This window comes from Pogona vitticeps, chromosome 5, assembly GCF_051106095.1.
Source record: "Pogona vitticeps strain Pit_001003342236 chromosome 5, PviZW2.1, whole genome shotgun sequence".
Lineage (NCBI taxonomy): Eukaryota > Metazoa > Chordata > Lepidosauria > Squamata > Agamidae > Pogona > Pogona vitticeps.
In genome coordinates, this window is record NC_135787.1 from 62,340,620 (window position 1) to 62,412,708 (window position 72,089).

The following is a 72,089-nucleotide window of genomic DNA, read 5'->3' on the forward strand; positions in this document are numbered from 1 at the left end:
GGGGGAGGACTGTGGCAATCACCCTGCTTTGGCTCATGTAGGAGATTATTTGCATGGACCAATGGGAGCTGTTGGGAGGCAGAGCCAGAGAAACCAGAAGGGAGGGGTGAGGCAGAGAATATGAGTTTTGGGAGGGAGTTAGGGATTTAGAGTCAGAGATGAGAGTCCAAAATAAAACTTAATCTGTGGGAATTAGAGAGTGTGGTATAGTGAGGTGTTAATGTAGCAGTTAAGAGTGTGGAACTTATAGAGAGCTAAGAGAGTTAAGTGTGGAGCAAGTTATTACTAATCTAATGAATACTTTAAAGGCAGTGAAGAACCTGCTTAAGTAAATTGTAACCAATAAACCTGTTTTGTTCAACTTTATACTCAGCATAGACCTCAGTCTTTCTAATTAAAGAGTGTTGACAGAGGTCAACTAGTGGCAGCATAAAGGAGAGAACATGTCGTGGACCTCAGGCTAGTGAAATAATTTGGGGACACACCTGTTTCCCCGAAAATAAAAACAAGCCTTAGTGTGATTTTTCAGGATGCTCATAATACAAGCCCTACCCCCAAAATAAGCCCCTGTTAAGTGAAGCCCTGCCCTCCACCATTGTGCAGCAACCAGAAGAAGATGACATGACTGTACATGAATAAATGTAGGTTGCTGTACATTAAAAAAAATAAAACATCCCCTGAAAATAAGCCCTAATGCATTTTGGAGCAAAAATTAATATAAGACCCTGTCTTATTTTTGGGGAAACATTATTGGGTAGCATTATTGTCTTTTTTCAGCCAGTCTCATCTTCTGAAGATGCGTCCAAAGTATAGCAGTCTCAATTTTTGCCATGTTTGCTTTTAAAGATTAGATCTAGGATGAATTTGTTTTTCTTTCTGTGGTTCCATGTTATCCACCACACTCTCCTGCAGTGCCACATCTTGAATAAACTAATAATTTTTCTGTTGCCTTTCTTTACTGTCCAGCCTTCCCATTTGCACGTAGCAAATGGGAGCACAGTAGTGTGTGGATTATCTTGGCTTTGGTGCCCAATGACAAATTATTACAATTCCTTATTTTTTCTAATTTCTTCAAGGCTACTCTTCTGGATTTTATGGGACAAATATCTTGTTTTCCTCTTCTTTCTTCCTCCTTCTTGGGCCTGTGTAGTTGGAACATAGGCTTGAATGATGGTTATGTTGATAGGCTTTCCAAGAAGTCTGGCTCATACTATCAGAATTTGCTTTATAGCCATCAAGTGCTTGTGCTGCATCTTGCCTCAAGGCAAGCTACACTTTTGAGCTTGTCTTTTCTAGTGTAAAAACAATGGGGAAAATCCTGTTTGTACAGACATAGTATCATGTTGCACCCATAAATGTACTGGGCATTATGCCCAGGAACAGGGAATCATACAATTCAATTGAGTAATTGGCTACCTGAATTCCATTGCAATTCCAGTGGAAGCACACAGTCTTCTCCCTGGATAGCATTTTGAATTGGAGCATTCGTAGCCACCACTGGCACAACACTGTTGCTTAAGCAAGGGAATGTTGTTCAGTGTGGAACCGTGTCACTGAAAATGTCTCTTTAGAGTACGTACAATATATGTCACCATCGCAGAGAAGGTTGTCATGAGGCAATATGCATGGCTGGTAACCGGGCATGCACAGCTTCACGACTCCCTAGTCCTCCTTCGTAATCTTCCTTTCCACTTACAAGGGATTGGGAGTCGGCGATCACATCACACACAGCACACTCCAACCGCTGTAAAAATGAAGACGACGAAGAAGAAAAAGGCTGCGTCCCTCCCTCCCTGCTGGGGTTTTGCACGAGGGGGGTGTGTGCCTCTGAGAGGGAGGGAGAGGCGGCTCGGGCTTGCCTCGCTTCCTCCCCCTCGGCTCAAGCGGCTTTTTTGGCCAAGCCAATGATTGCTCAGGCCTCCGCTCTCTTCCTCTTTCGGCCGTCGTCGGCGTCTGCCCTCCCTCCGCCCGGCCCCCCGCGACTCCGCCCGTTTCCTAGACAAAACAATACGCTTCCCGGGAGCAACGGGCAGGTCGCTGGCCTCTCGGCGCCGTCGCCGCCTCCCGCTGCTGCTGCTGCTGCTGCTGCAGGAGAGATGCAGCTGGAGCCGATGGGGTTCCTGCAGGCGGCCCTCGAGGGCGGCCGGCTCTTCTCCTGGGGCTCTGTCGCCGCAGTGTTGCTCGTCAGCCTGTTGGCCACCTTCACCTCCCGGTTGCTGCTCGACAGCTTTCGGAAGTGGAAGGAGCTAAAGCTCGTCCCCGGGATCAGCCCCTGCTACCCCCTCGTGGGAAACACTTTGCTTTTTGAACGCGATGGGGAAGGTAAAGGCAACCGCGCGCCTCTTTTTCCCCCCCTACAAAAAGGACGGGCGATTCGCCTGCCTCTTCTCCTTCGCGGCAGGCGCGCCCTGAACTTGGGGTGTTCCCGCCCCCCGGGAGGGCTCCGTTATTCCTCAGAAGGGCGGGAGGAAGGAGCTTTCCGAAGTATGGAAGGAGGCAGGAAAGGAAAAGCCAAATACACTCGGGACCCCCATATTTCAGGGCTGGAGGACGGGTCCTTGCGCGTCGTGTACATTTCCTCAGGAAGCCTTGCTTAGCCTCATGGAGGGAGAGGGCTGTAAACGGCCTCGCTTAAGAGAGTAGAAACAGAAAGAAAACAGGCCGGCGCTTCTCTTTGCTGTCCTGTTCCTCAGTTTCAGCACTCGCTGCTTCCTGAAAAATAAGAGGCTCTCGTGACTCGTTGAAGTTAGAACTTTTTATTTGTCTTTTGAACGGCAGCCCGGTTTGACACGTGTGCTCGACCTGTCTGTGCAAACTTGTGCCAAATAATTTTTGGAGAAGGTTTTTGGTTTCTCCCCCGGAGGCTGGCAGAGCAACCCCCACCCCCGTCCTGTTTGACCATCTGAACTTTTCTTAATCGTTGCATGTTTACTACAGTCTGCTTTAATGAGGCCTCTGAAGAAGCCGGTAGTGATCCACAAAAGCCCTCAGTAAAACGAACATCTGAAAGATGTTGCAATGCTTTTGTTTTCTGTTTTTGTTAAAGTTGTTCCTGAAACAGACTGGCCTGGCTGTCTCTGGGAAAAAACTTTAATTAGCACTGTGTATTCCAAACTGGAGTGCTTTCCTATGGTGCTGGGGCACTCAAATGATTTGGGATAATCTCTCCCCCCCTTTTTTTAATCAAAAAGAGCAACTAGTTTCTATTTTAACATTTTAAATCATGCTGTTGTATATGCCTCAATGAGCCAATGAAAGGGTGTTTCTTTTACAAGTTTACTTTTTGGAGCGGTATGCTGATCTAAAGTAGTTGCTGGGATGGAATTGTATTTTACTGTATTAATATTTTTAATTTAAATATTTATAACCCACCCTATATCACAGAATCTCAAGATAGGTTACAAAGTTGTTTAAAACAAACTTAAAACATAAGCTATTTAAAACAATTTTAAATAAAAAATAATTTAAAATCAAAATATTCAGATATTAAAAATATTAAAGCCATTGCCACTGAGCCTTGTGGTACCCCAGTTGTTACTCCTCCCAGTTTGAGAAGGAGCCTTTGGTAAGCATTCTCTGAATACAATTGTGCAACTAACTGTATATCTACCTGCGGATTGTTCTATCCATTAATCAGCTTGGTAATCATGGGACACTTTGTCAAAAGCTTTGCTGAAGCCAAGATATATTACATCTACAGCATTCCCACCATCTACCAGAGAGGTTACCCAATCAGGAAAAAAACCCACAGATTAGTCTGGCATAATTTGCTCTTGACAAATCTGTGTTTGCTTCTGGTTATTACTGCATTTTCGCCCAAGGGACTGCTGTATAATCTTCTGCAGAATTTTCCCCGGGATTGATGTCAAGCTGAGTAGTGTCTAGTTCTCAGATTCCTCCCATTTGCTCTTTTTGAAGATAGGGACAATGTTAATCCTCTTCTAATCACCCAGCACTTCATCTTTTCTCTCTGATTTCAAGAAGATAATAGATAGTGGTCCCGAAAGTTCTTCTTTCAGTGCTTTTAATAAACGTGGATGTAGTTCATCTGGCCCTGGAGAGTAGAGCTCATTCAGAGTAATAATGTTTTCCTCTACTACTTCTTTATCAATCTCAAACTGCAACCCTGTGATTTCCATTCACATCTGTCTGGAGGGTCATAGACTGTTTTGTGAGGAGAGACTGAGCTATAGGAATTGAGCATGTCTGCCTTTTCTTTGTCACTTGTTATAATTTTTTCCCACCCGATTGAGTCACTATTTCTTGTCTCTGTCTTTTGCTAGGCAGGTGCCTGAAGAATGCTTTATTGTTGCTTTCAACATCACTTGCTAACCTCAGCTCATTCTCGGCTTTTGTGTTCCTAATGGTGCCCCTGCAATTCTTTGCTGCTTGTTTGTACTACTTATTCTTTTGTGGCCTGGCCTGCCTTCCACTTCCTATGTGTGTCCTTTTTTATTTTCAGGTCCTCTCTGAGCGTTTTGTGAAACTGTATTGGTCTCTTTTGCTGCCTTCCACCTTTTTTTCTTGTTGGAATTTTTTTCCAGCTGTGCCTTTAGGATTGCCATTTTAAGAAACTCCCACCCATATTGAACTTGTTTTCACATGGTGATCAAACTCTCTGGAAATGTGTGTGTGTCTGTGTGTGTATTGTATATATATTTCCTTATTAGTTTAGATGGAATTTGGGCGCAGGAGTAGCTGCAACCAGCAGTGAGCTGTTGCAATTCAACTGGCCTAGCTTTAAAAAGGTCTTCACTCCTGACTTGAGGTTATTTGTGTAGCATGTTTTTGGCAAAACATTCATAACCATAAATTAGCAAGCCATATTCTGTCCGGTGCTTTACTATCTGTAGCATAATAAGTCTGTATTGCATTTATCAACTCTGGTAATACCGGAGGCAATTATGCTTCATTTCCAAAAGATGACAGAAGCAGTCTGTCTCCAGATATTTTGGATGACAGCTTTGATAATAGTTGACCACTGGCTATGGCATTTAATGGTAGTTTTATTCACTAGCTCTTTCCTCAGAAATGCAGGATTCTGACATTTGTTTAAGGTTTGCTACAAATGTCAGCAAAATCCTCTCAAAAGGTTGCTCTTTCTCAGTTGCCATTTTGTGTAGCTCTGTGTTTTATCTGTGTACTTGTAACAGAAACATTTGCTCAGTTATACTTGGATAGTTATTATCAGGAAGTATCAAAATGAAAGATATAACTTCTGGTGTTATGATTCCAATTCAAATTGTGGTCTTTGACCCTATTCAACTAAGTTCAACTGGTGGGAAATTAAATTTTGATCATTCATCTACCCTTCAATATATGAGTGGTATATGAGACAGACAGACAGACAGACAGACAGACAGACAGACAGACAGACAGACGGATAGATATTTAGCTCATATACTACCCCATTTACTGAGATCACTACACAGGGGAGGGAATGTTCCCTCTAAGGTGTGTCCATGTGTCAAACTCCATTGGTGCTGCACAGTGGCAACAGGTGTCAATGCCAGTTTATCTCTGGGTTTGGGATGAAAATTGCAGGGATGAAGTTGGAGGGAACATGGCCGTGCGTGTTACGTAACATCAACCAACATGATATAAACCCATCTCACTAGATAAATCAAAGAAACACTAACTGAAAAAGGAAACACCTGGTGACACCTGCAATGAAAATAAACTGTAACAAAATTACAATAAACCACATAAACTGAATAAACACAAGGTAGCAAAATATAACAATTTAACAGAATATGGAGCACAGGTCTTAACCAGTCTTCTAAAAGTTTGTTGGATGGAGACTTCCAAAGGAAGTCTATTCCATAAAGAAGGTGCCACTACTGAAACACTTGATTCCTGGTGGAACTTTGCTTCTCTTGGGGTAGGCATCTTCAATAGTAAGGACTGGGAGGATTGGGTTAACTGGGTAGATACTCTTGCGGAGAGATGCTCCAGCAGATAACAAGGTCTCAGACCATCAAGGGCTTTATAAGTTATGATTAATACCTTGAATCTGGCACGAAAGCTAAGAGGAAGCCAATGCAGGCGAGCCAGAATCAGGGAAATGTGATAGAACTTACGAGCCCCTGGCTGCCAGATTCTGGATCTGCTGGCAACCATTTGCAGTGCAGTGGGCTATTATTATAAGGGCATCATACATTGATAGGGTAGAACTATAATGTTGGCATTGGCTCCTTCTGCAAACTCCATGTGTTGAGTGAAGCCCTGATGTTTTCTGGGACTATACACTATTTCTGCCATAGCCATTTACAGTCTGATGAAGATATGGGATCATTTAATTCATCATTTTGAAACAGGATGCTTGTCTTCCAGCTTTCTTTAGGCAGTTGCTTGACCATTTAAAAGAAGTACAGAATCTTAAGCTGGTCAAACTTTGGATAGGACCTCTGCCCTTCTTGGTCCTGTTGCACCCAGAGACTGTAGAGGTGAGTTTTGCTATCTGAATCTTTTATGGGCATACATTATAATTGTGAGTCTGTTTATTCAGAATATAAGTAAACTCCATTACAGTGGGTGGCATATCTGTGGCTTAAATCACTGTATGGAGAGAGAAAGAGAGAAGGTGAAGAAAGTATATTTAGACTTATGTCCTGATAACTTCCATAGGGACTGATGACCTTTGCAGTGACTGATACGGTGGTAGGCAGAAGAGTAGCTAGATCCTCCTTATGGATTTTGCCCCAGTTAGAAAGGAAGGAAGGAAGGAAGGAAGGAAGGAAGGAAGGAAGGAAGAACAGTTTTTTGGGTGGGTGGGTGGGGGGCCTGCTTTTAATAGAGCATATTCCCCTGTATGATGGTACAGTGTTTCCTCGAAAATAATACAGGGTCTTATATAAATTTTTGCTCCAAAAGATGCTTTAGGGCTTATTTTTCAGGAGATGTTTTATTGTTTTAATGTACAACAATCTACATTTATTCATACTGCCATGCCATCTTCTTCTGGTTAAAGCACAATGGTGGAGGGTGGGGTTTCACTTAACTGGGGCTTATTTTTGGGGTAGGGCTTATATTACAAGCATCCTGAAAAATCATACTAGGGCTTATCTTCAGGTTAGGTCTTATTTTCGGGGAAAGAGGGTATCACCACAAGGATAGCAAAGAAAGGTTAAATTTCTATATGCATTTGCCTGGGTATAAGTTTTGTTAAAGTGATTGGGAGTTTAACTGTTACTGGATGAGATTAAATATATGTGTGTTATTGAGGAATTAGAGAGAAAAATGTTTATCCAACTCTTGAACTGTAGAAAACCTTGAACTTTGTGTCATTCAGTACAGATATACTTCTTGCTTAATGCAAATATGGTGTTAATTATCAACTAATTTGAAAATTTCTGCTGAGTGCTGTGTTTGTGCATACATTTTATTTAATTTAGCAAATGCTATTAAAATTAGATGTACGTATGTGGATGAACTACATACATGGGTTCTCTCCTTGTGGCCTTTATTGTATATGACATCTAGGGGAAAAACAAGCTTCAAAATGTACAGAGGGAGTTCATCTACAAAGACTTCCATTGAGAGTTCTGTCTCAGTGTATGGAGAACATAAAACTAAACCAGTAGGTGTTTTCTGATTTGATATGTTGATTTTGCAAGAGCAGTCCTGCGATCAGGGAATTTTTGGACACATTTTCTCATGGGACATAGCTGGCCAGAAGAAAACCAGAAAGCAAGCCAGCCAGCCAGCCAGCCAGCCAGCTAGCTAGCTAGCTAGCCATTTTAGGAAAATGCTAAGGTGGAATAATGAGTGAGGAAGGAGGGGAGCTGGGCTTCCATGACTGAAAGTTCAGCACTTCCATTTGTGAAAAAGGATCTCATCAGCATTCTCTAACCTTTGTGCTTGGGGATAAAGTCAGAGTGTGAGGTCATTATAATTTGTAAGCAACATTTCTCTCCATTTCAGGGCTCATCCAGGTGAAATACTTTCTTCTTCTATGTACCTTGTTGTGCACTAATTGAGAGGAGTGTTTTCCCCACTATCCAGATGACATGAGTCTTAAATCAGTGCCAGCAGTTACAAAGAATGACAAAAATCCAGAGTTTCTGTTTTTTTTAAAAAAACACGTTTGTTGATAGTTTTTTATTGTACAGGTTGAAGTTTAGGTAGTGACATGCTTCCTAGGTTGGAATCTTTTATGTTAGCATGAATCCACTAGCAAACAAGTAAAAACAAAAATACAGCACAGAAGGTAGTTCTTCAAAGTGTTTGAAGAATCTCTTCACTGTTTTTGAAAGAGTTGTTATGAAATACGTACATCATATTTCTATAGTAGATTAGCAGTGGAGTGAGCCTCTACTGGAAAGATGTCAGATCAGAAGCTTTCAGTGACGGTACTGATTTTTTTTAATCCAATGCAGAAGATCAGTTCCAAGCATTTCTTTAAATTCTGTAAAATATTTTTAACCATTTCTTTAAATATGGTAAGATTTTAGAAATAACTGAGGACAGATGCCCCTATTACTTAAGACTTTGAGAGAGGCAATTGGCTTCAAGATAGCTGACCCTAGACCTTTGATCTAGTTGGGCGGGATAGAAATCCAATAAATAAATAAATAAATAAATAAATAAATAAATAAATAAATAAATAAATAAATAAATAAATAAATAAATAAATAAATAAATAAATAAATAAATAAATAAATGGGTGATGTTCTAACAGCACTAACACAGCGCCTGTCCAAGTTACTGGAGTACTACTCCCTGACCGTCTGCTCACAGCCAGATCTATCCAGGTGTGATCTGCATTGCCAAGTAAAGTCTGTCATGCCCACCCACCAGTGGCCTGACAAGGGGATATTCTTTGTGGTGGATGATGTATTGACACCCACCTTCCTGCTTTGATTTGGGTTATATATTAGTATAACCAACCTTCCTTCCTTCCATCCATTTATATACTGCCCATCTGGCTCCTCATAGGCATCCTTCAGTCTCGAGAGACTATGGTAATGTGCTCTGTATGGAGGACTTGGAATAGCGTCTAGTGTTTTGACGCTGTACGCAAAGCTGGAGTGTCCTTTCCAGGGCACAAAGCCTGGGTAAAATAATATGGAGGATAAGCTGTTGCCCAAGCAGAAAATCCCCCCTCTCCGGAGTAAAAAGCACATGGCAACTGCCAACCAGTAAGATAACAGGAAAGGTATCAGAATAGATCCCTCTTTTCTATTTCTATTATAATTCAGCTACAAATTCTCTATAAAGAGAACACTGCCCTTTAATAGCACGAACCAAAGAAATTAGTGACAAGTCCTACTATGCCTTGTGGAAGAGTTAGGCTATTTTGCCTTAGGCAAGCTACTTGAAAAGGTTTGTTCCCCAGTTTCTCATTAAAGCTGCAGCCTTATTGCCTCCCACGAGTGGGACTGATGTTTGTGCAGGTACTCTGCAACACCCATATGGCTTAGCAACCTTGGGAATGGCACCCCTACACCAGGTAACAATACCTTGACCACACTTTGTGATGTCACTTTTTGTCAACTTTATAAAGCCTCCAGCAGAGACTTTAGGTAGTGTCATCATGTCCACAACAGAGGAAAGCAGCTTGGCAACAAGTCCTGAAAACCAAAAAGTGGAAAAGACAGAAGACCTTTCCTCCAACAAAACAACTGGGGTGAGGAAGTCAAATCTATTTCACGGGACTGAGCAGGATGCTTCCAACATAGAGGTGGTTGAGGAAAGTTTTCTTCCAGGTACTCCTTTTAAAAATCTGCTTGTAGATTTCCTGAAACATCCTATTGGGCATCCTAAAATATACCTTTGTTTTTTGGATCCTAAAGGGCTGCTTTAACAGCCTGATTTCATTGCAGAAGCACCAAAAACTTCTGCAGTGAAGTGGTAACTTCTGAAAACCAAAAAGTGCAAAAAGCAGAAGAGCTTTCCTCCAACAAAACATCAGGTGAAGTATTCTAACAGTTTGGAGACTGAAATGGGTGGTGGGGAAGGATCACCAGTGGCCACAAGTTACAACGACTCTGAAGAAGATATGAAATTGGAGGCACGACACCATAATCAGAAATGGAAGATGAAAGGCAGCTTCATCCAGCACTTTGTCAGCGGCTTGTCCTTAGGAAAGGAAAACTCCGACTTCAAACCCTCACTGAGGCGCCGCCATCAGCCTCCATGCCAAGAGCGAGCAGGCTGGGTAGGTGGGACTCGTTCAGCCCTGGAAGGCAGCCCATCTAGGAGAAGGAAAACTCTGACTTCAAACCTCCACTGCCTTGTGGCTATATCCACCGATGGAAAAGGCTTCAGAAGTAAATCTCGAGGCAAAATCCGGAGCCGGAGTCCAGGAGGCAGTTCATGTCATTCTGTCAACTCTTGCGACGTTGCTGAATCCAGTTGTATTGGCTCTTGCCATCTGGCTATTAAGGCTCATAACTCATAACTTTTGATATCCTGGCCGGCCAGGATATCAAAAGTTATGAGTGAGAAGGTTGCACCCTGTTCTCTGATGGTGTTCCTGCCATTCCTTTACTTCATTTGTTTGGGAGATGCCTTCCATGCCAGTGTTACTCTTGGGCAAAGGTGATCTTGGGTTGGGGTCTATCTATCCGTCCAGTCGGTCAGTCAATCTATTTAATATAAAAAGGAAGCTGCTTGCCTATCCATTTTTTTTTTAATTTTTTAATTAACATATCCATACATAACCATTTCTCTTATCTTTACATAGTCATCATTTTCCTATTTATTTCTACCCCCTTATCCCACCCTCCCAAAAAAAAAAGACCATTTAATTTTAAATCTGCAACCATGAGCACACCTTTTGGAGTTTAACCAATATAACATTATTGGCCCCCCCTTCTCTTACCCATCTTACATATCCCGACCATTTCTTTCTTATCTCTAATGTTTTTTCTTCCCATACCTTATCCTGTGTCAAAATCGACAGTATGTCTGATTGAATCCATTCATATAAATACCAATTCCATCTTTCCAAAGTCCATTTTGATGCATCCTTCCACCCATAAGCTATTACTGCATGTGCTGTTATAATCATAGCTTTAAATAAATTCTGTTTAGGTTTTTTTACTTTATTATTCCCCAGAACTCCCATAAACAAGATTTTCCCAGTCAGCTGCAATTTAATATTACACACGGCGTTCACCTTTTCTAAAATCAGCTGCCAAAATACAATAACCTTAGGGCATTCGCACCAAAGATGTGCATAATATCCCTTACTCCTCTTACAATGCCAGCAACTTGAATTCAAACCTTTTATCATATAAGACAACTGAGGGGGTGTCCTATACCATTTCAATATTAATTTCATCTCCAATTCTCTAAATTTATCCATTTTGATTTCCAATATGCCTTCCATTAACCCATCTATTTCGTATGCTGACAATGTCATTTCTCTTTCCCACTTCGTTTGTATTGTCCCAATCATATAATCTTTATCTGTATTTATCAAGTTGTACAACTTCCTTGCAATACCCTTCTTATTATCCTCTTTATTATTATATAGTTTTTCTAGCGGGGTATCCTCTTTATTTAGTATTCCAGAATACCTTCTCTGTTTCAAAATATTATATAAAGCCATAATCTGTAACCAGTATTGTCTTCCAACTTGTCCTACTACATTTTGTGCCGGAATCTGTGTCCCCTGAGGGTTATATAAATCCTTCACTCTATAAAAGCCAGTTTCTTTTAGTTTCTTCCAAAAAGTTTTCTCAATTTTCAAATCCTCACCTAGAGATTCTAGTGGGGTCCATTTGGAAAGACTTGGCATCCAATTAAGTTGCCTTTCCCCCCATATTGTTAGTGCTGTCTGTCTTGGGCCTATTGTATTTTTAATGTCGTTTTTAACCTTCTGTGTAAATATTCCAAATTTACCTACTCCTTTATTTATTATATCCTCCCATCTTACCCATTTCTCCACACTTTTCCCATCTAATTCCAATAGCATTTTTATTTGAAAAGCTTCGTAATAGCTTTCCAAATGTGGGAGACCCCACCCTAAATCTTCCTGTGGTGAATATATTACCCTCTTTACTATTCTAGCTTTCTTCTTCCCAAAAACCCAATTTTTTAATTCTTGATCCCATACAGCTAATTGTTTTTTTGGGATGTACTCCGGGAGTACCTGAAATAGATATAACATCTTTGGTATTATAAACATTTTTATTGCCCTTATTTTCCCTAAAATACTTATATATCTATTATCCCATTCGTTTAGTTTTTCCTGTATCCTTCTCCAAGTTATTTTATAATTAGTTCCCATCAAATTTTTAATACTTTTTGTTATTGTTATACCTAAATACTTTAATCTCCTAATTCCTAATTTCATACCTGTCAGCTTTGCTATTTCTTTTTGTTCCTTTAAATCTATCCTTTTAAACATTATTTCTGATTTCGAAATATTTACTCCTAAACCTGAATATTCTTTAAACTCTTCTAAAATTATCAGTAGTTCTCTTATTGCATCAAGAGGATTTTGTAACACCAATATTATATCATCCGCATACAGATTTAATTTAATTACCTCTTTCCCTACTGTATATCCTCTTATTTTACTACTACTTCTAATTTTTTCGGCTAAGGGTTCCATAGATAACACAAACAGCATTGGGGATAAGGGACATCCCTGCTTCACTCCTCTCTGGAGCAAAATTTCTTTTGTATAATTATCATTAACTTTAATCATTGCCTTCCCTTCTCTATAAATTTCTTTTAATGCTATCAAAAAGGGACCGTCAAATCCAAATTTACTTAGTACTTGAAATAAATACCCATGACTTAGAGTGTCAAATGCCTTATATACATCTAATTTTAAAAGGGCAAATCTTCCTTCACTGTTTCCGTGATATAGAGTATTAATCACATTCCTTATAGGGTGTCCAATATATCTCCCTTTAACAAAACCATATTGATCCTCTCCTATTAATCTTGGGAGTGTTTTCTCTAATCTATTTGCTAAAATTTTTGCAAAAATTTTATAATCCTGGTTTGTTAAACTAATAGGCCTATAAGAGTTGGGGTCCGTCGGGTCTCTCGATTGTTTCAAGATTATCATAATTTCTGTTTTCCTCCATGATTCAGGGGCTCTCCCTCCCTTCATTATCTTGTTAAACAAACTCTGCATTTCTGGAACTATTAAAGGCCCCACCATTTTATAAAATTCTGATGTAAAACCATCTAAGCCTGGTGATTTCCTACTTTTTAAATTTTTAATAACTGTCAAGATTTCTTGTTGTGTGATTTCTTCATTTAAAATTGCTAAATCTTGTTTCTTAATTTTGTTCACAATAGCTTCTTCAAATTGTTTCTCTTCATTTACTTTAAATAACTTACTATAAAAATCTTCAAAGATCTCCCTTATTTGTTTGTCTTTAAACACCTTACTTCCCGTTTCATTTTTCATGCACCCTATCTTTTGTTTTTCCTTTCTTTTCTTCAAATAGTTTGCCAATCTTTTCATCGAGTTTATATTTATTCTCTGATACTCATTCCTCACCAATAAATCTTTTTTCCACAAAAACAAATTATCTAACTCTTGCAGCTCCTCTTTCACCCTATTCAACTGTTCCTGTATTTGTCTTTCAAACTTCACCTGTAATCTTCTTTGTAATTCAACTATCTCCTTTAATTTTTGTTCCCTTTTAAAATTCACCTTTCTTCTAAAATGAATTTCTTTAGAAATACATATTCCCCTGATTACTGCCTTTGCAGCATCCCAAATTATATCTTCCTCCGCAGATCCTTTATTTTCTTTAAAATATTTTTGTATCCCTCTTATTAAATCCTCTCTATCCTTTTGTTGCAAAAATATCCTAGAGTTAAACCTCCACCTTCTAACTTTCTGTTCCTCCTCCAAACCAATCTCAACAAGTAATGGTGCGTGATCTGAAATCCATATAGCTCCTGTTTCCACACTATTAACTTCCATATCGTTAGTTTCTTTCACTAAGATATGATCAATACAGGAAAACTTTTTATACCTTTTTGAGTAAAAGGTAGGATGCTTTTCATCCTGCAAGAGACTAAATACCTCTTTAAGTTTCCATTTTTTTAAGTTTAATTTCTTATTTTCCCTAATATCATTATTCAAATCCCCTGCAATTAACAAGTCTCCTTCATAAAATGACTGCAATCTTTGAAAGGTTCGGTTCAAAAATAGGGTTTGTCCTTTGTTAGGTGCATAAATACATGCCAAAGTATACTTCTTTCCATTCATCCTGAATTTCACAAAAATAAATCTTCCATCTCTATCTTTACATTGTTCCAAAACATCTATATTCATTCTAGAGTGCAAGAGAATAGCCACACCCCTTGCTTTGTTTGTTCCCCTTGACTCTATCTGCAAACTCCAGTCATTAGACTTCATCAAAGGTCTTACGTCTCTCTTACTCTTATGCGTTTCCTGCAAACACAGAATATCAACCCCTTGATCCTTTATCATCTTATTTAGTCTATAACGTTTCAGATCTGAGGCCAAACCATTCACATTTAAGGAGAGTACTTTAATTATCCTCCCCATTTTTTGTCTATCTCAACTCCCCCTGGTGTGCCCCTATTATTTACTATTTTTTGATGGTCTTTCCCTCCCCCATAGCCCAAAAATAACCCCTTCCCAAGGAGTTGGGTAAGGATACTATATCCCCCCATTTTCGTCTCTATACGTGGAGATCTGTCTACCCACATACTCCCCCCCAAAAAAAAATTTCATTCTTTTCAACCAACACTAACCAAAAACAAAAAAAACTATTTTCACGTGGTATAAATTTTACATTCCTGAAGGAAGCTTATTCATATTTACAGTCACATATAAATTCCCTCAATCTTCTTCTTCTTCTTCTTCTCCTCCCTCCTTCTCTTCTTCGGCCTCCTGAGTAGTACGTTGTATATTAAGTCTGTATAGTAACTTCTCCGCCTCTGCTGGGTTGCTAGCTTTCAAGAGTTTTCCATCTTTAAAAATTAAAATATTGGCTGGATACCCCCAGGAAAATAAAACACCATTCTCATGCAACTTCTGTGCAAAGGGTTTCATAAGTCTTCTTTCATTCATGGTTTCTGGTGATAAGTCAGGGCGAGGAAATATCTTCTGTCCCTGAAGTTGTAAGTCTTTAATTTTCCTGAGTTTGTTCCAAACATAGTTCTGCGTTTTCTCTCTTGAAAAAGCTATTATAATGTCTCTAGGCCTGGCTCCAGGCTTTGGTTTCGGTTTCAGAGATCGGTGAATGCGTTCAATGTCCTCATCTGTTATATTTATGCCATGTTCCTGAAAAAAAGCAATTACAGTCTTCCCAAGGTCTCCTGCAGCAATGTCTTCTGTTACTCCTGAAAGTCTTAAATTCCTTCGCCTTTGGCGGTCTGATAATATGGCCAGCCTTTTTTTTAATTGCTGTATTTCTTTCTCGTTGTTTTCACTTTTTTTCACAGCACTATCTGCAGCTGACCTTGCTGTTTTAACCTCTTCCACTAATTGCCCAAACTTAGATTGAAGCGTTTTTAGGTCTTGTCTAATATTTTTCTCCATATTAGTTATCAACTCCGACAGTTCTTTAACTTCACGTTTTGTCGCCATTATGCTTGTTATGTTGTTTTGTTGTTTTCGCGGTGAGTATTATTGCTTGTAATTAGCAAGGAAAAAACTCACCAAGTCAAGGGAAAGTTTGTAGCTGAGTTTCCGGAACCTCCTCAAAAGTTCCTTCAGGCTTATCTTTCAATTGTTTGGTTGTATTATAGTTTTATCTGTAAGTTTCCTGGAGGGCGATGTAAAGGCGTCTAGCTTCGTCGACGCATGCGCAGATCTCTCGCTGCTTGCCTATCCATTTCACCATCAAGCACTACTTCTGTTGCTTACCATCCCAATTCAAAAGTCTTTTAATTGAATTTAATTTTAATTTACTTTATTGTCATTGTACTTCCGTACAACGAAATTAAGTGCCATCTCCAGTACACATAATAATAAAACACAGACCATAGCATTCATAACATGAAAACATAGCACATTACACATAAAACACATCCCTCTTATTCACATCCACATCTTTCACCACATTCAATTTAATGAAAGATAATATACTAGACAAAAAAATTTCAAGTTAAATAAATATGGGAGAAAAAAACAAAGAAAAAGATGTAGTCACGGGAATAGAAATTTTGCACAAAAATATATGGAGTTTACTGGCACATCCTACCAATAGTGGGAAAGTTGTGATCAGTTCACTTGAAAATTAGTCATCCAGGACACTGGTTCTTAACCTTGGGTTGCTCAGGAGTTTTGGACTGCAACTCCCAGAAGCCTTCACCACCAACAGTGCTGGCTGGGGTTTCTGGGAGTTGCAGTTCAAAAACATCCGAGTAACAAAGGTTAAGAACCACTGATCCAGGATAACAAAGCCCATGGAGAACAAAGAATATCAGTGGGAGGGGGCTGTTGCTTCATTTTCAAAACACAAGCAAATTATTGTCATGGCAGTGAAGACTAAGAAGACTAATAAAAAGTGTGGGACGTGGTATACAGTATTAGTATATTTGTACATATCTCTGCTGCCTTCAGTTGTTTCCATGAGCTGTTGCATGAAGAGACTATTCACTGATTTTTGGACTTTAGGACAGCTAAAGCTTTCCACCTACCTCAACTCCGCATTGGTAGTCAGTAACAATATGTTCCCTCCTTCTGCAAAGCCTCCCAGCCAAAGAATGGCACTGGCTGAAATGGACAGGTGATAGCACCATCTTAAAAACCAATGAAACAAACAAAAGCTTTGAAGAGTAGCAAGAGTTAGAGGTAGCTGGCACAAAACCTTCAAATTCTGCTTCTGTGGAATGTTCAGTTTTCAAGATTTGATCTGAGACACTGAATTGGCTTCCAGATTGAGTGGGTGATTCATGCATGGGCCAATATAGTATCTTTCTTTCAGGAATCTAAAAAAGAACATATAAGAACTGCTAATTAGATTGTACACCATTTAATGGTATTGATTGTCAAGCTGCCTAACAGCTAGCAATCAGCTTGAATGCAAACATAATTTCTATAGCTAATTGGCCTTCCAAGGCACAATTGAGTGATTAATTGAAAGACAGGTTTCTTGTTGTTCTTTCCTGGCAGGTTGTTTTGGGCAGCTCAAAGCATATTGAGAAATCGTATCCCTACAAGTTTCTTCATCCTTGGCTGGGCACAGGACTTTTAACCAGGTAAAGCAAAACATAAACAGAATGTGGGTGGGCAGTACACCTTTTGCATGTGTGCCCTGGAATACAATCTTAACTGGGCTTTTTAGAGCTGATTAAACTATTCACTCCATTCACAAGTTTTTTTGAGTGCTGCACCAGATGTGTAAATGATGAAAGTGGGGCTGGGGTTGTAGGCTGTAAATCTGACATCAGTGTCCCTCTGAATTTGTGAAGATGCCACCCCATCCCCAGTGTGCATATATTTTATGCCTATAGAAGCCCCTTTCAGATCTTGTGAATGAGATTTGGGAATGAGGCAAATGGTCACAGTCCTTCTCCCACTTCCATTTTTTCAGCATTGCCTGTATCAAAGGTCGCAAAAATGTGTTGTTTTCTGGATTGCAACTTCCTAAGCAGCAAGTTCACTGGCCCTCCTAGCTAGGGAATTCTGAGATTTCTAGTTCAGAAAAGTAGCTTTTGCAAGGAGAAGTTGAAGTACAAACTAGCTTATATTAGTTTATAGCATCAGCAATCTTATTAAAAGGGTAGATAATCTGAGGTCATTATATGAAGTTCCTGAGATATGGGTAGTTTTGATACTGGAGGCTTTTCTTGAAAGATTGTGCTTCTTGAAAGATATATGTGATGGGTTTGTCAAGCAGGCAATTTGTAGGGAATAGAAACAGCTACATTCTACAAATACTGTACCTGGCTTACATGCTATGGCAATATTCAGGTTACAAAATAAAACTCAAAACAAAAAATTAACAAAAAAATCAACCCCTATCCCCCACAAGAAACCTATTCTGGGGTTTATATAAGAATATAGATCCAGTGCAAAAGCAGGAATATTCAGCCAGTTTACTGCAGGTTCTGTAGGAGCATCTGAAGCTGGAAAATGGTAGAGGGGAAGATTCAGGAAGATATACCTGATTGCTACCTAGCAGTGACATAAGGCAGTATTTAGAATTCACATTAAAACATAGTTTAGGTTCAAGAATAAGAGTCAGTGGCTGAAATATTTTTTCAGAAAGCATAACTTTTGGAGTTGAATAGATATAAGAAATCTCTGTAGAAGTTATCTGTTGCACATCAAGTTGTATGACATGGTTCTAAAGGAGTTTGAAGTTGATAAGTTTCCAACCAACCATCATGAACATTAGATACAGTTTGTCAACTTTGGACAACATGGCAATTTGCAATTAATCTAAAAGGTAACTGAAACCTTCCAAATTCCTTCTTGTGTTCATGGCAGAGGGGAGAGGGAAGGGTGAGGATGGAGGAATAGTCTGGCCTGAGGCCATAGTTTCAAGAACTGTTTTATTGTAATTGACATGGTTGTAATTAATTTTGTGTATTTAATTGTATATTTAATTACACTTTTTGTTTTGCAGCACTGGAGACAAATGGCGGTCCAGAAGGAAGATGTTAACACCAACCTTCCATTTCACCATCTTAACAGATTTCCTCGAGGTGATGAATGAACAAGCCAATGTCCTTGTCCAGAAACTTGAAAAGCATGTGGACAAAGAGCCATTTGATTGCTTTGTATATATCACGCGATGTGCCCTTGATGTAATCTGTGGTACGTTCAGATGTTCAGTCTAGTGCTTGTTATAAAAAACATTATTATAATTGAAGTCTGCAAATTTCAAATATTATGTTGGGTGAGTGACATACTGTATATTGTGTTACATGACCAAAATAATTCCTTCGCTTATAACAATGTATAGTATATCACAGAAGTGAGTACCCCCCTCACATTTTATAAATATTTTGATATAGCTTTTTATGGGACAACACTGAAGAAATGACACTTGGCTACAATGTAAAGCAGGGAGCATACAGCTTGTATAACAGTGTAACTGTGCTGTCTCCTCAAAATAACGCAACACACAGCCATTAATGTTTAAACCGCTGGCAATGAAAGTGAGTACACCCCTAAGTGACAATGTCCAAATTGGGCACAAAGTGTCTATTTTGTGTGGCCACCATTATTTTCCAGCACTGCCTTAACCCTTTTGGGCTTAGAGTTCACCAGAGTTGCCACTGGAGTCCTCTTCCATTCCTCCATGACAACATCACAGAGCTGGTGGATGTTAGAGACCTTGTGCACCTCCACCTTCCGTTTCAGGATGCCCCACAGATGCTCAATAGGGTTTAGGTCTGGAGACATGTTTGGTCAGTCCATCACCTTTACCCTCAGCATCTTTAGCAAGGCAGTGGTCATTTTGGAGGTTTGTTTGAGGTCATTATGTTGGAATACTGCCCTGCGGCCAGTCTCCGAAGGGAAGGGATTATGCTCTGCTTCAGTATGTCACAGTGCATGTTGGCATTCCTGGTTCCCTCAATGAACTGTAGCTCCCCAGTGCCGGCAGCACTCATGCAGCTCCAGACCATGACACTCCCATCACCATGCTCGACTCTAGGCACAACACACTTGTCTTTTTACTCCTCACCTGGTTGCCACCACACACACTTGACACCATCTGAACCAAATAGGATTATTTTGGTCTCACAGGACCACAGGACATGGTTCCAGAAATCCATGTCCTTAGTCTGCTTATCTGCAGCAAACCGTATACGGGCTTTCTTGTGTATCATAGGAGAGGCTTCCTTCTGGGACAACAGCCCTGGAGACCAGTTTGATGCGGTGTGGTCTGAGCAGTGACAGGGTGACCCCCCCACCCCTTCAACCTCTGCAGCAATGCTGGCAGCACTCATATGTCTATTTTCCAAAGCCAACCTCTGGATATGATGCTGAGCATGGGCACTCAGCTTCTTCGGTCAACCATGGCGAGGCCTGTTCTGAGTGGAACCAGTCCTGTTAAACCGCTGTTTTGGCCACCGTGCTGCAGCTCAGTTTCAGGGTTTTGGCAAACTTCTTATAGCCTAGGCCATCTTTATGTGGAGCAACAATTCATTTTTTCAGATCCTCAGATAGTTCATTACCATGAGGTGCCATGTGGATCTTCCAGTGACTAGTCTGGGAGAGTGAGAGCGATAACACCTGCTCCTCCTTCACACCAGAGACTTGTGACACTAACGGGTCTCATGACACCAGGGAGGGAAAATGGCTACTTGAGCCCAATTTGGACATTGTCACTTAGGGGTGTACTCACTTTTGTTGCCAGTGGTTTAGACATTAATGGCTGTGTGTTGCGTTATCTTGAGGGCACATTTGCACTGTTCTACAAGCTGTATACTCACTGCTTTACATTGTAGCCAAGTGTCATTTTTTCATTGTTGTCACATGAAAAGATATACTAAAATATTTATGAAATGTGAGGGGGTGTACTCACTTCTGTGATATACTGTAGCTACATGATGACATCCACATTGAGCACATTCTGTTTTGACACTATTTTTATTCCTGGCTCTTTGCGTAAATGCTGGTGGATTTTGACATTGTATAGAACAAGAATTTAAAATCTAAAGCAATAGTGTGGGAAAGAATTAGATGTATTCAGGTGGTACCTAAATGCATGTGCTGGGAAAAGGGAAGAGGGAATATTGGGAGAATAGCTCTTCTCAGACATTTTGAAATTCTATGCATGGAGAACCACTCCTTCCACCACAGCTTTTCTGCGCTGAGCAGCAAGTGTGAAGGAGGATTGTGAGCACAGCCACCTGAAAGTGGTTACAGTCCCACCCCCCCTGCACAAGATCAGTCTTCCTGAACAGGGATAATAGCTGTAATGATTGTACAAAAGCATTTGAATACAAATTGGTGGTGTATAGTACCTTATTGGAAGAATGTGTAGCAGGTGTCCAGGTTCATTTCCACAGCGTCTCCAGTTTGGGCAGGGAAAGACCACTGCCTGAAGTCCTGGACAATCAATGTCAGCCTGTGATGAAAGACTGGCCAGCAGTCTGACTTTGTTATAAGACAGCTCGCTGTGTTCTTCTTATTGCCCATTGTCAGTTTGTTCCTGAATCTTCTTTACCAATTTATCTCTTTTCTACATCTAGAAACGGCGATGGGTAGGAATGTAGGTGCACAGCACAATAAAGATTCTGAGTATGTCCAAGCTGTCTATAGGTAAGTGTAGACGTCATTACTGAGTTTGCATGATTTCAATCCCTGTCACCATTTTTTGCATGAACAGAGCTTCGTATGAAGAGTTAGTTATCTGTGAAGCTATAAAAGGGCTCTTCCTACTTATCTGTCACATTCTTCCAGTACTGCTCTAGCTGTAGGGCTATGGCATACATTTAATATTGAGCTAGTGACTGATTGCTAGCGTATTGACACTTAATTCTGCAGCTGAGAAATGTGAAGGGTTTCCTAGTCTAGATCAAGTTATGAGGATACAAAGAAGTCTGCAGGGGGAAGAAAAAATAACTGTCATCTCAGTTCCAGTAGTAAAAGCAGTCGTGCCAGCAGGACAATCCCATTGGATCTTTTCTGTCTGTTTCAGGTGTAAACTATTTTATAACCTTTGTTACATAATACCCCATATTGTTCAGTTCAGTTGCAACACATTAAGGCTAGCTGTTGTACTTTATAACACATCTGAAGAAGAATAAACATCCTTGTTGCTTGTCCTAGGATGAGTGATATAATTCATTTCAGACAGAGGTCTCCATGGATTTGGCCTGACCTTTTCTACAGTATGTGCCAAGAAGGAAGAGACCATTCCAAGTATCTGAATATACTTCATACCTTTACAGATAAAGTAAGCTGCAGCATTTTCCTTTTACACAACACTGCACAGATGAAAATTCCAAATATTTCAACTAAAATTGGCAATCACGTTTCTTATAGATTCAGAGACAGGAATTTATGTGACTCTCTTCATTAATCTATCACATTGTTAGTCCATTATGTAGTGAAGGTGACATATTTGGGCTTTATTCTTGTATGTTCAACAGGGTACGGTATACTGAGAAATAATTGCTGAACCCTTAGGCTGCTTAGTGAGTCTGGATTTGAACATGTTAGCCCAAAACCATATCTCACTGGATCTAGTTTTTTACTGCCATCATCAGAAATATCTCTTTACAAGTGGCCATACTGGAAACTTAGTATTAGAGGTGTGCCATCTAGGAATTCCCCAAACAAATACATGCAGACATCTTCATTTAATTTATTTTGACATGAACGAGGACTCTTTCCAGGTCTTCTTTAACACCTTCTTTTTATACTGTAGTGCTTCCTCAGAGAAACCTGCTGTAATGCTTTGGGGGGGCATTCTTTGGGAGGTACCCCCTCCATAATGGCAATGAGACTAGTGCCCTCAGGAAGCATTGTGGCTGCTTCCTCCCAGAAAGCCTTGCAGCACACAATAAAGGATTAGAAAGGGGACACGGAGGAGGCTTTGGCCTTCTCCAGGCCAGTGAAATGATTGTATGTGCCGGTGTATGTTTGTTGGGTGGAAGTCCCAGAATTCTACCCGGCAAATTCTTGGAAAATTCTGGAAAAAAACCAAACACAAAAATGGCATACTCCTGCTTGGTGTTCATTCAAGGTATACTACAGTTAGGAAATGATCTTTGCTATTCTTCCCTTTTATGGTCAAACATTTTACGGCACAGGAATGCAATATTTAACCCTCTGAATGGCGTCTCCCATCAGCCGTCAACCATAGTGAGGGTTGATGGGAATTGTCATTCAGCAACAGTTGGAGGGCTGCAAGTTACTTCTCCTAGTTTTAAAGCAAAGAGGAGGAATAACTTGAGAGGAGCACTAGTTTTCTGTTTGTTTGTTTGTTTGTTTGTTTGTTTGTTTGTTTGTTTGTTTGTTTGTTTTTGTAGTACTGATCCCAGGCACTGTCTTTCTCTGAATCAATGCTAGAAACGAGATCTCAGCTAGTTTAGAGTAACTATTTCCATGAGGACTTGTCATTTTAAATTCTTTGGAGGAGAAAGTAAAGGGTCCTTGATACATTTATCCCATGGCATAGCCTGACTCACATGATGTGTTTGCATTTTAGGAGGTTTTACAGAGATAGTAAATTATCTACAACAATGGTTCCCAATCTTGGGTAATCCAGGTGTTCTTGGACTGCACCTCCCAGATACCTTGACCACTAACTGTGCTGGCTGAGATTTCTGGGAGCTGCAGCACAAGGACACTCGGGTTACCCAAGGCTCTGAATTAAGTGTGGTCCTTACTCTGTATGTTTTTATGTAGAAGTCAAGTGCCTCTTTCAGTCTGCAGAGTTATTTTAAAAGTAGTGCTGGTAATTTTATCACTTTTCTGTTTATCAGTACAATGCTCAGTTCTAAGTCTAGGCTACAGAAGATATAACTAATCTCTTTATATGGCTCTGTACAGGGCATACTTTGGATTATGCAGCCTCAGATATGAAGGGTGCTTTTGTTTTGTTTTGCATACTGAAGGTTATTGCAGAAAAATCTTGGGAACTGAAAAAACGGGAGCAACAGAAAGGTGATGCTGTCAACCTCGGTGTGCAAAGCCAGGGCAAAGTGAGAAAAGCTTTCCTTGACATGCTTCTCAATGCCACTGATGAAGATGGAAAGAAATTAAGCTACCTAGACATTCGAGAGGAAGTTGATACGTTCATGTTTGAGGTACAGAATGTGCCATACAGAAAACAAGCATTAAAAATGGCTAAGAGACTTTGCTCAGGCTCTTGGGCCCAGTGAGACTACCATTGCTGTACTGGTTTGGGAATTCTGGAAGTTGTGTCCCAAAAATAGGTACCCAGAGTGGTGTAGTAGATAGAGTGATGGACTAGGACTCAGAAAACTCGGGTTTGAATCCCTGGGCAGCCATGGTAATTCACTGGGGGAGAGTGGTAAAACCATGCCTTAAATGTATGTCTTATCTTTATGGTTGCTATAAGTTGAGACTCAGTAGTTAATAACCCACAGCCCAGGTTTTTCTGGCCTTTTAGGTGGTGGTGCCACTTCAGTGTACTTTTGGGGAGTTATAGTCAAAAAAGTAACTTTCTCTAGAGGCCTGGAAAAGAACCCTCTTGTAGCCCCTACTGTATCTCAGATGATGTTGAAACCCAGAGAAAGATTTCTGTTGAGGACACCAAAGTATGAGCAGGCAAAGTTCATCCATGTCATTTATTTATTGTTTTTTTTAAACTCAGCTTGCCTGTAAAAGGCCCAGAGTGACTTAGAGTTATCTCTTTTTTGTCCTTGTGGCAGCTCTGTGACATGGGTTATCGTAATAACCTTACTCTGTTCAAATATTAGTGTGAGACCAAGATGAGCATGGAAAAGTTGTTATACCTCACTCCTGTTTTCATTGGCCTACCAGAATGCTGTTTTTCCTTCTAGCCCAAGACTTACGCTCATAGCATAAACATGAATGCTATGACATTAGTCTCAGGGGAGCACTGAAAAAAACAACATGGTTTGCTCATATTGCAAGAAATGGCTGCAAATGGGTGCTTCACTCGCAGTGGCCTCAGCCCTTGAGGGGAACTGAAAGCCCCACTTGTGCATTTGTCCTGGATTACATGGTTGTGCAAGTACTGCTCAAGCAGTTGCCTAATGGCTTAGACAACTGCTTCTGTGAATTGTTTTCAGATGCCACCCTTGTGCTAAGTCTGAAAAGTGGGTCATAGGCCAGTGAATCCTGTTTGTCCAGTGGGAGAAAGGTGGGTACAAATTAAATTACAGTAGTAAAGAGACTGTAAGGCCAGGAGGTTCCTTCTACTGCTTTAGATGGTGCTCTTGCACCTCCAGTACCTGACCGGTCTAACACTTCAGTCTTCTTCAGAAGCACCAGTGCAGGCAAGGCAAGCACATTCTCATTTGCCCATCTTTTAACTTTTTCCCACTAAATGTGGATTTGAAACAGACCAGTGTCCAGTGTTTGTAGTGGTTGCAATCGTAGTAGTTAGAGATGGAGGTATTCGTATATGAATATGATTAGTCCCACACAGCTGGACTTAATGAGGGGCAAGACTGTCCACTCACATGTCTGGTGATGGCAGCAGCCTCGGCCAGCTTTCCAATCGCTTCCGGAGCACTGCTCTCTTTCCATTCATCTAGCCACTCAGCAGCCATGCAGGGAGATTCGTCCTCCCTCCCCCTGATTGGAGTTGGCTAGATGAGCGGAAAGAGAGCAAGGGCTCCGGAATCAATTGGAACGCTGACCAAGGCTGCTGCCACCACCAGACATGTGAGTGGACAGTCCTGCTCCAGGGGCCGAACCCTCATTAAGTCCAGCTGTGCAGGGGTATTCATATTCGTATACAAATACCCCCATCTCTAGTAGTAGTAGTAGTAGTAGTAGTAGTAGTAGTAGTAGTAGTAGTAGTAGTAGTAGTAGTTCTTGTTTGAAAACATCAATACACAAATGCATTCCAGACACTTTCTTGTGTATGCAATTCCAGTGAGGTTACCTTTTCAAAGGATAATTGAGCTGGAGTGTCAGACACACTTGTCTGGAAGTAAGTTCCTTGAATTTTAATGTGTCTCATTTTTGACACAAACATGTGTAAGATTGCTTTGTAAAAGAATTGCAACAGTTTGTTCCTTTTGCCCTCTGCTGATTATTGGAGGTACTGAGATATTTGAGGAGAACAAAAGGCCCTGGCTTACTGTTTTGTCCCTCTTATGAATTAATGACTTCCAAAAGTCCCTGTCATTAACAGCTGTCCTCAAGTCTTGCAGAGGACAAGTTTTCTTTATTGGTTTCCTTTATTGAATCAATGCATCTTTTCCTCTTTACCTACTGCCTTAAATTTTTCCTGGTATTCTTGCCTTTTCAAATACATCTTGTCTTTTCATAATATGTCCAAAGTATTATTGCCTCTGTTTAGCTTTTTCAGCTTCTAAGAAGAGTTCAGGTTTGATTTGATCAAGCACCCACTTGTTTTCCTTGGTCAGCTATGGTATTTATAAAGTTCTAGTTCTAGTCACATTTCAAATGAATATATTACCCCCCCCCCACAAATTTACCTCATTGTCCAGCTTATATATATATATTTCACTTTCTGGCTGACGGGTATACATAAATATTCCACCATGTTTGTAGAAAGATGGCAAAATTCTCCAACAAATCTTCAGAAGTGATTCTCACCATGTTACCAATGGGAACAAGTTTTGACAGTCTGACCACTATTTGTCAGGGAAAGGCAGGCACCGAAAGAATAGTAGATAAATGTTGGATATAATTTTGTAAAGTGGCATTCTATTTCTAGGGGAATAGCTGAAATAAAAATCTCAAATGTCTGCAAAGGAAATTTTAAATGTGCACTTGTTATTCTTGTTCAGCACCATCTCTGGACCTTCCAGTTGTTACCTGGGCATCTTGTCTCCTCTGCAGATACTTACAGTGCATGTTGTTCCATAAAGGTTCTGTAGCAGGCTTGAGAGAGGGCAGATTAAGGTTCACTTCCGGGGGCGGGGGGAGAAGTGAAGCTAGTGGGTAGAGCAAGCTGCACAGAGTGTCCTTAGAAGAGGATGGTAAACCACTTCTGAATACTTATCTGGAAAATCCTGTGAAGAGTTGCCATAATGCAGAGTTGATTTGACACCACATTATCATTATTGGTGCTGGGTTTGTTTTACCACTTACTGTATCATCTAGTTTTGCAAACATTTGTGTTCCTTAGTGAATGAGGCTTCCATTTTTCTGTTTCACTGGGCACCAAAGTTTAGCCGTTCCTTTTGTGATATTTTGACCTTATTGTAACATTGCAAAGGGGAAAAAGCATGTTGACTTAGGCTTTTTTGGCCCTCCCCTGGCTTTTACATTATGTGAGGGTTTTTTTTAAAATTTTGTTTATATTGTCTGTTGTATTACAGTTTCCTCCCAGATACTTGTTTTCTCCCATTTAACTCCCACTTCCCATGTCACTCTTGAAAACACTTTTAGAACCACTTCCAGAAGAAAATATTGATCATGGTCCCATCAAAGTTAAACACTTTGAAAGCCCACTGATTTCAATGGGATGAGTAATCTCTTCTTTTTCCATTGATCTTGACTGGCACTGTGGGATGTTTGAACAGTGGCAGTCTGTAGCAGCAGAGGATAATTGTGGTCTACTAGAGTTTGTTTTTGTTTTGTCTATAAATCCTATCGATCTCAGCCATTGTAGCCAGTGGTGAGAGTTTATGGCAGATGCAATCCAAAAAGATTTAGAGAGACACAATTGACAAGCCTTGTTCCAGATCCAAAGTTGCAGTTAGTGTAGTGCAGAGCTAGGTAGATGTCTTCTCTATTTTGTCATGGTATGCATGCCATTGGTATTCCTTGGACTGCCAGAAAGATGAACAAGTAGGACTTAGATCAAATCAAGCCTGAATGATCTCTGTAAGCCAAAATGTTGAAGCTGAGGCTGTCTTACTTTGGGCACATCATGAGAAGGCAGGATTCTATGGAAAAAGACAATAATGGTGGGGAAGGTGGAAGAACAGGAAAAGAAGAAGAAGAAGCATGAGATGGACCGACTCTCTGAAAGAGGCCACAAGCCTCTTGTAGGAGCTGAGCAGGGCTGTTGAAGCAGGACATTTTGGATATCACTCATTCATAAAGTTGACATATGTTCATGGTGATGTGACAGTACATAACAATAACAACACATGAGTGACCTAGCAGCATTGTTTTCCCTTTAGGCCAGAGGTCCCCACCCCCTGGTCTGCGGCCCAGTGCTGCTCTGTGGCCTGAGCCAGACTGGGCCGCAGAGACAGACCTCCCCCACCTAACCCCGCACGCACTCTGCCCACACAGCCCCTTTGCACCTGTGTGTGCGTACCTGCACCTGCATGAGTAGTCACCCACCCCTTTGCACATGTGCATGAGCAAGCACGCACCCGCACAAGCACTGTGCCACCCTTTGCACATGCACACGAGTGCACGAGTGCCTGCATGTGTACCCTCCTGCTATTCTGCACCTGCGCACATAGTGGTCCGGCTGGTCTGTGGGGTTAAAAAGGTTGCCACTGCTTTATGCGACCAGGAATGGAAAATTTTGGCCAGAATTCTATTCAATTACATGGTCATTTAAGGTCAAATATATATCAGCTTCCCCTGGTAGCCAGTTCTTCAAGCATCCAGTCTTGCTTTGGCTGTAAATTTGGATACATGACTGTTCAGGATAAAGGGGAAGCTACAAGAGGAGGGAAACTATCTGCAGTTGCCCTTCCATGTGGTTTTTCCCCCCAGTTGGATGTTCTGCTTAAAATTGTGGTGTGTCCAGTCTTGTGGTAAGGGCTAGTTTCTGAGAATTGGGTATTACATCTCAACTAACTAACTAACTAACTAACTAACTAACTAACTAACTAACTAACTAACTAACTAACTAACTAACTAACTAACTAACTAACTAACTAACTAACTAACTAACTAACTAACTAACTAGCTAGCTAGCTAGCTAGCTAGCTAGCTAGCCAGATAGATAGATAGATAGATAGATAGATAGATAGATAGATAGATAGATAGATAGATAGATAGATAGATAGATAGATAGATAGATAGATAGATAGATAGATAGATAGATAGATAGATAGATAGACAGATAGACAGATAGATAGACAGACAGACAGACAGATAGAGAGACAGATAGATAGATAGTGCTAATAACAAAGAATTGAAGTATTTCTTCAGGATTTTGAATGTATTATAAATATATGTATTATAAATATATTATAAACAATGTATTATAGATGTATTATAAATATAACAAGGCAACAGTCCTAGTTTTTGTGATAAAATACTATACTTTTACATCTCTTCTCCTAGGGTCATGATACTACTGCTGCTGCCATGAGTTGGACAATGTATCTACTTGCATGTCATCCAGAAATCCAAAAGCAAGTTCATGATGAATTGGATGAAGTTTTTGGTAAATTTTTCTGTTCTCTAGGCATATATGTGATGATATTCACATATATGTCTGTGTTACTCAATGCTACTCAATGCCTTCAACAAGAAGCCCTTAGGTAAAGGCCTCTAGGAAAGACTTGCAATTATTTTATGTATTTCTAAAAATCTCGCAGCTAGCCTTGTGCAAATATGATCAAAGATCCATAGGCATCTTGTCCCTTTGCCCAGCAGTATTGTTCCCATTAGTTCACTTCTCTAGGAAAGAGCAACTATCAGAGGCCTGTGTACAATTTCCAATATCAAAAAACTAAACCCATTCTTTTTTCCTAGCCAGCTCTGATGTGAACACTTCACATATACTGAGTCTGATCCAATAGTAGCCTTTATGTAGCTGCTGGCATCTTCCTTTAAGCTGTTGTTAAGGCAAGAGATGGAACTCAGACTGTGCAGTGACCTTTTCTGCTTGAATGTGATCAGATTTCCTTCCAATGAAAGGAGAAGCTGATATATGGTTAGCCAGTGCATTACCTTATCATTGCTTTGTCTGCACATCACAGAAGCAAGTGCAAAGAGCAGCAATTAGTTTGCACAACAGACTGAGAAATTATCTTATCAAAAGACGGCTGACACACAGTGTCTGAAATCCTGTTGAAGTTGTAATAAAAAGTTACACCTGTGGCAGTGTGCGGGGCATTATGCTCAGGAAATCCACATTGCACAATTGATTGCACAACAAACCACAAAACTCACAGTGTGACTGCTACACAGCAAACTTACGGAAGTCCTTCATGAATATAAGTTTTGGCTTGGTGCTGTTTTTCCTACTGTTTGTGTAACTTCAAGATACATATGTGGAGCTGCACAACAGGATTTCAGCCAATGCAACTGTGAGGGGACCAGCCAGGGGCCAGAAAGATATCTGTCTTCTCCCTTAGGTGCCAGCTAGGAGCAGCTATGTCAGTAAGTTGCCTTGCCATTCTATCCAGATGAAATTAAGTAATGAAATAGAAAATTGATTGGCCAGAATCCTGTTTTTGATTTATGTTTGTGTAAGATCAGTTGTGTAAGTCTGGATAGCACTTGGTGGTGTGCACCCAGGAATGTAACCAGCAATATGTTATCATATAGCAATTATTGCTGCAGCTTAAGCCATTTCACAGTCCATTAGCCAAGCAGATGGCTGTTCTTTATCATAAAAAACGTTTGAAGACGGAAACTTCATTTTTCCACTCCAGTTCTCTTATTCTATGTGTGTCAAGTCTTCAATTTTAGGTTGCCAGCATGAGGGCAGGAACTATAATATCACTTTTATGTAACCTGCTTGGTAAAGAGCAGTTATTTGCATTGAAGACATAAAATAAATAAAATAATTGGTAATCATGAACTTTGGTTTAGGAAGGTGCATTGATCTGCAACTTCTAGTACACATCAGTAACTGGGCTAAAGTCCAGATTCCTCCTTCCATCATTTGTCAAAAACAACAACAACAACAACAAAAATAAAAATAAAAAAACAATCAGAATGTCAAGTTGAAGAGGTATGCTTTCTTAGTTTCAATCTATGCATGTTTTCTCTCACTGCCTTTTGTTTTTCGATTAGGAGACTCCAACCGACACATAACCATGGATGATTTGAAGAAACTACGATATCTGGAATGTGTTATAAAAGAAGCTCTTCGCCTTTATCCTTCTGTTCCCTATTTTGCTCGCAGTCTGCGTGAAGATGTCTCTATCAGTAAGTTGGTCAATCAAATTGATACATTGGTTTATTGTGGGCAGAATAAGCCCTGTTCTAATGGAGTTAGTATTTTGAGAACCTTCTTTCACACACCTTTGTTTTTCTTTGGCAGGAGGATTTAAGATACCCAAAGGCATAGATGTCATAATTGCACCTCTTGCACTGCATAGAGACCCTGACACTTACCCAGAGCCTGAGGAATTCAGACCTGAGCGGTTTTTCCCCGAGAATGCAGCTGGGCGGCACCCATACGCTTATGTGCCTTTCTCTGCGGGCCCCAGGAACTGCATTGGTGTGTACAAGAGTCAAAGATCTATACCCTCTTGGAAATCCAAGGAACTCTTGTCTTGTTCAGACATTGGAAAAAGTTGGCAAAATAAACAAGGGCGGGGAGAGAGGATGTTCTAGCCCAACAACACTTTGTTACTGCCTCTCTCCTTACCTTAAGAGGAGAGCCTATTGTTTCTGTCAATTGTGCACAATCCGAAGTCCTGGAAAATTAGCATGCTGTGTTGTGGGAACCTCCAGGCTCTTGTTTTCTGAAAGTCACTCCTTACATGAGGAGAGTGATACTGGAGGGAGTGGTGCTAGAGCATGCCTCCCCACCCTTTAATTCTTCTAATTGCATGAGGCCTATAGGTTCCGTTATTCTGTAAGATATTTCAAAAGAAGATTTTGCTACAGTTCCCATACTGCTTATGTGTTAGGCACTATAGGGTCAGGACCGACTTATAGAAACTCTAATAGAGCTTTTAAGGTATATGAAATATTTAACAATATTAAACAACAACAATAATTTCCCATGGTTGTAACTCCCAACCTTAGCTTGGTGGCTCTGATTCAACTTCTGTATAATAATAGAAGCCAGTTTAATAATTTTTAAATGATTCTGAGAACCTTATCAGGCAATGCATGTACTTCAACTTGAGTAATAAATATTTATGATTGCTGTGATTAATTTGTAACTGCCATTGCTTTTCTACTCATGTGCAGGTCAACGTTTTGCACAAATGGAAGAAAAGACCATTCTAGCAACTGTCCTGCGGAATTTTTCAGTTGGAACTACACAAACGCACGAAGAGCTCAGACCCAGAGCAGAACTGATTCTGCGTCCCACTAAAGGCATATGGGTTCACTTGAAAAGGAGAAAGCCTTTTAGCTCTGAAAAATAAATCTTCCTATCCTTATTCATTTAAATATTTTCATCTGAATTTTTATTGCAGAGTAATTCACACTGCCCAAATCGACTAAAACAAAATAAAAACAAATGTTTAAGTAACAGCAGTTGATTTTGGAATTCTGATTTTTATTCTTAAACCTAAGTGGCTGCCTTGGTTTTCTTATTCTGGAGAAAATCACTTTATTTCAGTATGTATGCACATAGAAAAGGAACAACATATTTTAAAACAGTGATTAACTACATGTGTATATAATTTAAAAACATGAAATGTATGAATTTCCTCTCTCACCCCTGAAATTTCGAAGAGAGAGATAGAGAGAGAGCCTAGACCGGAGATCAAATTCTGTATTTTTTAAAATCCATCATCTCAATTCATGATAGAATTTGATTTATGGTCCCAAACATATAACAAACAAATCTCACATAGGGATGAAATCTAAAGCATCTTCAAATTGATTCCAAAGGAAAACTGATACGGAAAAAATAAAAATGGACATTAATCACTTTTCCTATTTGCTCAGAGAGAAGCCATGTGCAGGTGTTTGGCATGCTCATATGAGAGAGAAGAAGATCTTTGGGCAAGAGTGCAGAGAGGGTACCTAAGTTAGCTTGTCGCAGAGAAAATAAGGTACAGTGGTGCCTCGCTAGACAGGCACCCCGCATGACAGTTTTTTCACTAGACATTGACTTTGCGATCGCTATAGCGATTCGTAAAACAGTGATTCCTATGGGGGAATTTCGCTGGACAATGTTTGGTCCCTGCTTCGCAAACCGATTTTCGCTAGATGACAATTTTGACAGCTCCCTCCGTGCTTCCAAAACAGGTGTTTTCGGGACCTAAGCTTCGCAAGACAGCGATTTAAACAGCTGATCAGCGGGTTGCAGAGCAGCTTTCCTATGGCCGATCTTCGCTAGACAACGATGATTTTTTTTTTTTGGACTTATATACCGCCCCATAGCGCTACAAGCACTCTCCGGGCGGTTTACAATTTAATTATACAGGCTACACATTGCCCCCCCAGCAAGCTGGGTACTCATTTTACCGACCTCGGAAGGATGGAAGGCTGAGTCAACCTTGAGCCGGCTACCTGGGATTTGAACCCCAGGTCGTGAGCACAGTTTTAGCTGCAGTACAGCGTTTTTAACCACTGCGCCACGAGGCTCTTCCCCATTGGAACGCATCAAACAGGTTTCAATGTATTCCAAGAGGGAAATGCTTTTCGCTAGACAATGATTTCGCTAAACAGCGATTTTAATGGAATGGATTATCATCGTCTAGCGAGGCACCACTGTGGCATTCTATTTGAGAGACAAATACATGATTGTTGCATAACAAATTTGTCAGAGTTCTTGGTTGCATAATACTATTGATCACCATGTGTCTTGATACCAAATGCATTTTGCATAAAAGCATAATTGCTATTCATTGGAATAGATCAAACGTTTTGGAATTCAACATTCCTTAGCTAATCCTGCCTAAGAAGAACACAGGAAGAGGCTTGTTGAACTGCACCAAAATCGTACTCTGTTCATCATTGTTTCCTAGAGTGATTACTATATTCCTCTACATGGCCCAAAAGCAGGTCCAGAGGCTAATAACCTCTCCTGCTGCTTTTCCCAATCAAGAAATATTCAGAGGATGGTGCTCTACTCCTGCTGGTAATATATAGCCCTGGTGACTAGTAACCATTATAGCTGGGATTTTTGGATTTTTTGACCTACACGTATGATAGTTCTCCCTTCTGGGAGTTCTGTCCAAGTGTCTTGCTTAGAAAGCTTGCATGGAGGCAGAAATGAAACACTTTGTTGGAGGATGGCCTAGGTAAGCCTCAGAACCTTCCAATTTAACCTTTTCTTGCAGGTTCCTCACGTACTGGTGCTTGCAAAGTGCCTGTAAGGCAGGTAGAACTCCCAGAATAGAAAGTTATGATACCAGAAAATCAGAAAATCTCAGCCCTAGTAACTATTGGCCACTTTATTCATCATACATTTGTCTGATCTTGTCTAAAAACCTATGTTGCTGGCTATCATATCTTGTGGCAATAAATTCTACTGCTTAAATATTATTCTCTGTGTCATTTTGTCTGTTTATAATTTCTTATCCTCTAACTTTATCGGAGAAATATTAGAAGAAGTTCACAACAATGTGATTGTGTTGATGAACATATCTTCTCACTTAACTGGTTAAGTGGTTAACCAGAAGAAAGGGCAAAGACTTAGAGACTCATGGCTTCCTGTAATTGATCTCATTGGGCAGCAGAAAAACGTGGAAGTTGATTAAGCAATTTGTACGCCTAGAATGTTTTGTGATGTAATCACATTGAGTGTATATCACCATATGCAATGTAGTTAGTATGCTGTTTGTATATATGTGGCCTCTCCCCCTCCCCCAGGAAATTTGGTCTAGAGGTCAGAAATGAAGCAGGAGAACAACTCCTATTCTGTGAAGCCAACAATCTGTTAATTGCAAATAAATGCCTCAAGGTTGACTCAGCCTTCCATCCTTCCGAGGTCGGTAAAATGAGTACCCAGCACGCTGGGGGGCAATGTGTAGCCTGCATAATTAAAAAAAATTGTAAACCGCCCGGAGAGTGCTTGTAGCGCTATGGGGCGGTATATAAGTCCAATGAATAAATAAATAAATAAATAAGTGAATGAGCAGACAACTAACTATATGTGGACATCACCAGATGACCATTATAGAAATCAAATAGACTATGTAATTGGAAGGAGGAAATGGTGAGATAGAAAAACTGATTCATTTAAAAGTTGGTGCTGGACCATCAGATGAACAAATGGGACCTAGAGCAAATCAAGGCTGAACTGGACATATATGATGAAACTGAGGCTGTCAACTTTGGGCAGTTCATGAGAAGGGAAGATTCCCTGGAAAAGGCAATAATGCTGAGAACAGCTGAGGGCAGGAGGAAAAGAAGAAGACCAAATATGAGATGGACTGACTCCCTAAAAGTATCACAGCTATGAGTTCACAAGAGCTGCACAGGGATGTTGAGGACAGGACATTTTGGGGATCACTCACTCACAGGGTTGCCTTGCCATACATAAACTTCCCAAGATTTAGCAGTTGTTTGTCTAGCTGCTATACATAGAAAACCGATTAACACCTGATGTACTGATGCACTAATCAGTCCCAATACCATGGTTAATATAAATATTTTTGATGTTATCTTTCCAATTACGTGCTATTATCCTTACCCAGAAATTAAATATGTACCAAGTGCTTTGCACCCTCTCCAACAATTTGGATCCAGATTTTGTTTTTGTAGGTCAGTTTGAGAGGAATGTAATACAATGTACCATTTTAAGGCAATGGTCTCCTACAGATGCTGAAATTGATTTAAAAGTCTGTTTAAAAACAACAACAACACTCCACAATCTTTTCAGGTTTTTTTGTCTCAAATAGTAAATTCAAATTCTTCTCAAGACCTCTTTGTTCCTCCTTACATTACCATATAAATGTATTAATTAACACATGCATAATGCATAAATCTTAGCATCCAAGCCCTTATGATTAATGTTAGCCAGTAATATTATGATCTCCATATTGTATTCCTGGTTGATGTTCTGTACCCGGCCAGTGCTCACCCATGGTTTTCTGCAGCTCAAGAGGGTATGGTGTGTAACAATGGATTCAGATCAGGAGAAAGATAGTTTGTCCATCTTTCTCCATCTGTAGATAATCCTCCGTTGAAAGTTTCAATGCAGGATTAGGAAGCACAGTAAGAGTGACCATGGAATGGGCTCCCTCAGAGCTTTTATTAGATTTTTACCCTGCCCCACTACACAAGGTCTACTTGGGGCGGCTTACATACATAAAAACATAGCAAACAACATCATTAAAAACATTTAAACATCAAAATTTTAACAATTATATTGTTTTTAGAAAGAGTTTAGTTGGACAATTGCCAAGCATGGTTTATTTGAGGTTTTCCTGCTCAATGACACTCGGGGTCACTTTCAGCTCTACAGTTCTGTGGATCTATATTACAAGGGAGTAAGCAAAAAGACAGTTCCTATAGGTAAAATATAAGCCTTGATAGATGACTGGTGAAATACCTAAAATTGTTAACAGGAGAATGGCAGAAGTAGAAGCTTATAGAAACAGAAGCAGAATCCTAGGTGCAACTTTTCAGCGACTGGCTCATAGAGACAAAGGTCATTGTTATAATAATCACTGCCAAGAGAGAGAACAAAAGAAAAACCAGAGGTCTCTTCCATAATATGCAAGAAATCAAAAGGAAATTGAAACCAAGATAAGGGATACTGAAAGTTTCTTAGGAGAATATATTATATGAGAGCGACAAAATAAAGAGAAGATGGAGATAATTTACTGAAGATACAGAAGAGATATAAGAACAACAGATTCCTTCAAAGAACCTCTTGATGAGGATCTGTAAGTTTTAAAAAGTGAAATGAAAGCTGCTTTCAAAGTAGTAGGAAAAGATAAATTACCAGGAGTAGATAGGAAAGTCATTTCATGCTGTGGAAACCAAAATTCTAGCAAGAATATGCCAACAAATAAGGAAGACAAAACAACAGTACACCGACTAGAAATACTTAATTTACATTCCAGTGCCAAGGAAAAGAGACACCAAAGACTGTAGTTATTATAGAATCATCACTAGGGCAGAATATTTCTATGACATTTCACCTTTTCTCTGCAACCTACATTTGAACTCATAAGCAAGTTCAAACATGCTTATGAGTAATCTGACATTTCTCACTTTGTTGTTGTTGTTTAGTTGTTAAGTCGTGTCCGACTCTTCGTGACCCCATGGGCTAGAGCACGCCAGGCCGTCCTGTCTTCCACTGCATTCCGAAGTTTGGTCAAATTCATGCTGGTAGCTCCAATGATATTGTCCAGCTGTATGGTCCTCTGTCATCCCTTTCTCCTCTTGCCTTCACACTTTCTCAACATCAGGGTCTTTTCCAGGAAGTCTTCTCACTAGGTTACTCCTATTGGGTCTGTGGCTGCAAAATAAATGCTGTTGCTGCTGCTGCTGCTGCTACTACTACAACTACTAGATGACATTTAACCTAAAACGATGATTAATGAAAGGATAAAGAAGAAAGTGTGGGATCAGGATTACAGTTGAACATTTAGGAGTACAAAACTCACATGTACAGAATTACATAACTTCAGTGCTGAATGAAAAAATCAAAATAGTTCAGGATTTTCTGTGTTTTCTGTTCACTCATAAATCAAAATTGGGGTTGTTGGAAAGCAATTGAAAAAAGACTAAGATTTAGAAGGGTTGCAATGAAGGGACTAGAAAAGAGCTAAGTGTAAGGATGCATTGCTGGAAACATAATGGTGCATTCTGATTACTATGAAAGCTGAACAGTAAAGAAAACATAAAGGAAAAAATTGACGCTTGTAAAATGTGGTGCTGAAGGAAAGCTTTGCAGATATTGTAAGCCAACAGTAGAACAAATAAGTGGGTTTTAGGTAAAATAAATTTCTTGATAAAAATAAGCCTGGACTCTCTCTAGAATTGGCAATGATTAAATTGCACCTGTCATGGGAAGACAACACTCTGAGAAAGGCAGAAATGCTGGGAAGAGTTAGAGGCTGAAAAAAAAGAGGAAGACAGAGCAAGAATGGATTAAATCTCTGAAGGAAGCCATAGCCTTGAGTTTGCAAGACAAAAAATTATAGTTTCCCCTTCATGTGTACAGACCACACAGGTTCATTTGCAGCTAAATATGAAAACGAGGGATATATTTTGCCTATTCATGGTATGGGGGGGCTGTTCTAGATGTGGTCTTTGGATTTGCTGGTTGGTGCCCCCCTCCAGGTTTCCCACCCTTGTTGCACAAATTGAAGCTTCCCTTTCCTATGCCATGCAATTCCCATGAGAAACAGCAGGGAGTCCTAACTATTATAAATTGGCGAAAAGATTGTCTTTTTCTGTTCCTGAAGCTTTGCCATTATCAGCCATTTGTACATCTATCCCCTCCCCACCCCGGGAGAAGCAATGTTTACGCTGTGAGCTTTCCTCAAAGGTAAATATCACAAGTGGAGAAACATTGACATGAAAGGCCAACATGGAATAATCCTCTTTTTTTTTCTTTCTGTTTAGTACCTGTCCCCCACCCCCACCCCTCCTTTTTTGGCACACCACATTTCCTCTGTTCAAGCAGAAACGTTTCAACTCGCATGGCAACTTCAAGGTAATAAACCTCCTTTATATAGTGGGCATTCCTTTTCAACGAAAGATAAATTTGAATTTACTGCATGGCTTTCCTGTGAAGCATCTGGTGTTGGTTAAGATTACCTACAGAATTACAGAATAATGCATATAATGTATTACAAGAGTTTCAGTATTTAATCGATTAATCTGTTAGATTTATTGATTCTTTTAAAAATGTTTAATTGACTATAGAAACATTCCCAAATAATTGGTTAACAATTTTTTTTAATTGAAAGAAGTCTTCCTTTGTTCTCTCCTTAACACGATGCCTTTGATCATATGGGTGCACCATATGAAAAGCCAGAAAAGTGTACTTTTAAACTTTTGAACTGTTTTTAGATATCCAAATTTAACTGGCAGGTCAATCAGTAAAACTCATGAACTCATAAACCAATTCTACCCTGCTTATCTGTACCGAAGCAATCCTAAATGCAATTCCATGGGAGTTAAGTACTGTGGGAAACACTGCAACAAACTTTTAAGTAGACCAGTGAAGAACTGTAAAGAGGCATTTTTATCGAAGTGAAACCCAACAGTAAATCTATTTAATGTATTCTTGAAGGCTTTCATGGCCGGGATCTGATGGTTGTTGTGGGTTTTCTGGGCTGTTTGGCTGTGTTCTTAAGGTTTTTCTTCCTAACGTTTCACCAGTCTCTGTGTCAGGCACCTTCAGAGGACAGGAGTCAGAACTCTGTCTGTGCTATGTTGCAGTTTGTTGGATACTTGAGTATTTATAGCTGTGGGAACAGCTTTTGTCCTTTTCAGGAGATTGGGTGATTATGGTGATCAGCGTGTTTTTCTTGTGGGTGTATTGTTGTGATCAGGGGGAAGAGACGATCTGTCACTGTGATTGATGGGTGTCGTTAGCTGGTCTTTTGTGCGCAGTGATCACTGGTCCTTGTAGTTGGGTAGAGTTCATTGACCTTTTGCAGGCTGTATTTTTCAGTGCTGGGAGCCAGGCTTTGTTGAGGTGAAAAATGGGAGTAGCTGAACATGCCTTAAAACAAGCTGGACATGAAATTCTATTTCAAAATACTGAAGTACTGGACAACACCAGCAATCATTATGTTAGGCACAGGGAAGCCATTGAAATCCACAAACACCAGCAGAGCTTCAACAAAAAAGAAGAAAAAGCTTAAGAACACAGCCAAACAGCCCAGAAAACCCTCAACAACCAAATCTGTTTAAACTTTGAATACATTTCATTGTAAAAGGATAAGCATATTTCCAAGACAAAAATAACAGATTTAAAAGTGCATGAAGAGTAACTACTTTAGGAAATACATCTTTAAATGTGATGTTTGTACATTTAAATTAAGCAGATTAATGCAGACATGAAATGGGATTTAAGTAACAGGTAATCTACATGACAGTGAAATTAATTTATTTCCCCATCCTTTGCTATACAGTAATGCAAAATACTAGGTAAATGTAAAAGCACACTTTTATAGTATTTTATAGGAAGTAGATCATATAGATTATAAGAAAATCTTTTTTGTGTCATTGATACATAAGCTAAAATCTAGTAGTAAATCACAGCTAGAGTAGGTTTACTATAAGTTACAGAGGAGTTGAGTCACTAAATCCCCAATGATTCAGTGGGATTACTCTAGTTGCTACTTATTATTGGATTTCAGGCACAGTCTGTTGAGACTAAAGTAACCTTTGCTTCACAGGTCAGAGAATGTACTTCAGTTTTGCTTACAATTAAACTGATAAACATACACTATGTGCAACTGAGATTCAAGATCAGAGTCTAAACGAATCCTGAATCCACTTACTAGGAAGTGAGTCCAGTTTTACATAACACAGTATGTTTCTGAGCAAACATCCACAGAATTGACCTGCATAGCTCTTCATACACTCCCAGACGTAAACTCTTTTGTGTTCAGTGTGATTTATTCACAAGTCCATATGCATCTTTTGAGGAATCATGGAAAGAATTGAGTTATTGGAAGAGGCAAAACAAGAAATTATTTCATTGACTAAACATGCTAAGTTGAATCTTTTTTTTGTATCACTAGTTCTAAGCAGATTGCTTATTTAAATAAGAGCAGGAGAGGTTTCCTTTTTATATAAGAAAACTTTATACATAAAATTCTTTAAATTACTAAGCAATATTATTGGCAGTTTTAATGCCCATTTAGTTAAATTCATCAGGCAATTCTGCTAATAAACTTGATTTTTAAAATCTTAATATATGTTTAATTATATTTTAAAGATTGTATTTATATGATCTTTATATAGTGTTTTAAAATCTGTTGTTTTATGTGTTGTGAGTCACCTTGGGTCCTCTATGGAGAGAGAAGCATCATATAAATAATATAAGAAAAATAAATAATAAATAAATAAATAAGTAAAGGCTCCAGACACTGTAAAACTGGTAATTAAAATATGTCATTGCCTTTTTTAAAGGATGGCTTGGATTTCTCAAACACTGTCTTTCATTATGTTGTTTTCTTCAGTCTACAGTGGTAAGTATCTTGTACATAAACTGTTACTTCTTATTTATATAGGATGCTTTGTGAAAATGTATGCCTAAGCATTAACCTTTGCCCAAACAATCTAATGAGACAGAGCAATGCAGTTTTTCTACCTAACAATATGTACTTTGTGATATGGGGAATCCAGCATTCTGCATGTTTAATTGTCAGGGCAGTCAGGCAACCCTAAATCTTCCCTGGGATAGTGCAATCACCACTCACAGATGCACCAGCTGTGGAAGGTGAGAATTAGGCTCAAGTCTAAATGCTTGTGAAAGAGCAGAAATGCTCTTTCAGCAGAACCATCTTCTGTCAGCTGATCTCAAAGACTGGTCAAATGGGCAAGCTGCCAGCAGAACGACTCTGCTGAGTAGGACCCGCTTGTAGAGCCATAATTAGCAATGCCATCACCTGAAGCCAGAGGCATAAAATGAGCCCCCCAAACCACTTTTGTATATAAGTTGTGATGTGAAAATAATACAAAAATCATAAAGTTGAAAAGATCTTTGTGGAAAGCATCAAAAACTTTTAATCTGCAACTCTTCCTATGAATTAAGCTGCAGTAAGTGGTTTGAGAGAGACAGAAAACCTTACTTTTTGAGAACACAACTCCTGGAATACCCTAGTGATGGCGAACCTATGGCATGCATGCCACAGCTGGCACACAGAGCCCTCTCTGTGGGCACACGAGCCATAAGTCACCATAGAGAAATACTTACCCATCCTCCAACCCTGGATTTCAGCACTCCCCTCTGTTGGTGCAGTGGTCCAGTGGAGGGGTGCAATGGTGTCCATTACCAGTCAAGCCCAATGGAGGACTAGTAAGTATTTCTCTGTTAATACTTCCCCTAGAAAAAACACAAGCATTTAACCCTTGCAGTGCAAGGGCAGTTTTTTTTTCTAAACTAAAACCTCAGTATTCAGGTTTAATTGCAGTGTTGGCACTTTGAATCAAGCAAGTTTGTTTTGTATTGCAGTTTGGGCACTTGGGCTCAAAAAGGTTTGCCTGGGAAGAGATTTAGCTGACATTTACTGGTAAGTGGGCCTACAACCAGTGTACTTCAGGTTTCAGGTTTCACCACTGTCAGACCTGTATGTCTGAGAGAGTTATAGCTGAGATTAAACAAATTGCCCTAAAAATCCTCCAAGTGCAAGTGAACACATGTTAACATTTTGCCTTTTTCTCTGGTCTCAGAATGTATATCTCAGGTCTACAAAAACACATATATCCAAGGAGGAGATATTTCTAGGGTTTACACTCCAGATGAGGAGTACTGCAGAACAGTATGCACCTACCATCCAAGATGTCTTTTATTCTCCTATCTGCCAGGCAACTTTGCAAACAATAATACAAGGTAATATTCAAATTTCTGTCTATCAGAACTGGGTACAGTAGAGCCCCTGGATCTGTGGTATAAATACCCACAGTTTCAGTTATCTGCTGCCTGAAAATATTAAATAAATAAAATCCATACACCAGAAATATGTGTTTCCAAGGTATATTGCCAAAACTGGCCACTAGAGGGAACCAGAGACTATGTAGGCTGCTCCCATTCTCATCCCTGGGGTGGTTGTTCTTGTTGCAGCTCAGCTTCTGCTTCTTTGCTGCATTTCCATTCCTGATTCCTTGTTCCCACTCCCACCCACACTTCCATTGTTGCCACTGCTGCCTCACCTCCATTCAGACATCTTCCGCACCCCTCATGGCCTTAGCAGTGGCTCAAAAGCACAGAAGACGAAAAGCAAGCTTCCCCTTTCCACCTCAGGGGTACGTAGGGGTAAAATTGGCTAATACACTTTACCATCCCTGCTATACTGTATATATAAGTTGTAGGCAACCTTCAGTCTCGAGAGACTATGGTAATGTGTTCTGAATAGAGGTCTTGGAACAATTCGAGAGTGACAATCCCTTCTATATATAAGTATTATAGGCAAAAAAAGAGAGTTTTTTTTAAAAAGAACAAATTAAAAAGACAAAAATGTGATGGAGCCTTAGAGACCACCTGCTATATTTTAATGTGAGCTTTTGTGGATAACCCCACTTCCTCAGACATAAGAGAGAGATATACCATGGCAAATATTTATACATGGCATCAAATACAGAGTTCATGGTCGTTTGGTAAGAAAGTCAATGAGTATTTAACAGTGACTTGATAGGCTCTTTTATATACAGGTATATTCCATTGAAACTTGTGCTATAAAGGATGGAAGAACCTCTCTCATCAATAACATTTAAAAGGCTTGCAAAAAAAAAAAAAAAGCAACCGCAAAAGGCCAGTCTCTTCAGTATAATTCACGTTCATATTATTCTGTCATTGTTGTTCATGACAGAGGTTCTTACACCCTCACAAAGCTCACATTAAAATACAACAGTCTCTAAGAGGGCACCACTTTTTTGTCTTTTCAGTTGTTCTTTCATTTTTTGTTTCATTTTTACTTATAACGCTTGAGCAGACTAATATAGCTACTTCTTCTACAACTGCAGCTATACATAAGATTTGCATATCTGTGGTTTTCAGTATCTGCAGAGGGACTTGGAACGGATCCCCTGTGGATACCGCAGTCCTACTGTACATATGTACATGCTGTGATTTATATACATGCCAGATTTGTAATGTAACACAGGAAAACAAAACAAAACAAACAAAACCCAGCTTTCTGTCCCAATTAAATTTCGTCATTGGAAAGAAAAGGGGGTGGGAACATTTCATTATTGTTGTTTTTGCTCCTCTCCCTCCCTCCCTCCCTCTCCGTCTCTTCCTTAATATCAGGTTTTCGTGCTTCCTGAAAGATATTAATTCTCAAGTTTTGCCAAAGGTAGCCATGCAAGGAGCAATCTCTGGACATTCCCGGAAACAATGCCCTCATGTTACTGGTAAGGTTTGGGTGTTCCAGCTACACACATGCACACACCCCAAAGCCAAAAGGTACGGTATATAGGACATTGGAAGGTACCATATACCACTGGCCTCACTATCTCAGTACTGTTTACATCCTTTAGTAGCAGCTCTTTAGGCTTTCCAGCCAGTGAATGCTAATCACTCTGATTCTGTACATATGGTAAATCCAGACTAGGTTTCAGCCTCGCTTTATTATTATTATTATTATTATTATTATTATTATTATTATTATTATTATTATTATTATTATTATTATTATTATTATTATTATTATTATTATTATTATTATTATTATTATTATCGTCGTCGTCGTCATCGTCGTCATTATCGTTATTGTTGTTATTGTTGTTGTTATTGTTATTATAGGTGCTTGCCCATATTGCTGAACCTATTTGAGGTTTGGCATCTTTAATAGCCACTGTAAACCTCAGACTAAAATCCAGATCACACTCACTTTCCTTGTAAACTTGGGAGTCACCTGCCTCCACTGCTTTAGGCAGGGGTCTTCCCAGACCGACTCCGAGAGAACAAGACCCCAATCTTTTTATGCTTTATCCTTGCAGAAAACACTGCACTATCTCTTGCCCTTGACAAGGAACCTAAGCGGTGTTGTTTTCTGTATCTGGTTTTTCATCTAAATACTAACCAGACACAGTTTGGAGAATAGTTTTGGGAAAATGTGGCCAGAGAGTGAAGGAGAGACATTTTAAAGTGTGATGAAACTGGGCAAAGCAAGAGAAAGGCTGGACTAACATAATAATTAGAAATCAGAATTTGGAGCCCTAGTTATTTGAAGGAATGTCTCTTCTTATGGTTGTTGTGGGTTTTTCGGGCTCTTTGGCCGTGTTCTGAAGGTTGTTCTTAACATTTCATCAGTCTCTGTGGCCGACATCTTCAGAGGACAGCACTCTGTGCTCTGGTGTGGTTTGGTTGGGAGTGGAATATTTATGGCTGTGAGATAGGCTTTTGTCCTGTTCAGGAGATGGGTAATTAGTATGTCTTGTTGTGGGTGCATTGTTGTGATAACGAGGAGAGAAATGGGTACAACCTGATTCCAGGACAGGTAGCTCAGGCTGGAGAGTAACCAGATCCAGATTTTGTGCTCAAAAAGCATGTCATAATCAAGGTCCGAAGCAGCAATACTGGGCAGGGGAAAAGGACTGTCATTGTAAAAAGGGATCAGAGTCTAGGTCAGACCTGGGCAAAGCGCGGCCCTCCAGATGTTGCTGAACTGCAAATCCCAGCACTCCTCACTATTAGCTGTGTGGGCTAGGATTGCTGGGAGTTGCAGTTCAGCAACATCTGGAGGGCCACAATTTGCCCAGGTCTGGTCTAGGAGGTAGAGTCTTAATGGTACAGGGACATTGTTTGGACTGAGGAGCTAGCTTTAGAGCCAGGCTTTGTAGCATCTGGCACATGGGGATTGGCCCATCAGGGTTAGGTGGTTGGTACTGTGGTGCCCTTAAAAGTTTGGACCTCTGTCTAATAGGTGCATAGGTGAATCAGAGTGCCAGTTGCTTGTGAGGTTACAGTACCAGAGTGTGATTTTTGGGAGCCCTAGTTTGAGGCCATTCTAAGTGCCTTACAATTGGTTTTCTTCTACATTTTCAGACCACTATTTTTATTTCTAGCTTGTAACAAGGAGGTTTATGAAGGACTGGATATGAAAGGAGAAAATTACAATGTAACTGATGCTGACAGTTACCAACAGTGCCAAAAAAGATGCACCAATCAGAATCACTGCTATTTTTTCACATATACCACCACGTTGTTTCATCAAGCAGGCTTGCGGTAAATGATTTTCAGATGTGTTAAAGAAACCTAGAGACTGATGAGTATGTTGGGTCTATAAATCAGCTTTAACAAACCATCATTTGATAGTTGGAAGTGAGGGTGGGTGGGAACCATGATCCCCCAGATGATGTTGGACTCCAGGTCCCATCAGCGTCATCCAGGAAGCCAGTGATCAAGAATTTTGGGAGATTCTTCCATTTGAATGGCCCTGGATTCCTTCACCCACTTATACAAGGGGGAGATGGCACAGGCCTTTGCACCCCAACAGATCATTGGATGAATTGTAACAGTTTCGACATGGTTTTTAACACTCTGTTATGCCTCACGGGCAAAGAAGGGAGCTGTTTCAATGTACCACCAAATCTTTGGGCTCTGTCTCCTGTACATTTTGGGGGTTGGGGTGGGGGAATAGACATATTTTATGATGGTTGATCTTTAATTTTTGTTGGTATTTATTTATTGCCAGAACAATTAAGATCTTTGTGCTGCTACAATTTATTAAGCTTTACCTGCTGATGCTCTGTAGAAAGTTCCACCAACGTTTTATACACTATAGTGGATCTCTGTTATGCTATCGTGCAAAGGAATAAAGATGTCCATTCACCAGCCAGTTTTTAATTGCAGTCATTTTTCAAGCAGAACATATGCAAATAATATCCCAATACAGTAATAACTTCATAGTTTGGTGTGGTCCACACAATCAAAGGCTTTTGCGTAGTCAATGAAGCAGAAGTAGATGTTTTTCTGGAACTGTCTGGCTTTCTCCATTATCCAGCGCATGTTAGCAATTTGGTCTCTGGTTCCTCAGCCCCTTCGGAATCCAGCTTGTACTTCTGGGAGTTCTCGGTCCACATACTGCTGAAGCCTTCTTTGTAGGATTTTGAGCATAACCTTGCTAGCGTGTGAAATGAGTGCAATTGTACGGTAGTTGGAGCACTCTTTGGCAATGCCCTTCTTTGGGATTAGAATGTAGACCGATCTTTTCCAATCCTCTGGCCACTGCTGGGTTTTCCAAACTTGCTGGCATATTGAGTGTAGCACCTTAACAGCGTCATCTGTTAAGATTTTAAATAGTTCAACTGGAATGCCATCACCTCCACTGGCCTTGTTCTTAGCCATGCTTTCTACGACCCATTTGACTTCACTCTCTAGGATCTTTCTGGTATAATTCCTCTGTATATTCTTGCCACCTCTTCTTGATATATTCTGCTTCTGTGAGGTCCCTGCCATTTTTGTCCTTTATCATGTCCATCTTTGCACAAAATGTTCCTTTAGTATCTCCAGTTTTCTTGAACAGATCTTTGGTTCTTCCCTTTCTGTTCTTTTCCTCTATTTCTTTGCACTGTTCATTTAAGAAGGCCCTCTTGTCTCTCTTTGCTATTCTTTGGAAGTCTGCATTCAGTTTTCTGTAATTTTCCCTATCTCCCTTGCATTTTGTTTCCCTTCTCTTCTCTGCTATTTGTAAGGCCTCGTTGAACAGTCACTTTGCTTTCTTGCATTCCTTTTTCTTTGGGATGGTTTTTGTTGTTGCCTCCTGTACAATGCTACAAGCCTCCAGCCATAGTTCTTCGGGCACTTTGTCCACCAAATCGAGTTCCTTAAATCTGTTCTTCACTTCCACTGTGTATTAGTAAGGGGTATGGTTTAGATTATACCTGACTAGCCCAGTGGTTTTTCCTACTTTCTTCACTTTAAGCTTGAGTTTTGCTATAAGCAGCTGATGATGAGAGCCACAATCAGCTTCAGGTCTTGTTTTTGCTGACTGTATAGAGCTTCTCCATCTTTGGCTGCAGAGAATATAATCAATCTGATTTCAGTATTGCCCATCTGGTGATGTCCATGTGTAGAGTCACCTCTTGTGTTGTTGGAAAAGAGTGTTTGTGATGACCAGCTTGTTCTCTTGACAAAATTCTATTAGCCTTTGCCCTGCTTTGCTTTGAACTCCAAGGCCAAACTTTCCTGTTGTTCCTTTTATCTCTTGACTCTCTTCTTTAGCATTCCAGTCCCCTATAACGACAAGAACATCTTTCTTTGATGTCAGTTCTAGAAGGTGTTGTAAGTCTTAATATAATTGGTCAATTTCAGCCTCTTCACCATCGGTGGTTGGTGCATAAACTTGGATTATTGTGATGTTGAAAGATCTGCCTCGGATTCATATTGAAATCATTCTATCATTTTTGAGATTGTATCCCAGTACAGCTTTTCCCACTCTTTTGTTGACTATGAGGGCTACTCCATTTCTTCTACGGGATTCTTGCCCACAATAGTAGATATGATAATCATCTGAATTGAATTCACCCATTCCTGTCCATTTTAGCTCACTGATGCCCAGGATGTCAATGTTTATTCTTGCCATCACCTGTTTGACCATATCTGTGAGATACCTGGAAGCAATTAGAAGTATGGAGTGCTCTCCAGAAATTCCTACTATGCACTTGGAAAAAAAAACATGTGGAGAGGCTGCTGCCTCCCCATCACCTGTGGATGTCCCCACAAGCTAAACTCTGCACATGGTACAAAAAAGACTGAACTGGAAGCTTATGCGCATAAAATGACATGTATTCCCCAAACACAGTGGGGTTGATCTCCCTCCCTACCCCTCTCTCGAGGAATTATATGAGTCAGATTGGTACAATGGGTCTACTATAGTTAGAACTAGCAGTTGTAGTTTACCCAGTATCTCTCTTCTGCTGATAGAAAGATTACATTGGTCCATCCACCCGGTTTGGGATGAGCCCCTATACCCTATATTACAACTTACCCCAGTCACCAGGATCCCCCTTGACACTCTCTGCAGCATATGGGTGGGTGGGTGGTGTCCATGAGGAGTAAAGGATGGTGAAGCATCCTGACAACTTAATGCTCCATGATTAGGCTAGGTGGCAATGATGGGAACTGTAATATGACATATCTGAAGGGCTTCTATCTGGGGAAAGCTGTTTCATCTACTCCTACAATAGGAACTCATCGAAGCCCCTCAAAAAGTCATATTACATGATGATTGTGTATGCATCTGTCTGTCTATCTATTTACAACATATACACAGTGAATATCTATTAAAAATGGAAGGCAACGGTCCATCCACCTCTGTGATGTATTTGTGCATGTTTGTCAGTACCTGGTACCAAGAGACAATGTAGTCTCCCACAATTCACAAATCCTGGCTAATGCTACAGTCTATGAGATTTGCTCAGTCCTGTTCTAAATTCATTTTAGCTCATAAGCATCATTGCATCTTACAGCACAAGCCATCAATCAGTCAGTCAAATTTTGGCAAGGTCAAGAAGCCTGTCTACTGAGGTTTGTAAATTTTATTCTCCTCCCCCCTTTAGGCAAAAATGCTACTTGAAGTTCAGCAGCACAGGAATACCAGTCCAAATAAGGCACCTTAGAGGTGTTGTATCTGGATTTTCATTAAAGCGCTGTCGATTGTCAGAAACAGGTAAATATTATACAATAACAGAAAATATGGTGGATTGTATTTTGTGGATTGCTTAAATCAATTTAAGCCTTGTAAAGACATCCCATACAAGGTAAAAGGTAAAGGTTCCTCTTTGACATTTTTAGTCCAGTCGTGTCCAACTCTAGGGGGCGGTGCTCATCCTGTTATTCAAGCCATAGAGCCAGCGCTTGTCCAAAGACAGTTTCCGTTGTCACATGGACAGCATGACTAGGGAGTGCCGTTTTACCTTCCCACCGAGGTGGTACCTATTTATCTACTCGCATTTGCATGCTTTCGAACTGCTAGGTTGGCGAGGAGCTGGGACAAAGCGACGGGAGCTCACTCCCCATACAAGATGCAACCCCAAATCCTATGGGGCTAAAGAAATTATACCGGAATCATAGAATTGTAGAGCTAGGAGGGACCCCAGAGGTCATCTGATCCAACTGTGCAATGCAGGAAGTCCACAGTTACAAGATCCTTGATAGATGGTCATCAAAACTCTATTTAAAAATCTCAAATGCAGGAAAGCCTACTATTCTTTTAACCCACCATTATGCAGCTCTCGTTTTCAGGAAATTCTCCCCAGTGTTTAATAAATAATTCCTTTCTTGTAATTTGAATCTGCTAGTTCTGGTCTAATTCTCTGGAGCCAGAAAAAAACAAGCTTGCTCCATCTGCCACCTGACAATGCTACAAATATTTGAAGATGGTTCTCTTATCATCTCTCAGTTTTCTCTTCTCTAGGCTGTCCATGCCGACTCCCTCATTCCTCACAAAGTTTGGTTCACAGACTGTTTAGCATCCAGGGATGTCAGCATTTTTTGGGTCAGAGTCCCAAGTCCTAATACTCAAGCCTGAGTCCCTTTTAAAAACAAGCTTGTCCCCCAGAAGAAAGCAAGGTGGGTGGGTTCTGAGTCATGAGTGGAGTCTGAACCATTGTGTGTGTGGGGAAAACAAGTTGAATCCCAGTCGAGTTATTGGTGCAACTTCAGTTTGACTTGACAGAGAGTCCTGCCACTCAAGTCCTCATTCTTGTAACATCTCGGACCTTTTCTTCTGGACATGTTCCAGCTTATCTGTATTAGTATGGCCAACAATTGTCATTATGAACCATTGGATCACTCAGTGGTTTAAGTATCTGGCTGTGGAGCCAGAGATTGGGAGTTCAATTCTCCACTATGCCTCCTTGAAAGGGGCTAGACTTGAAGAATCATAGGTAAAGGTAAAGGTTCCCCTTGACAATTTTTTTTGTCCAGTCGTGTTCGACTCCAGGGGGCAGTGCTCATCCCCGTTTCCAAGCCATAGAGCCAGCGTTTGTCCGAAGACCATCTTCCGTGGTCACATGGCCAGTGCGACTTAGACACGGAACGCTGTTACCTTCCCACCGAGGTGGTCCCTATTTATCTACTTGCATTTGCATGCTTTCGAACCGCTAGGTTGGTGGGAGCTGGGACAAGCGACGGGTGCTCACTCCGTCGCGTGGATTCGATCTTACGACTGCTTGGTCTTCTGATCCTGCAGCACAGGCTTCTGTGGTTTAGCCCGCAGCATAAGGGTTCCTTATATGCAGTTCTAAGATGATAATGAGGATTTCATAAATTATTACAAAATACTTTTTAAACATTTTTGAATTCATAACATACAGTACTTCACAACATTTATTGTTATGATAGCAATTTATTCTCACAAGAGTGCTGTTAGGCAGATGTGCTGGGAGAACATGACTCATATTCCTTTTATTCAGCACTGGTTAGGCCTCACCTTGAGTGTTGTGTCCAGTTCTGGGCACCACGCTTTAAGAAGGATGCTAACAAATGGAAACAAGTTCAGTGGAGGGTGACAAGGATGATCAGGAGGCTGGAAACCAAGCCTTATGAGGAAAGGCTGAGAGAATTGGGCACGTTTAGCCTTGAGAAAAGATGACTGAGGGGTGATACGATAGAACTTTTCAAATATTTGAAAGGCTGTCCTACAGATGAGGGGCAAGATCTGTTCTTGTTCACCCCAGACTGCAGGATACGCAACAATGGGGTGAAGCTAAAGGGAGCCAGATTTTGGTTGAATATCAGGCAAAACTTCCTAACTATTAGAGCACTACGACAGTGGAGTTGGTGAGTGCTCCAACACTGGAAGCATTCAAGAAAAACAGATAATCACGTGGCAGATATGCTTTGATTGTATTCCTGCACTGAGCAGAGGGTTGGACTTGATGGCCTTATAGGCCCCTTCCATCTTCACTTTTCTATGATTCTATACGAGCTGCTAAATGAGCTTCCCTATTGTTTTGAGATTGTGTACTTACATGGCAAGGGTAAAGTTATTATTATTTTGCACTACAACTCCCAGAATTTCAGAGCCACCAAGATGGTTTGATTACAGATGCTCATGAGCCCTTGTGTTTGATCTACGAGATTCTGTTTTGTACAGATTTAGGCAGAGCAGCCTGATTCTGGTTTCTCCATAATTACCACAATTCAATGTACAACCTGTTTCTCTTGAGCCTCCTGGGCTTCCCATTCTGTCAAAGAACAGAGCTGTATGTAGCTGTATGAGCTGCCCTGCACTCTCAAAACTAAGCAACTGCTCTTAGGTATGATGGAGAGACCTATCCAGTGCCCATGCTAAATTATGATCCAAAAAAGAGAGGACCTTTTCCATCGCTGACTCTATAGTGTAAATTACAAACAACAACTATTTTCCACAGGAATTCTGACAGTACCCCTAATCTTGGGTGAACTGAGGAAATCTTGATGCCACAGCATAGCTACTGTATATGTAAATTTGTGAACGATGTGATGGCTATATGGATTGTAGTAACTTTGCCCATTCATTATTTCTGCAGATTGTAGGATGGACATTTTTCAACACCAGGTATTTTCTGGCATTCACCTAACAACAGTTCTAACACCCGATGCCCATGTATGCAGAACGATTTGTACTTACCAGCCGAACTGCTTGTTTTTTACCTTTCGTGGCCCTAGATGGGAGGTAAAAAGTGAGAGGTAAGTCTGCTCATCCAGGAGCTTGAAGATGCTATGCTTTCTAAGATGATGTTTAAAAGATGGTTTGATAAGAAGCACTCAGGCTTATTGTAGAATCTTATGAAATACTGTAGGTGGGTATGCATTGTTGGTACATATGTACTGCGGCCAGCTTCCAGTTCCTCTACTACTGCTACCACCTTGACCAGAGTTCAGCAGCGCTAACTACTGTTCTCCTCTCCCTCTGTATGGAAGTTAATTGAACTAGCAGTTGCACCTTCTTTTTACCTATATAAAACAGTACTAGATTTAAATCAACAATCAATAGTTCTTTATAGGGCAACTTGGCAGGTGGGGCATCACCCCCAAACGTAGAGGTGAATCCCCTGCCTCTGACACCATAACCTGCCCATGGGTATTTATTAAAACCGATTAGGACACTAGCTAGTATTTGACTTTAAAGAACTAAAATAGGTTACTCCCACCACCACGTGCCTTGGTTGGTAATATAACCACATAGGCCCAAGGTTGTTGAGATCTCTGTAGAAAGATAGAAAATGTTGCACCTGCAGCTCCCAGAACTCCACATCCAACACTATCACTATGATGTTGGCTTGGGATTCAGAAAGAGCTAGGGATAGAGGAGAAGACAATAGGCTTCTCCTGAATGTGATTGTTATGTAAAGTCACATCTGAGTTATGCTGACCAAGCCATGTGAGATATTTAAGAAGAGGTTTCATCATTGCCACTCCCCAGCGAGTTTCCATGGCTGAGTGAGGATTTGGACCCATGTCTCCTGAATTCTCATCCATCAGTCCATTTGCAGCACCACACTGGATTGCATGCGATTACTTAGTACTGAGCCCACTGAGTCTCCATTCCTCCCATACGTATCCACTTAAGTACAGAATTGCAGCCGGAGTTGCTATGTGTTTATTATTATATACAGAACAGTCTTTTGTTTAAAGAGCTGTCCAGATTAAGTCAGAAGGAGGTGAAGGAGCATAAAGTGGGAGACCAGGGACCTCAATCTATAGCGAGCAGCTGGACTGATAACCAGGTTATCTGGTTACAGTTAAGCTACTCTGTGCTTGAATGAACGGTATCATAATTCTGTTTAAATAATATAAATTATTTCTAATCTTGTGTACATGAAATCTTGATATTGGTTTGTTGGTCACATCCAGCATCACATTTGACCCAAACCACTACTTGGAAAGAATCAAGGTCACTGAATGCCACACTATGCTTTAGGATAGGACTATCTAACCACTTTTGTATAGGAACTGATTTGACCAATACAGTATGATAATGATAGTAGGAACTGTTCTATTATGTTGGGTACAGGAACAGAGGATGGAAGGGTAGGAGGGAGAGACAGCATCTGCTTTGTGCACAGGTGTACCTGTGTTTGTGTATGTGGGAGATGAATTTGTTCTGATGTCACTCTAAGTAAGCCAGTCCAAACCATTATTTTGTAAGATGAGAGGGTGTGATCTGTATGTGAAGCCAAAGAGACACTGCTAATCAACATCAGCTTTGATTTTCTTGTGCTTTTGTTTTAGGTATACTTGTCTGATGATGACATCAAAAAGTGGAATGCCAGATGCATTTATAGAAGGAAGCAATGCTATGTCAGGTTTCAGTCTCCGAAACTGCCGAAAAACAACACCTGGTAATGTATAAGTTATAGTTAGCACAGTACCAGCAGAAACTATGAGCTCATAAACTCATCATAAATTGCCTTTGATGTATCAAATGAATGGCATTTTAACACTGCTCACAAAAATGTTGCAGCCTGTCACAATCCAACTTTTTCCAACTTGAACTTTATTGGGATGGAACTGAGTGTGGAATTTGTTAATGGGTCCAAGGCATGTCAGCAACTTTGTACAGACACCGTCCGCTGCCAGTTTTTTACTTACGTTTCCCACAAAAACCTGTGCAACCGAGAAGGGTAAGTTTTTTTCTGTTTTGTTTTTTAAAATCACCCCACAATAACTTTTTTAAAAAGGCTGATCAAGTTTATATAAGCAATCTTTCCAGCATAATTATCACCTTGATTTGTCTTTTCCCCCCAGTAAATGTAAATGTTACTTAAGAATGACCCCTAGTGGGTCTCCGTATAGCATCACATCGGAGAATGAAATGGTTTCTGGCTATTCTTTAAGACTATGTCAGACTAAAGTCAGCTCCGGTGAGTAATGTTGCCCATTCACTGTTTACTTGACTTATTTGTAAGCAACCCAATGCTAGAAACTGAATCTGGAATGATAACCTTTGGTTTACTCAAGTGTTATAATTTGTATTTCTAATCAAAATGTGTAAGATGTGAACCAGCTATCTCCAAACAGTATCCTCCAGATGTGGTGGATTACTGTTCCCATCAACCTCAGCCAGCTTGACCACTGGGCACGTTGACTGGGCATGGTGAAAGCATCAGGCTGGGAATTATTGCAATGTGACAAAGTTATTGGCTTAATGTATTCTTGAAGGCTTTCACGGCCTGGATCCAATGGTTGTTGCGGATTTTTCCTTGCTGTTTGGCCATGTTCTTAAGGTTTTTCTTCCTAACGTTTTGCCAGTCTCTGTGTCCGTGTCACATTCCCAGAGGGTTTCAACAGGCAAAAGTCCAATAAGCCAGTCCAATATCAGAAGTCCAGAAAATGCAAAGCAGATACCAAAATGCCAAAGCCAAAACACAAACCATAGTCAGAAGTCAGAGTCCAAAGCCAAGGGTCCAGAAAACAAGGTCCAAGATAAGCAGGACCGTGGATGCAAGCCAGAGTGTTGACTTGTTGCTTCCACAAGCTTCCAAGCCTTCTAGGTGCAGATTATATAGCAAAACAGTCATCAAACTCCTAGAAGCCTTCCATCCTGTTAAAACTCAGGACTGGTTGACCTGATGTTCCTGTGGAAAGCATTCATGCGATCATCTGATCGTCATGTCATGAGTCTTTGCTGAAGTTTAGCCCTCACCCTGGCTACTGGGAAAGGAGAATCTGGTGGTGATTCAGCTGTCTGTGCTTCTAATTGCCCAGCATTTTCCTCAGCTGTAATTAACCCCTCAGATTCCAGATCTTCTTTGGCTGAACTCATGACAGTCCGGCATCTTCAGAGGACAGGAGTCAGAACCCTTTCCGTGCTCTGTTGCAGTTGAGTATTTATAGCTGCCGGAACAGCTTTTGTCCTTTTCAGGAGATTGGGTGATTATGATGATCATTTTGTGTGGGTGTATTGTGATAAGGGTGAGAGACAATCTGTCACTGTGATTGATGGGCGTTGTTAGCTGGTTTTGTGTGTGCAGTGATCACTGGTCCTTGTGGCTGGATAGGGTTTGCTGACCTTTTGCAGGCTGTATTTTTCAGTGCTGGGAGCCAGGCTTTGTTGAGTTTTAAACTTTCTTCTTTTTTGTTGAAGCTCTGCTGGTGTTTGTGGATTTCAATGGCTTCCCTGTGCAGTCTATCATAATGATTGTTGGTGTTGTCCAGTACTTCAGTATTTTGAAATAGAATTTCATGTCCAGCTTGTTTTAGGGCATGTTCGGCTACTGCTGATTTTTCCAGTGTTTTAGTCTGCAGTGTCTCTCGTGTTCTTTGATTCTAGTGTGAATGCTGCATTCTGTGGTTCCAGTATATACCTGTCCACAACTGCAAGGCATCCGATGTACTCCTGCAGTGGTGAGGGGGTCCCTTTTGGCCAAACAGCCCAGAAAACCCACAACAACCATTATTGGCTTAAATTCTGTTGTGCAGTTATGCAAACTGTGAGTTTTAGAAGCAATTTGTAGTAAACCAAGACATATCTGTTACATTATTCAGCTCAGTACAGCAAGTAATATCTATGGATATTTCTTAACTTATTGCAGTTTGGTGTGTGCAAGAGGATTTCAGCCACTGATTTTTTAAAATGTTTTAATTCTATCCACTTCATATACCTACACAGCACCATTCATCAAATAGTAAAGAAATTTGTCCTAAATTTTTATTTCTTCTGTCTCTATTGGCCAGAATCCCATTGCTCATACAAGCCAGTATAAGTCAAGTGAAATAAACTGCTGTAGGTAATTGCTGCTAGTTAAGAAGTTGATGCTTGTATTTCTCACCGTGCACCAAATCATATGACCAATGTGCACTTACTTACTTACTTACTTACTTACTTACTTACTTACTTACTTACTTACTTACTTACTTACTTACTTACTTACTTACTTACTTACTTACTTACTTACTTACTTACTTACTTACTTACTTACTTACTTACTTACTTATTGATTGGTTGATTTATTTGCTTTGCTTTGCTTTGCTTTGCTTTGCTTTGCTTTGCTTTGCTTTGCTTTGCTTTGCTTTGCTTTGCTTTGCTTTCTATAGCACCATCTGGCAGCCAAGGCCACTCTGGGTGGTTTACAGAAAATAACATAAAACAACAAAATAGCAAAATAGCAAATAGCAGCATCAATACATAGGGGAGAAAATCAAAAATCATAAAGTGCAGTGAGGATAAAATTACAATGCAATAAATACAATTAAAAGCATAGAAAAATATAAAAACATGGAGCATGGCAGTATGATAGACATTATTTCTAGTGGTTGTTTTCCGGGCCTCTCTCGGGGTCAGAACTCTCAGCCGCCCTGCCTGCGATGATCTTATAGGACGGGCAGACCTAACTGGAAGGAGGCACTCGGCCAGATAAGAAATACAAGTCTCAACTTCTTAACCAGCAGCAATTTGCTGCAGTGAATTGCACCATTTGCTTTTCCTAGCACCACTGTTTGGTGGCTTCCCAGCTTTTTGATGTGCCCCCTCTACATTCTACAAAGTAAAAACGCCCCCTTTACAAATTTGGTACTTACAAGAAGAGCTTTAAGCGAAAACATTGTGATATCTTTGGTCCCAAACATTTGCCTTTGAGCTTGCCTACCATTAAAATGTAGCCCTGAGACAATCTCCAAAGGTCAATGCAGCCTCTTAGCTGAAAGAGGTTCCTACCCTTGCCTGATAAAGGTTTTGAGGCACCCCCCAATCAATATGTAATATGGCATTCAAGGAGAGCCTATCAGGTAACATGGATCTCTAGAAAGATAATGAAGTGGACTGAAGATCAAACTAAGCCTGACCTCTTAACAGAAGCTAAATCAACCAAACAGGACTATGGTACTTTTGGCATATAATGAAAAGACTCCCAAGAAAAGACAATAATCCTGGGAAAAGCTGAATGTTGTTCAAAAAACAAACAAACACCCTGAGCAAGAGATGGATTTACTTGATAAAGAAAGCTGGGGTCTTTTCAAGATCCAAGTAGGACTGCTAATGATAGGACCTTTTGGAAGTTATTAATGCATAGGGTAGCTATTGTCAGGAATGACAGCACATATCACATTGCAGATGAATGCCACATAGGGCTAACTTTGTAGTTCATCTTCCACTCCTAATTAAGAGCTACTTTAGTATAAATCTTTAAATTTTCTGACCTTGACTGTAGCAGTACATATTATAATATAAAGTAACACTCTGTAATAGTAAACCAGTGTTTAATTATGCCTCAACATGTATCTACAAATTCAGCAGTTTCCGATGTCTTGATAGCTCTTTTGGCTTGTAACGCAATGTTCCCCATGTTCTCTTAACCAACATCTAGCTGTTCCGAACTTCACCCATGTCCCTGAACATGCCATGTTAGTCCAATACAAACATTTCTGTACAAACAATCTTTCTGTGAGAGCCATCTCTAGCTATCATGAGACCACCAGCTTCTGTTTGCTGCTTTGTGTTTACTCTTCTTCTTGAAAAAGAGTTACATAGTTCAAGCCCCTCAGAGCTTCCTTTCAGATGAGGGCTCATCTGGGCTCAATACTTAAACCTTTTCTTGAATGCCAGGATGATTATAAAAGAAGGAATGCCTTTGAGTAAGCTCAGTGTGCTTTCCCATGACTACTGTATAGCTATGGCTGGATTGGATATATTTGTGTCTGAGGGAGATCAGCCCCCAGTTCCACAGCTCCCCTGCCTCATCTGGAAAAAGCCAGGTCCTTGAGATCCAAAATCCCCAAACCAGACCCCCCCTTTCTGTGATTGTTACCAACACCCAAAAGGCTTTAAAATATCAGATTTCTAACAGCTTTGCATCTTCATTCCCATCAAGGTGGCAGTGTGTAAGTGGTAGTTTTTAGACTCCTCTCTCTGTGTATATTTTGTGTCAGACTGCAAAACAGACTGTGAAGGCATCTTCCTCTTCTTCTTTCTTCCTGAGGAGAGACACATGACCATCTTATACGCCTTGTGTTCTGACTGGGTTGCTCCTGGGAGGGTTGTTTTATGAGGGTAGCTGCTGTGTGATGGGTTGCCGTTCTGTAGTGGTGGCTGCTTTGCATTTGGTTGCTGAATGCTGCAGCGCCCAATAGCTTCTGGTATGAGAATACAGTACGTATGTTGGAAGGGGCTTTGGGGATAGCACTCATATAAGCACTTCACATTGTATTTGGTAGGCATTTCCTTCCATGCTGCTTGAATTAGTTAGTCTCTGACCAGTGACTCTCCAAGTTTAGTACGTCATCTGTGGCATGCTCTTGAGCTGGCAGGGTCTGGATATTTCAGGAGGCAAGCACCTGCCCTCATTAGCCCTCATTTTCAGTCCATTCCTCTTCATAACCTAGATGGATTTTGCTTCTCCAACTTACAGTGGCTCTGAAACTGGAGAGAGAAGCTATGGATTTTGTTGGGGCATGGAGTCCACTGTCAGGATTGGAGATGCCTTCCTTACCTTTGCTGGCATTTCTCAATAGCCTTTTCTGAGCCATGGGGTTTCACTGTAAGTAGGGACATGATGAAATTTCAGCAGTCTTGCTAATGATCAAAACAGGTTGTCTCAACATGATAATACAGCCTTTGTGGATTCTCAATCGCTACTCTCCATAAAAAGGTCTTGCCTCAAGAATATTCTACATGTAACAAGTGCTTTTTCCTCTCCATCATGGCTTGTGAAATTTGTGCCACATCCCTAGCATTCCCCCCCCCCAGTGAAACTAAGAACACACAGACACAGCAAACACAAAAAATACAGGCTGAATCTGCAGACATATGTTAGCAGCCTTAACCTATGCTACTACGTTTGAATAGTCCATGTAACAAGACAACATCTGTTGTAGCTATAAATTTTGCATATTTACAGAAATGGGTGAAAACTGATCTTGTACATGCACTTCTCTTAGAGATGGGTGGGGTGGGGATATTTGTGGCCAGGATAATTTATACTCCACATTCTCATTTTAGTACACATGAACCAGATCAGGCATTACATCCCTAATTCTATGAGAATTCAATGATCAGGTCACCCAAGTCATGTATGGTTTGACCCTGAAAATACGCCAAAAGGATTCTACAATAGGAGAAATTACTTCTGTGCCTGTAACCTTGTTTTTCTGAAAATGGCCTGAGAGACACACAAGGTTAGGCTGCCATGACACCTGGTGGACACTAAGTGAACATAAATAAGCTTCCCTTGGAGTACTGGTGACTTTCTTCTAGTGTCCCCATATGGGTGACAACAAGAATTGTAGCGATGACTGAGTGGCTTTGGGGGGAATTCATTTTGTCTCACTATAATTTAACACACAGCTTTGTTGAGACAATGACCCATCTCCAGTTCATTGTGAAGGGTATAAAAGCAGCTTTCAAAAGAGTGTTAATAAATTTCCTAACAAAACTTAAAATTATATATATCTGATTAACCTGTGTAGTGTGTTACAGTTAATTAAACTGAGGCAACATGCAGAGCACTGAATGCAACTTGGCTTTATAAACTGAAGTATTCTCTTAGTCTGTGAGCAGAAACCCAATACGATCGCAAGGATTGTAGGTGGAATGAATGCTTTCCCTGCTGAATGGCCCTGGCAGGTCAGTTTACATGTGAAGCTCTCTACCCAAAGCCACATGTGTGGTGGCTCCATCATCCGTGACCAGTGGATCTTGACTGCTGCCCACTGCACAGAGGAGTAAGTAAAACCCTTCTACAATTACCACAAAGGATGGAGTGAAATATTTATTTTATTTTATTTTATTTTATTTTATTTTATTTTATTTTATTTATATCCCGCCTATCTAACCACTTAAGGCCACTCTAGGCAGCTTACAGCAAGGATAATTACAATATAATTAAAATAATTTTAAGTAAGGGGAAAAACTTAGAAAAAGTGAAACGAAAATGAGGGGAGAAAAAAAACACAACAACAACAAAAAAGGAAAGGTCAGGAATTGGCTGAGGGGAAGGCCTGCCGGAACATCAGTGTTTTTAATTGATTTTTAAAAGCACCCAGTGAGGGAGCTGCGCGAATGTCAGGGGGAAGGTTATTCCAGAGGTGAGGAACCACCGCCGAGAAGGCCCTATTTCTTGTCTTTTCTTTCCGGGCCTCCCTCGGCGTTAGGCTCCTCAGCCTCACCTCCTGAAATATAGAAATAGAAAATAGAAATATGAACCTTGAAAATAGGAGTACTAGCAAAATCCGGCTACTATCTGCCTGTGCAGTGAGAATTACAGTCTCAGAGCTGGCAAATTGCCATTAATTAAAGAGTTCCTTTTAGTTCCTGCTTTGATTTTGGAGTGCATGCCACTTAATCTCTTTGGGCAAAAGTGAGAATTACAGCCTGTGTACCCTCAAATCAGAGCAGGAAGTCTTTAGTCAACAGCACCATTGCTACTGAATGGACAGAGCTCTGCAGAGTGTACTGGCCTCAGGCCAGTATAAGGAACTGCGTAGGTGCTTCCAGGACTGGTAGCTGAACCCTTGAAGGCTGTTCTAGAAATGATACATAGGAAGCATCTTTATGCTGAGTTCCTCTGGCTTACTAAGGCCCAAACAGATCATCAATGGCTCTCCCATGGGCTGAATCTGGGTTTGTATAAAAAGGGATGATCCTTATTATCGAGCAATGCTCCTGCCCCGAAGTGTGGAGAAGAAGAAGCCTGTTCTCTAGGTATATAATGCACCTTTTTTCAACATTGACCATGTTGTAGTGAATTGCTAAAGGCTGCATGATATAGCTGTATCGCTAGGGGTGAGTAAGTCTTACTTAAGCTCAGTTTCTGGGAAGAAACGCTTTAGGAAGCCAGGTGACAGCAAGAGCAAGGGGGAACTGTAACAAACAAAAGTAAGTGCAGTCTTTGCTTCAGATATGCACTGTTTGTTTACATCTAGAACAGAGTATTTGAAAAAGGTTGCCCTGTTCCTGGTTTTAATTGTCATAGTTTACAAAAAGAGGGACATGGTGGCGCTGCAGGCTAAACTGCAGAAGCCTTTGTGTGCTGCAGGGTCAGAAGACCAGCAGTCGTAAGATCGAATCCACAGGACGGAGTGAGCTCCCGTCCCTTTGTCCCAGCTCCTCGCCAACCTAGCAGTTCGAAAGCATGCAAATGCGAGTAGATAAATAGGTACCATCTTGGTGGGAAGGTAAACAGTGTTCCGTGTATAGCCGCGCTGGTCACATGACCACGGAAACTGTCTTCGGACAAATGCTGGCTCTACGGCTTGGAAACAGGGATGAGCAGCGCCTCCTAGAGTCAGACACGACTGACTAAATGTCAAGGGGAACTTTTACCTTTACCTAGTTTACAAAATGTTCAAGCTCTGTGGGTTGCCTAGTTGGCCACTGTGAGATAATAGATTATATTGACCCTTACTGACCTGATGTTCAGCAGATATACTGTACAGTATGGGCCAAGGGGATGTTGGATAGTGATGTTGTGGAGTTATAGAAAGATATGGAACAAAGCTTGGAAAAGAATTTTTTTTACTACAGCTCCGAGAATTCTCCAGCTATCACAGCCACTGGACATGCTGCCTAGGAGATCCTAGCAGCTGTAGTCCAAATGGATAACTTTTCCAAGATCTGATGTGTAGGACGCCAGGTTGAGTGAAGTTGGATGGATAGAGACTTGGTCTGTCCAGCGCAGCTCTCATGTTTTCTGTTTTTATGAGAAGACGGAAAGAACTTATAGAGGCAATGACAAAGAAACTAAATGGTAGAAATCATTTCAGATATTATAGGGTGCAAGATTCATGAGCCAAAACTACTAGCGGTAAGAATTAGTTGCTATACAAATGCCAATGATTAAAATACAAGAGACAAGAAATATCTGCATGCATGTTTTAATTGGCTGATCAGGTAGTTTGCATGGGTAAATGGAGAACAGACTCACACTCCAGTATTTCATTTTGGTTTTCTTTGTTTCTCCATTTAGCCTTTTGATAACTCAAGTTTGGCGTATTTATAGTGGCATTTTGAAACAGTCAGAAATAAATGAAAATACCCCTGTCTTCAAAGTCCAAGAGATTATTGTTCATCCTAAATATGTAGCTTCTGAACAGGGATATGACATCGCCTTAATGAAACTTGACAGACCTATGAACTTTAGTGGTATGTATGTTTCTGCTTATTTCAAAAATCCTTACTGTTGTCTTTCTCTCTCTAAAATTAATGCACATTGACCAGATTTAATTAACTGTTTTTCTGTCCAAGAGGGGAGGGATAACAGGTTGAAATGCTAATAGGTATATGATGTATTTTAAAATAAAAACTTTGCTATCACTATCTAATCCTTTCAAATGGATATTTAGCTTTACAGCAACCTTTATGCCTGCCAAGTGAAGAAGAAATAAACACAAAATATGACGAATGCTGGGTGACTGGATGGGGTTACACAAAAGAGACAGGTATAAAAATTTTAAATGTAGACATAATACCCATCTTCACAAATGATAAATTTGTACATGAATGTTTTAACTAGAAGAGGAATTCTATCCCACATTAGCCATTTGTTGATTCCCAGATTGTCTTGGATGAAGGAGAACTTACCATATATACTCAAGTATAAGCCAACCCAAACATAAGCCAAGGCACCCAATTTTACCACAAAAAAACTGGGAAAATGTATTGACTCGAATATAAGCTGAGGGTGGAAAATGCAGCAGCTACTGGTAAATTTCAAAAATAAAAATAGATACCAATAGAATTACATTATTTGAGGCATCAGTAGGTTAAATGTTTTTGAAGATACTGCCCTTCTGAGCTGTGAGACACACTTCACTGTCTGCGGAGGGAGGACTCATACCGGATGCTGCACTTATCTACTCCTCTACTGTTACATAACAAGATGGAAGGAGACGGAGGAGGAAGGTGGGTACATAGAATATGCAGAAGGAAGAGGATGGGAGTGTCCTGGAAGCGGAAATGCAATGTACTTAACCTGGGTCATCGGACCACCCACAGAGGTTTCAAGTGCCTGTAGATGAATGAGGGAGTCCGGAGAACACCTGCACTGCAGGGGAGAACATGTAATTTTGACACTCGAGTATAAGCCGAGGGGGGTGATTTTTCATCAAAAAAATTGTGCTGAAAAACTAGGCTTATACTCGAGTATATACAGTACTTCACCAGTGCAATTACCTACCAGTTTTGTTGCTCTGGATGGAGCATGTCACTTGCAGGTAGAAGATCTCAGGTTCAACTCATAGCATCTCCACATAGTGCTAGAAAACAATTCTGAACCCCTGCCTAGACGAATGGTCTAACTTGATTCAAGGCAATTACTTATGCTCCTGGTCTCCTTTCCTTGGAAACTGCAGAAACCCACGCATGCTTGATGACAATTCCACAAAAACACCACGAAAACCACACTCAAGGTTCTAAACACAAATTCCAGAACCAGTGGCCTGGTAATGATTTAATGTTAGGGACATGAGCTTCCAGTTGTGATGCAGAGTCTTCCACTCTCCTCCTCTGCCATGGCCACAAAGAACGGACTGGAAAACATCCACTTCTGCTTTTAAACCAGGGGTCTGAAACCATATATGGGCAAAACTCAGATGGTTTCCCCAATATTCACACACTGAGTTATGGAAGGTAGGGGTTTAAATCTAGACACTGCTCAGCCCCACACCTCTCAATAGGATTTTCTGCCCTTTCCCCTTCTCTACCATGACATGATCATTCACAACAGAACAGCAATCAATCAAGAATGTGATGATTACCATCTTGCTAAAGCAAACCTACCTGCATAAAAATCATGGATCTCCTCCTTTCCCATGATTCTTCTTGGATCATGGAATTAACTTTGTTATGATGTTATATTATTACATTATATAAGAGTGCATTTGGAATTTATGATGATGTTAGTTGTCTGCCCTGCCTTCTGGGTTTCACAACAGAAGCATTTGCTGAAGTCAACCACAATTATTTATTATTACACCTGTGTCATGTTCCGTCCTTTAATTTCAAAGCCTATTAATGAACTGGAAAATGAGAAATAATACCTAGGTTTTAAACACTTAGTCACCTACTCAGAAAGGAAGAAAGAGGAGCTAAGATTTCCTGCACAAAATGTTTGTAAACCTACAAAGGAAAGACAATAGTGCCTGTCCTGAAGAGTGCTATTAATGCATTCATAAGAAGCATTATCACATGCAAGTGCAAGCAAACCCAGGATTTTTACATGAGTTAGGTTTGCCTCTGCAAGATGATGGCCATCACAGTCTTGATAATGTCACATTCTGTTGCCCAAGTAACTGTTCGTAATGGCTGGTGTTCAAGGGCAATCTTTCACAGCCTTCAGAAGCCAAGTAGAAGTCAACCTGTGCTTTCCTGTACCATCTACACTTTCATGTTTAAATGTACAGTGGAATATCTCATAGTATTTTCTACATATTTTTTTCTCAGGACTAATTTGGTACTCTTAGGTTCCTGAAACTGATTAAGATAGCCAACATAATAACCAAAATCAATAAAGAGAAGAGAAATCATATGGGGCAGGCTTTTAAGGTTCACAGAAACAGGGGTTGCAACAGTTATTTTTTTTAAAGCACCCTACACCTGGGTGTTCTGGAATCTGTAATTCAAAATGGAACTTTTCTCAGTTCCAGAGAGGAGTCTTCCATTGGTTCTTGTAGCACCACAGTGTGTTCTGGCACATAGTTAGGGAATTACTGATCTTCCATATTGCTGAGATGTCCACCTCTTCCCTTTGGGTTCTATTTCTATCATATATTAGGTCAAATAGAAGACACCCTACAGAAGGTTAAAATTCCCCTGATATCAAATGAAGAATGTCAGAACCAATACCAAGACTACAGAATAACAGAGAAGATGTTATGTGCTGGCTACGCAGAAGGTGCAAAGGATGCTTGTAAGGTAGTACTGTAGCCTCTTATGTGTTACCTAGCAGGCAGAGCTGGCCCAAGCATTAGTCAGAATGAGGCAGCATCTCAGATGGCAGGTGCTGAGTGGAGGCAGCAAGATATTTCAGAGGAGTTGTGTACTGTGCAGCTTGGTCTATACTCCTTTAAGATAACCATCTAAGACAGTGGAATATTTATTTATTTAAAATATTTTTATGCTGCCTTTCTCCTTGAAAAGAACCCAAGGCAGCTTACATCATTGAAAGACAATATTTAAAGCTGAAAACAGTGAGAATACAATAGTGGTTTACATCATCAGAAGACAATATTTAAGGCTAAAACAATAAGTATATAAATATTAAAAAGGAACAAACAAGTATTACTCTGAGAGGTGGTTAACACATGTAGCACAACCCAGTGAGAACAGTAATGCATAACAGTCCATCTAAAAGTCACACTCATGTAGCCAGTCACTGAGGGAAAGCTTGCCTGAAGAGAAAGGTCTTTGCCTGCTGGCAGAAAGACAGCAAGGATGGGAGTCAGTCTGGCCTCCTGTGGGAGGGAGTTCCAAAGTCTGGGAGCAGCAACAGAGAAGGCCCTTTCCTGTGTTTCCATCAGAGCATCTGTGAAGGTGGTCGGACCACAAAAAAAAGGCCTCTCCTGATTATCTTAACACTCAAGCTGGCTCATAATGGGAGACATGGTTTTTGAGATAGCTTGGACTCAGGCCAATTAGGGCTTTATAGGTTAAAACCAGCACTTTGAATTGTGCCTGGAAACTGATTAGCAGCCAGTTGAGCCAGGAAAGGTTATGTGATCCCTGTAACCAACCCCAGTCAGCAATCTGGCTGCTGCATATGTTGTTCTACCATAGGAGAACTTTGAAGAAAAGTTCAACTTCCAGTTCAGCTAGCTTTTGCATATGTAATGAGCTCATTTTCATACCAGCATAATAACACCTATGCACACTAACTTTAACACTAATTTTGAAAAAAGATCCTGGGAAATGTAGATGGGAGGAATCTGAAAATGTCAAAATTATCACCCACTGCAATTCCCATCATTTTAAATATTAGTTTTTTTAAAAATGCACACCCCTATTTAGCTTTGGGTTCTTCAGTGGAATTGTGACTTGTACAATCTTGAGCTAACCTGGTCACCTTTGACGACTTTCAGGAAGCCATTGCTACCATTATATACAGCTGGATTATGCTTGCATTAATCTTTAAAGACTGAAAGGGACAGAAAGGCCCACAATTGGTTTAACCGACCAGATAGGCGGGATATAAATAAAATAAATAAAATAAACAGAGTTTTCAGCTTAGACTGGGTAGGCCTGAGTTTGTATCCTCTCCCATGTATTAAGCTTTCAAGGTGATCCTGGCCTACCACTACTTCTCAGCTTCTCAAGAGTCTTTATAAGAGTCTTCTCTGAGATCTTAGCTTGGACAATAGATTAATAAGAGGTACTATTAGCAACTGTAAAGAAATAAACACAGTTTCAAGTATGTTGGATGGGCAATTGTTTCTCCTCACTGCTTCCCTAACTAATAATGTACAGCGCAAGCATGTTTTAGTAGACAGAGGTCAGTTGCTGCTTTTGCACAAGTAGGGGTTTGGGGTCTAGTATCCAGTTTGGGGTCTAGTCTCCACTAGGATCCCAAATTTCTATCCTATAAGCTGCTGTCTTACTATAGCAGCATGTGCAATGACGAAGGAAGAAAGATTGCTGCCAAAATTTTCTTGTAGTTATATTAGATAAACAAGACCTCAAATTAAACATTGTTATGTCTCTTCTGCAGTTTGATTATATATTTGGTAACAAGGGTCAGTTCTGGATTTCTTTACTTTAATCCTTAAAATGGCACATCACAACATTGGATGTTATGTTAACTTGTTATGGCTGTTTTCCACAATTCTAGGCAATACTTTGATGTTTATCTAAGATCAACAAATTAAATTGTTTGAATGATTTAATATCAACATGGTGTGGCTGTAAAGTTTCCAACTTTTGACTGAAATTATGCACATTCTTTTCTTTCTTATTTTAGGGAGATTCAGGTGGCCCTCTGTCGTGTAAATACCAGAACAAGTGGTACTTGGCGGGCATTACCAGCTGGGGTGAGGGATGTGCTCGCCCAGGACAACCGGGAGTTTATACAAATGTGGCTGAGTTTGTAGGTTGGATTCTAGAGAATACCTTATAGCTAAATATCAAAGGATAGACAAATGAGTCTATTTTCACTCTGGTCACTTTTGCATGTGTTCATTCATGTGTCTTTTTCATTTCATTTTTTGTTATAAACATTGAATCATAACTGTAGAATTTATAGCATTTGAAAGGACCCTAAGAGTAGTCAATTGACTAGATGGGCAGGGTATAAATAAATAAATAAATAAATAAATAAATAAATAAATAAATAAATAAATAAATAAATAAATAAATAAATAAATAAATAAGAGTAAACAACTCCAAACCTCTGCAGAAGCAGGAAGTCCACACCTAAAGCATCTGACAGATAAGCCATTCAACCTTCTTCCAAAGACCTCCAATGAAGGAGAGTCAATTGTTATCAAATACCTGCTGCTGTCAGGAATGTATTTGTTATGATTCATTAGATTGTCCTTTCTTATAAGTAGGATTCATTGGTTTGGATCCTGCTCCGCCATCTTCTCTGTAAAAACCCTTCAGAATTCTAAAGACGGCTATAATATTTTGTCTCAGTCTTCTGTTCTTCAGGGTATATATGCCCTCAATAATTCCTCACAGGACTGGTTTCAATACTTTTGAATGCATTTTGTCCTCAAACACCTGTCACATGTTGATAGGAGAACAACATCACCGGCATTCACGTAAGTGCAGAATCCAAAGGATAATTACATTCTCATTTGCTCATTAGTCCAGAAGGTGCAAGTCAAGCCAATTCACATCAGAGTTTTTGAAAGCTGAACATTTTTTCTAGTGCCCTAACATTTTCAGAAGATGAAGGCAGACAGTTCTCATTTTCTCTGTGAAATATCTTAAAGGTTCTGAGACCCTTTTAATTTTAACCAGGGCTACAAGTAATCTGAAATTATTGAAATACCACATGGTAAAAATCCAATTAAAATATTCAACCTCAATCTTTGCTTCTAGTCTATTGAGGTACTGTATATGTTTTTATCTGTGGACACAACAGAGGGAAAGGATTTTTGAGCCAATTGAAATCAATGCATTTTAATATTAAACATGTTTACTCAAAACTAGTCCCACTAAGTTCAGATGCACATATTCAAATAACTGCTATCCATGCTTAGGTACACTTAAGCATATTGATTTTAGCAAATCCGAATTGGCTCCAAATAGGATTGCAACCATATGCATCAATTTGGTGTTAACGAAACCTTGATTTAACTATAATTTAGATATACTGAAGAACAAATTAGGCTTCAAGGGAAATGTATCTTTCCTGGGATTGGCCCATTTCCCCCTCCCATAATGCAATTTCCTCAGAGATACAAGCCTGAGCAATCAGATTTGCAAATGAATCTTGTGTTTACTTGCCACTGGCCAATCACAGAACAAAGCAGGCTGGCATGCAAAACACAGATGACGAAAATAATGTTCTGTGGCAAACATGGAAGCACTGGTTCTAAATACCAGATATGCATATTAGCACATCTAGTTTGAAATTCTCCTGGATTGTTTTATATTCCTAACTAGAAGGAGACATTTTTCTTGAACAGCTCAGCTACTTGGTCTAACATAACAATTTTTAAATTTAACTTACTGCAGCAACAGAAGGAATGAAAACAACAACTATGTACTAGCTCATTTGAAAAATAACTAATCATCAAAATGAAAGACTTATAAATTTTTCTGTTTTTAAAAAAGGATTTCTCTGGTTAAAACTTGAGCAAAGCAATGGCTGTCCTTTTATTTTTGTCTTCTGGCAGTTTGACATTTATTGGTGATTTCTGGGCTGTGTGGCTGAAGGTGATAAATAGATCCATTTGTAGAATGGGTTGTGGGATAATTTTATCAAAGTAATTGTCCCAGAATTGACAGAACACATGGGTGAAGAATTGTATTTCCCCAGTTAAAAAAGTGGTATTGGGGGAAAGTGATGGACCCACATGGGAAGCTGATCTTCAGAAGAAAATACAGTAGTGTAAGAAATATGAAGAGATGATCAAGCGGAAAAATCAAATGAGTCAATGTTGAGTATGTAAGAGTAAATTGATCTTCTGTTCAGAAAAAGTCTATTAATAGCAGACTAGAGTTACAAAATAAAGAAGTCCTTCTTTTTCATTGTTGAGCTTTCTTTGGAACATTCTGCAATGATAGCAAGACTGGAGGTCACTTGCCTTTGGCAATGATCTCACTAGGATGTTGATTGAACCACTGATGTCTTCAGTCACAACCCCTGCAGTTTTTCTTTGCCAAAACATACTGAAATGTGCTGATCTGTGTTTTTTGTTGTTGTGCTGAGAAGAAACTTGCCGAGTCTTATCTCCAAAACACTGATATTGTTCCCCAAAAGTATTTCACAGTGCAGTCAACTGACAAGAGGTATGTTTTACTGTCAGTGTGACAGCTAACATTGTCACTTAGAAATAAAAATAAGTGATAACACCAGCTGGGAAGAAAATTTTGTGTGCCTGTATGTGTGCGTGTGTGTATGTGAGAGAGTGAGTGAGTGAGTGAGATAGATGAAATTTATATATATGACACAACTGTGTTTGCTCACTGGCCTTAAAATTCTATCATCTCTTGCCTAGTCTTGTATGACACCAGAGCAAGTCGGAAATAGTGAGATATTTTCTTCCATGATCATGTTATTGTTAGGGTTGTCAGTTCTTCAAATGGCCACTATAGCTATGCCTTTACTAGGACATGATGTACCAATATTAGCAAAGGATAATGTATCAGACTTCTGTTAAAGCACCAAGAATAGGCAGGGGCATGTTCACCGAGTCAGTTGGTAACCCAGCAGACAGCCCAGATTGTTTTATCCTATTAAAACAACCAAGGAGGAATCCCAGAGTATATCTGAACTATATTTGATTTATAGTAGAATAACAGATTTTATTTTATTTTATATTTTTACTTTTGCCAACATGCTGAGACAGACTAACTGGCTACTTCTTTGGAAATAGCACTAAGGAATAAAGCTTGTTCATGTTTGCCTAGTATTATATCTGAATCATATTAAAGGGCAGCAAAAGGGAGTATATGTTTTGTTCATGCAAGCCTGTTGTCAGTAGATGGTGCTTTTGCTCTGATCATTTATAGTTTTACATTTTTTTAAAAAAATATTTATTTGCAATTTTGCTACAAAACAAAGGAAAGGAAGAACGCCTTCTAATCTTAACCTTGACACCCAATATTTGATGAACATTATTGGTATCTGCTACTACAAACAAATTGACAAGCTCTGCAGATTTTTTATTTGTACAGAACACAACTCAGGCTAATGATTACTATGCATAGAAAACCAAGCTTATTCAAGATGGTGGCACTTTGCTCATTCCCCTGCACCCAGTCATCTCCTCTCTCCCTTCTTCCTTCTCTCTCTTTCTCTCTCTTGGGAAAATCTTCTAGACAGCTTTTGCCATTTTGAACTGACAGAACTTCATTCAGATTCTACAACAAAGGGACAAACTGAGAATCCTTACCTCACTACCACCTGTTGTCAAGCTTGGCTCAATTTAACATCGCAAACATCCCTTCAGAAGTGTACATCTGCAGAAAACATAATCCCACTGGGTTCTCTCCAACTCCTGTGTGTAGTCATAGGTACATGGGCACACACATACATGTGCCAGCATATATATATATATATATATATATAGAATAACTTGCAATATAGAAACCAGGTCTGGATACAGTAATAGATCTTCGGGTTATTTGCAGTAGGTTGGTAATGATCTCTCTTTTTTAAGCATTTAACAGTGGCACTATTCCCTAAATTTTACTGCTAAAATTAAGAAATGAAATGAATAAATGAAATGGGGTAATTAAGAGATGATCTTTAAATGGAAAGGCTGTGACCTTATTTCAGCTGCAGTATTCAAAACACCCCCTTCTTGGATGCACACCTTAACACAGTGAAGGGTTTTAAGTGTGTCAATGCTGTCAGTAGGCTAGAGTCTATAATAAGCCTCAACTCCTAGCAGGGTCACCCAGGTCAGAATGGGCACAGCTGAGACACCAGACTAAGATGGTTTTACCTTTTTTCAAGGCAGCTGCTAAGCAGCAGTGGTAGCTGAAGGCGACACTGGCAGCGGAGGCAATGGTGGTGATGCTCAAGCTTCTTTGTTAGCACTGTTCAGGAGGTGGCAGTGGTAAAACCCAGCTGAACTTTCTCTACCATACAAACCCTAAGATGAGACAGTCCAAAATGAAACAAGATATAATGCTGGAAGGTGAGATTCTTAGATTGGAAAGCATTCAATCAGCTATTGGGGAAGAGCAAAAGACAAGCATGAATAACACTGTCATTAATGACGCAACTCAGTTGAAGCTGAAAGAGTGTCTAGTGGCTGTTGTGCACAGTAGTGAAAGGAAATTGTGATGCAGCACAACAAATACAATTGGAACATGGAACATGAGAAGTATGAATCCAAGTAAACTGGAAACTATACAATTTGCTTTAGACTGGTGGCAGAAACCATTCAGAAGTGAGAAATACTGGGGCTTTGTGAGCTGGTCAGATATAAAGACTTAAGTGTGCAGAAGGGTCCGTGTTCAGTCTCCAACCCACTTAGACAAGAATGGAGGCAGCCCATCTGCACCTACAACTTTCCCATGCCAATCCTAGTTTAAATAAAATGGAAGGAAGCAGGATTTGCCACTCCTAGATGTCTCCAGGAGTCAAACTCCTTTAAAGTAATGCCCATTCCCTGCACTTTATTTTGTCTACACACCTCTGAAAATGTGGGTTTTAAGAAATATGGACACGCCAGGTTTGTTTTGGGTGGCCAACGAGACCCATGAGATACCCAGTGTGGTGCAGTGGATAGAGTGACAGGCTAGGATTCAGGAGGCCTGGGTTCAAATCAGCTATGGAAGCTAATTGGGGATGTGGGACTGGTAAAGACACTACTTAAATGGTTGTTGTGGTTTTTTTCAGGCTCTTTGGTCGTGTTCTGAAGGTTGTTCTTCCGAACGTTTCGCCAGTCTCTGTGGCCAGCATCTTCAGAGGACAGCACAACTACACCAGAGCACAGAGTGCTGTCCTCTGAAGATGTCAGCCACAGGGACTGGCGAAACGTTAGGAAGAAAAACCTTCAAAACACGGCCAAAGAGCC

At 40.1% G+C, this 72,089-nt stretch overlaps 2 protein-coding genes across 5 annotated transcripts; both read left to right on the plus strand.

The window, feature by feature from the left end:
- The first annotated feature begins 1,878 nt into the window (after nt 1–1,878).
- Nucleotides 1,879–33,877, plus strand: CYP4V2 (cytochrome P450 family 4 subfamily V member 2). The gene is made up of 11 exons (XM_073001354.2): nt 1,879–2,322; nt 6,334–6,446; nt 17,072–17,157; nt 18,531–18,721; nt 21,109–21,178; nt 21,689–21,815; nt 23,482–23,673; nt 28,811–28,913; nt 30,494–30,628; nt 30,744–30,923; nt 31,625–33,877. Exons 1-11 carry the CDS (start codon nt 1,905–1,907, stop codon nt 31,801–31,803), a joined length of 1,794 nt encoding a protein of 597 aa, XP_072857455.2. The 5' UTR covers nt 1,879–1,904; the 3' UTR covers nt 31,804–33,877.
- A 3,985-nt stretch (nt 33,878–37,862) lies between these two features.
- LOC110077890 (plasma kallikrein) lies at nt 37,863–69,087 on the plus strand. 4 transcript variants are annotated; one of them, XM_020791454.3, is made up of 15 exons: nt 37,863–38,006; nt 40,442–40,500; nt 41,705–41,864; nt 43,281–43,384; nt 45,041–45,200; nt 48,536–48,645; nt 51,491–51,650; nt 53,196–53,305; nt 53,428–53,587; nt 53,712–53,827; nt 59,447–59,621; nt 61,865–62,040; nt 62,241–62,336; nt 64,670–64,809; nt 66,848–69,087. In XM_020791454.3, exons 1-15 carry the CDS (start codon nt 37,993–37,995, stop codon nt 67,001–67,003), a joined length of 1,896 nt encoding a protein of 631 aa, XP_020647113.3. In that variant the 5' UTR covers nt 37,863–37,992; the 3' UTR covers nt 67,004–69,087. The 4 variants fall into 4 exon arrangements, with proteins under 4 accessions (XP_020647113.3, XP_072857454.2, XP_020647114.3 ...); XM_073001352.2 differs by lacking the exon at nt 37,863–38,006 and adding an exon at nt 39,726–39,813; XM_073001353.2 differs by lacking the exon at nt 64,670–64,809 and having other exon boundaries at nt 66,848–67,019.
- Nucleotides 69,088–72,089: the final 3,002 nt, after the last annotated feature.

Excerpts from the sequence above, each read along its gene's own strand:
- CYP4V2 (XM_073001354.2), top strand. The coding sequence starts at position 1,905 with ATGATTGCTCAGGCCTCCGCTCTCTTCCTCTTTCGGCCGTCGTCGGCG. Across the intron at positions 21,816-23,481 it reads TTCATACCTTTACAGATAAA|GTTATTGCAGAAAAATCTTG; the intron begins GTAAGCTGCAGC and ends TGCATACTGAAG. Across the intron at positions 28,914-30,493 it reads TGAATTGGATGAAGTTTTTG|GAGACTCCAACCGACACATA; the intron begins GTAAATTTTTCT and ends TTTTTCGATTAG.
- LOC110077890 (XM_020791454.3), top strand. Across the intron at positions 45,201-48,535 it reads TTTCATCAAGCAGGCTTGCG|GCAAAAATGCTACTTGAAGT; the intron begins GTAAATGATTTT and ends TCCCCCCTTTAG. Across the intron at positions 51,651-53,195 it reads TGGGAGGTAAAAAGTGAGAG|GTATACTTGTCTGATGATGA; the intron begins GTAAGTCTGCTC and ends CTTTTGTTTTAG.